Genomic DNA, 72,089 nt, shown 5'->3' on the forward strand with positions numbered 1-72,089 from the left:
TGGGCACTTGGCCCCATTCTGTACCAAAAAAAAAACAAACTGTTTGATATCATAAAATTACAGTTGATGTTGACCATCAATGCCCATCATTGAGGAGTAACTCTCTCAGTGCATCGCGTAATCTTTTTGATAAGGACGGCAGTGGTCTAAGTTAGAAATAGAAGTTTAACAACATGCTTAAAACCGGTTAATGAACAGCTGCAGACATTAAACTGTTAATAAGAACCAAAACTCAGAACAGTTTAAATAAACTGTTATATGTACACTTGATGAAAAAAAAGTTCTAAGTCTTTCTATCTATACTTGCGGCTGATAACTAGTAAACCCAGACAATCAGCAGCAGCTGCAGCAGGAAAAAAAGAAAAAAAAAAAAAGGACATTTTCATATCCAGCATCCTTCGAAGAATCTCATTCAAAGGCCCACCTGTTCTCATTTCGGACCTGCTTCTCTTCCTCAGGTGTGTAGTCATTTTTTATGTTGAATATTGTCCGAATCTCTTCTGGCCTTTTACCTTTAAGCGTATCCGCAATTCTCTGGCATATTAGATCAAAGAGACTCGGGATTTCCAAATAGTTGGCTGCCTGCAATCGAAGATTATAATAATCATCATCTATATTTTTTTAGCTGTGAATGAAAAACGCTGTAATCCTAGGGTATATGTTAAAAGCAAAGAATGAATGAAGACCCAGACATTTTCTTTCTACGGAAACCCAAGTTTAGCCGAATAGATACTACTAGGATTGCCCAACAGGAAAAAGAAACAAAAAGCGACAATAAATATCAACAAACCCTAAACGTACAGGAAATGAGAAAGATAACTTCACGAGCCCCCGTAATACAGGGCCTCAAGAACCTAATAATCCACCATAATAAACCATGAAAACCTATCAAAAACTTTATGAAACACCTCTGCAAACAATCTGCAAAACCCTAAACGAAAAAGTTATGTGAAAAATCCTTACCAGTACGAGTTCAATGAGTGTCTCTTGATCAACCTTGACAAACTTCTCGTCAAAGCTCTGGAGTTCTTCGTAAAGATTTGGATCATTGGAATTGGCAGCAGCTGCAACATGCCTCTTACAGTATTCAATCACCTTCGTTAATATCTTAGCAGTGACATTGGGCAAGGGGAACACAGTGGCTGTGGAATCTTCATCGATCATGCATTTAAGAGTCTGCGACTTAGAGGCAACAGCACTGTCGACCTCAAAGGATTCCCCATCGGAACTCGTTACAGTTACCTTAGAAGACATAATTTCTAAAACGAAAAACGAGAAACCAAAATCTTAGACGAAAAAGAAGGAAGGAAAGCAAAACCTTGGACGAAGAGGGAAAGCAAGCAAAACAATGGAATAAGATATTGGGTAAAGAAGGCGACTTCCTCATTTATAGATCTCCTCGCCGGCTAGGGGAGACCTTTTTCACAATAAAATAAGGATTCTTTTGTATTTTTCTATCTTAAAATTCCTTTTTTTTTTTTTTTTTTTTTTTAGATTAAAATTCCTTTTATCGTGACTGTTAAATTAAATTAACTAATTTTTATTTGAATCACTTGGACTTTTTCAGGCAGGAGTGCAAGAAATCGTTTCTACCTGATCTCTCCAAACTATGTGACACGGATGAAGAATTCTACAAGGCTAAAAATTCATTCTATTACTTTCCTTTCTTTGTTTACAAAAAGAGACTTCTAATGTATAATGTTACTTCTATGAAATCTTAGAAGCCAAAATCGTACCTTTACTTTTTTTTTTTTCATTCTATTTTTTGAAAATCAGTTTTGGATTAACGGGCACTGCGCGATTTTCTGAAGCATAAAGGGTCATAATGAAATTCGATTATTTTTTTTATTTTATTTTTCTAAATTGGTAGCCCTTAGGGTGGGGTAGGGATGTCAACGGTTTGGGTTGGGTTGGTTTGGGGTTGGGCCTAAATGTTTCAGGCTGAAAAAAACCAAGCATGACCAGTTAGTAAAATAACGGTTTAGGACCGGTTTCAGTTCGGTGCGGTTAAGGTTCAAGTTAACTAACGGTTTGGGCTAAATGGTTTAGAATTGGGTTTACAAATGGTTGGGTTTGGGCAGATTAACTATATATAGGGGCGGACCTGTATAGGGGCCGAGGGGGCCATGGTCCCTTCAGTTTTTTCTCTCTTCACATGTGAAATGTCACTATTTGCCCCCCCTCCCCCAAATATTGAGAACAATTTTCAAAGGTAAAATAATGGGTATAATTCCGTATAAACCTCATTCCTAATTCAAAACTAACTCCTCAATCCCTAGTTATTCTCTCATCTTTTCTTCCTATTTATTCTCATCTTTCTATAAATGTGGGTTAAGGAAATTTTTGAAAAAAAAAAAAATTCTTATTAGGTATTCAAAATTTCATTCCCAACTAATTAATGACTAACTCCTCAATCCCTATTTATTTTCTCTTATCTCCTCTTTCCTTCTTTTCTTCCTATTTATTCTCTTCCCTTTCTATAAGCGTCGATTAAGAAAATTTATAAAAAAATATACTCCAAAATTAGGTTCTCTTTCTCTCTCTCAATTTATTTATCTTTTTCTCCTTTTAATTTACATATATTTTGTGGGAAAAAAATATCATTATCAATAATTTGTCATTTTTTTCAAATATGTGTGGGCCCCACACAATATATATGGCAAAAAAACATTAGTGTTTCCCAACAGGAAGGTTATCTGACTTTTATTCTTCGCCCTCTCCCCCCAATATTGAATCCTAGGTCCACCCCTGACTGTATAGGGTCATTTATTCCAGTCATGTACCAAAATACAAGAAAAAAATGAGAAATCTTTGCATTATTGACCATATCAGGCTCTTGTCTAGCAGATTAATCGGAAACTTAAAGCAACAGAGGGAGGACAATCATGATTGATAAACCCAATAAATTGTCTCTAGAGCAGAACAAGATGCTCTATGATCTAGATTGAGAAATTAATACCAAACAATACATCGCATTGGATAAATATATGTGCAATAAATCTGAATTGTTTGTAGAGAAGACACGAACTTCTACAGAAATATCGTAGTTCTTAGAATTCTTTTCAACAAGGTATGGTAATGGGGTTCTGCAATTTATGGTTTCTGTAATAAGAAATTCCATGCAGAGATATGAAATAAAATTTCAATCTGTTACAAACTGAAATTGAGGTGATATGATTACCTGTTTGACTGTTTACATCCCTTACTCTTACGACTAATTTATCTTAATAAGTGAAAAGTTAGGCTAAAATTATGAAGAACTTATCATGGGTTTAGTACAAAGTGAATTGAAATTTGAAAGCGTGAAACTATAAAAGGATGAAACCGTAAAAAATTTGGGATTCACTAAAACCTAACGGCTTAACAAGTTGTGTTCTATTTCAGGCCTATTGGTTCAGGCTGCAAATGAGTTGGCACAAAGTAGTTTGGGCTGGGGCTCCTCAACCCAAACATGGCCTGTTAAGGTTTGGTTTGGGCGATTTGTGCTATAATGGGTCGGTTTGGTCGGTTTTAACTATCTGGATTGGAAATTGACACCTTTAGGGTGGGGACTAACATATATACCATAGGAAACATAGAACCTGTAACCTCTCCACTAAGAAGTGATGGTTATTACCGACTATGTAACCTTTGATGGTAAGAAATTAGGAACTAAATGAAATGAAATTTTATATTGTTATCTATTTTTGATAAATAATTTAATTTTGAATGATTTCATTATAAAAATATGATTTTGCATTTATTTGTTTATCTATGTTTTCTTTCTCTTTCACTAGGAATTCGAGTTAAATGTAATTTTTTGGGGTAGAAAGTTAAATGTAATTAGGGGTTGAATTCTTTATTTATTTTTTTTTCAAATAAACTCCCTTGAGGTACAAATGGATTTTTGTGTGCGATATCTATTCCTGCAGTCGTTGGTTTTACAACACGTGTCCTATAAATAATCCAATGGTTAAGTTTTGTTTTTTAAGTTTAAAATATTTTTTAAGGTACAACCAATGTACGAAATTTCAGCACATATTGCCAGTTCGCTACCCAACGAACTAGGCAATATGGCGAAATCTCGCCGATATTTCAACAGATTTCGCTCCCCATTTTGAAGGGTATTTTTGGTAATTTTGGGCTAAAGCTTGGTGTCTACCCTAATTTGATGCCAATAAACATAGTGGAATGACTAGTTTTGCCTAAAAATTCACCCAAATTGGTGTTCTCGGCACATACCCGACTATATACGGGTAAAACTGAAATATTATAACAATATTTTAAACAATTAAACCAACATAAATATACACAATGACAATGGAGTGTTAAACATCATTAAAAAAATACTACTATATTAGTATACAAATACAAGTATACAACTATGTACCTGTCAATACTCAATACCAAGTACTATGCCTCGATAGATCCGTCAACTCTGCTTGTTCTGTGATAGTGTGGTACAATGCCCGTCAATAATGAAGTGAGACTTAAGGTTTTATGTCAAAGATCGAACAAAAATATGGCAAAAATGCCAAGAACTAGGAGAGAGAAGCTCTAGGGGAGGTTTGGAGAGGAGAGAGAAAATCAAGTTAAATAATGAGGATAATTCGCCAAAATTCGGCGAACTATCATATATATTGTCATATCTCGCCGGTTTGAATATCTCTTGTGGTTTCGGTTTGCCATGAACCGAAACCACCAAAATTCGGCAATATTTTGCTGAATTTTGGCAATATTGCGCACATTGGTTACAACTACGTCTTTATAGAACAACCCCCTTTTATCTAGATCTCAGAAAACTCTAAATTCACAAAAATGAGGCCAACATTCTTCTATGCACTAAAAAAATGAGATTTTCTCTCTCTAAACCATAGCCATAGCCACTATACTTGCTGCCCTTGTCTCCGGCAGGTGGTAACCCATATTTTCTTGATTGGTGGTTCCGTTCGTTGCTATGGACGGTTCAATCAAAAAAATAGCCGCTATGTTGGTAAAGCCCTTACAAATCAAGTTTTCGGAGCTTCACTCTTATGAACAGCCAAATTTGCAAATTTTAAGATATTCCTTCATTGTGTCTAAGAAATGTAGTTTGTCAGGAAAGTAGCATAGAGAGAGAAAAAGAAAGAAAATGTGAAATTGCCAACGAGTGTTACCAAAAAAGAAAAAGAAAAAGAAATTGCCAACGAGAAAACTCGAGTAGTGGAAACCTTCTTGCATGTGAATCATCACAACCTAAAACTGCAAGTGCTCTATATATTTTTGTTTTCTCCTTGCAAGGCAACAACTTAAGGTTAAGGTTCAGGTTGGAGATCTATAGCAACTTCTTGGTCACAGGATTTAAGGCAATCGTTGGGAAAATAGGGTTTTTTTTTCTCATGTGAGGATTATTGATCGGTTTAAGGTTTTGAGTTCTTAATGTAAATTTAAAAAGTTCAAAAATCAAAATGTAGAATCACGTGTTCCTAGCCGTTGGATAAAAAAGGGAAACATGCCCAGTGCTGCACGGACGAAATTTGCATAGCCGCAAACAAAAATCCGGTTCAAATCCCATTAAAAGAAATTCTTGTAGTCATTCTTTTAACATGATTGCATAATTAATTAAAGGGTAATTTTCATCTGGACCCCCTGAGTTTTGGTCCATGTCATTTTTAGTCCAAATAAATTGACACTTTGCATCTGCCTCCCCTGAAGTATCCAATAACATCAATTAAGGACAAGTTGTAATTTTTATGACTAAAATACCCTTATATTTTATCTACCGTACGATTTACATCATGTCTTCACAATTAAATCTAATGGTGGAAATCAAAAGAATTGAAGTATTTGCATCGATCTCAATTTCTATTATGATAAAGCCAAATTTCCATAAGTCCATTTTCATCATCGATCTTCAAGTCGTCTCTTCTTCTTCTTTCTTCCTCCTCTTCTCCTCTATCTCTTATTTTTTATATACAAGTCTCCACGCTCTGTTGATCTATTCTTCCATCATTCACAAGCAGACTCAAAAGCTTTAAATACTCTGTAATGGGAAGATTAAAATACTCTATAATGGCTCTTTTAGGCTTTCCTCCCAAAATACCCTTCTTTTGCAACTAAACTTTGATATCCATAAAGATCGCCATCAACCCTTTTACCTCTCCCACACCATTTCTTGCGTAGACAAATTAAACCCAACCTACACTTCTCAGTTGCTCCGATCTCCGCCTTTGTTTCAGACACACCTGCAATTGCCGCCTCTTCTCTGCTACCGACTCTTGCTCTTCCGATTCGCAAAATCCCAGTAGATTATGGACTTCCACTCGTCGATGACCTAAAGGATCGATTGGATTATAAACAGGAGAAAAATAATAAGAGATAGAGGAGAAGAGGAAGAAGAAGATGAGACGATAGTTTTTTTTTTGGCTAAGAGACAGAGGAGAAGAGGAAGAAGAAGAAGAGACGATATTATTATTATTAAATTTTTTTTTTCAAAACAAAATAAAGAAAACAGCGTTATTTCTTACTTCACCTGCAACTACTGAATAAGAAACCCAACGGTAACTCTTTGCCTCCTCTTTCTAAAACTTTTCTATTCGAATTCATTTAAGATTTGGAAGAAAAATAATAAGTGACAAAGGAGAAGAGGAGGAAGAAGAAGATGAGACGACAGTTTTTTTATTTATTTTTTTTTTTTTTTGGCTAAGAGACAGAGGAGAAGAGGAAGAAGAAGAAGAGACGATTTTTTTTTTTTTGCCAAAACAAAATAAAGAAGACAGCCTTATTTCGTAGGATGAGAAGACCTAAAGATTGTGACCATTGAAGAGGAAGAATTTGCACAGTATGAATTAATGATGAAGACGGAGTTATCAAAATCTGATTTTTTTTTTTTTAATTGTGAAGATATGATGTAAATAATAATAGATATAAAGGGTATTTTGGTCATAAAAATTATAATTTGTCTTAAATTGATCTTATTGTATACTTCAGGAAGGAGACAGATGCAAAGTGTCAAATTATTTGGACTAAAAATGACATGGACCAAACCTTAGGGGGTCCACATGAAAATTACCCTTAATTAAAATATTTTTTTTGCCTAGTATTAATATTTTCTAGGTGCCAATATGATTGAGAAATCTTAAAGAGCATAAACTGAAAATCATAAAAGCGTTACCCAAAAAAAAATGATAAAAGCTTTATTTTCTAAGTTTGAAAACTTTACCAACTCTTGCATTTCAAGCTAAATTATTATCCCAATAAAACATGGAAAGGAGAGGGAAGGGCATACTAGAGATACATGGTCTGCTAGCACTTTATGTACATTTCTATCTTCTCCCCTTTTGAATGACTCCTTTAAAACCTGAAAAGGAGTATGACTCCTTTAACAAAACTATTTTACATGCTATGCACCAAAATCCCAATGCACGGCACAGGATGATCATTTTCTTTTGTATCATTGAGTCTTAGGGATGTAGTTGTATTACATACTATGCACCAAAAGAAGTTATATATATATATATATATATATATATATATATATATATATATATATATATATATATTAATTATTGAGGCAAGCAAACAACAAGGATTCCGCAAAAACTTGATAAAAAATCCCAAGATGTGGTTAACTGGCAAACTGTCTTACTTGAAACAGATAGGGCCTCCCTGACTAGGGCATTGGGTCACAAGATTACCCTCCCCAACCATTCCTTTCCTTCGTCGCCTCATCCCCTTGGTTCAAATCTCTACTCACCTTCTCTTGCGACTTATTATGTAATTATCTCCTCACCCAACTCTATGGGGTGGTTTAGTTGGTAAAATACCAACAACTTTAAATATAAGGTCAGAATTTGAATCTCCTTGGAGAAAAGGGCGAAGCCCCACATATCTTATATGATATCTCAATCCCATGTCTATAAACAACACCTATTACCCAAAAAGGAAAAAGAAAAGGAAAAAAAAAAAAAAACGAGAGAGTTTTTTACATGAGCCCCCTCCATTTTCATGAGAAACAAACCGCACCCCCTCTAAAATCAAAACCTTGCAAATACCCCCTCCACCATTAACTCCGTTACTTAGGACTGTTAATTAATTTTAATATGACCATGTTACCCTTAAATATGGTATACGTTTGAACTTTTTATTTTCAAGAGTTTTTTACATGAGCCCCCTCCATTTTCATGGAAAACAAGGCGCACCCCCTCTAAAATAAAAAACCTTACAAATACCCATTTCATTCCTCCATGATCACATTTTTTGGAGGGAGATTCGCCCCTCATCCATATTGTCGGTGCTTAGAAATGAGCTCTACTCTAAAATGTAATGAAGAAGTGTGAGACAAGCATCATCTTCTATCTTTGCACTCTGCAGTTAGAAAATCCAAACTCTTGCTTTCACACTGCTGAATTAAACACTTTTGAAGGATCACGAATGACAATATATAAATGTCAACTCTACTAAAAATGTAGAGTGCATGTAATATAAACATGGTAGTTCTAAATATGGAGGGGGTATTTGCAAGGTTTTTTATTTTAAAGGGGGTGCGCCTTATTTTCCATGAAAATGGAGGGGCTCATGTAAAAAACTCTTGAAAATAAAAAATTCAAAGGTTACTATATTTGAAGGTTATATGGTCATATTAAAATTAGTTAACAGTCCTAAGTAACGGGGTTAATGGTAGAAGGGGTATTTGCAAGGTTTTGATTTTAGAGGGGGTGCAATTTTTTTTTCCCATGAAAATGGAGGGGGCTCATGTAAAAAACTCAAAAAAAAAACCTACCCTCAGCCAGGTAAACGAGGCAAACTGAATTGAAAATTTGGAATTGGTCCTGTCCACCCAAGGGACTTTCTAAACCTACATCTGTAAATCCTATTTGAACGTTAAGATCAAGATTAACGATTCTGATGAAACGGGGCCCACTCATTGGACGGGTTCTTTTTACCGATTGATCACCACGTTATGATAGTAGCTCACCGTTTTCTTTTTAACGTTTTGGAGCGGATTTAAAAGAAGGAAAGTTTTGAATTTCCAAAGAAAGTCAAATTATTCTAACGGCTCTTAAAGAAACTGTGTGCTAACACTAGACCTACAATCTGCTACCGCCAGCTTCTACTGTCCGGAAATAATTATTTAATAATGCTTTCCAGAGCATTTACAGTGGTCCCACAGAAAGAATTTTATTGCAAAAGAATTTAAGGTTGTAATAAATAATTATACTCATGCAATCTTCTTCAGTGTATCCAATGGCTTTAATTGGCTACTTAGATAATCAATTCCAGATTACATGATTTAGATCAGCTGGATTTTTATTTCCCATATTCCGTTTTAACTCATTATTTTCTCTCTCTCTCTCTCTCTCTTAATTTTGGCTATTCTTAATTTTCATTTTGGGTTCAGAAAAAATATATATTTGTGGGTAAGATTCAAGTCATCGATCCTTAATTCCCATGATTTGCTCGGAAGTTCAATCAATTTGATACATTTAAATCAAAATCAGTGACATGCCATGTTTGGTTGTGGAGAAATGGAAAATGAAAATTGTTGTGTAGGTGGTTGGTGTACACAGCTCTTTCAGAACAACATAAAATGATAGAATCAAATCCTACGCAAAATCCAAGTGAACGGCCATCCAGCAGCAAGGCCTCAATGAGCTTCATGCCTCCTCTATCTATTTTCAACCCTTGGATTCTTCATAATTTAGTTTGATTGATGAATCAAAGTGGTTAGGCTGGTTTAAAGATATCATAATCTAAGGGTTAGAAATAGCCAAGGGACACATGACGCTCATTGAGAGCTTGAGTGCTACAAAGGATTTGAATCCCCTAGGATACTATGCCTTGATATAGGTCCATGTAATTAGATGATAGACGAAAAATCAATAATATTTGAAGATGAGGTACTTATTGTTATTGTTGTTTGTGTCGAGTTGTAAAAGTTGTGCATTGACATGATCAAGTATGAGACGATACGGCAATTCTGTAGGTGTCTAGTCCTTTAGGGTTACACCATCGTGAGAAGTCATCAACTTGTACTAAATTTCCATTTTTCTCATTTTTCTAAGGTTGATATTTTAACAGTACAAGCTTCTTTTGTAGACAGTTTCTCAATCTGAATGTGACATTTTTACATGAGGGCTATGCTAGTCTTCTTTGTATCGTTCCAATTTTATTGAATGTCTCTGAACAGACAACTTTACGAGACTTCATGCAACTGCGTAATATATCTTTTCCTTCTCGGAAATTTACCAGCCAAACGTTGCTTAATGGCCTGTTTGGATACTTCAACGTTGCCTTAAGTAATCCGAACCACATCCACATTCAAGGCAGAAATTTTGGAAGCACGCGCTGAGATTAATCGTTTAAACTAATAGAGACCAACGTGACTTTTCCTAAAAGATCAACTAGCCGTTGCTTTTCAAAAAATAAAAGAAAAAATAAAAATTCTGTATTCGGACATAATCCGTTATGTCCGTGTCTCTTCAACTTCCTTTTCGATTTCTTCTTCTTTTTGTATTTCTATTCTCATTTTCCTTTCTCGAGCGAACCAAAACCTAACGACAAGAGAGAGAAGAGACCAGAATTTCAGATAAATTTCTCCACTGATTACTTCAGTGGAATCGTCTGTAGTCCCTCCCTTCTTCCTGTTTAAAGTGGGTATAATTCCTGTGGATGACAGTGGCGACCCTGGAAGTTGGGCTTGTTCGATCGAAATCCAACATATTTGTAGAAGGGTTGCTGCAGGTTTCTGTTTCATTGTCGTTATGAGATAACTTTGTGAATTTGAGTTCTGGGTTTATGTTTATTGTCCTTTCTTCTCGATTGTTTATCTAGGGGTTTCTGTACCGTATTGGGTTTATGGGTTTCTGGATTATGAAGGTGGTTTGAATTAGGTTCTTTTATGTATTGTAGACTTTTTCTGTAGACAATCGATATGGCTGGATCAGATGAGAATAATCCAGGTTCGGCTATGCCGGCAAATTTTCAAGGTAATTGCTTGAACATCTTTGGTATAGAAGCCATCAACTGAGCTGTCAAACCTTGATTTTTGAAACAATTTCTATTTTACTGAATTGGAAAGATGCTTTATGGGCAGGGTGTGTGAATTATGTTCGAGAGATGGGACACAACCGAAGAGCATTAAGCAACATTAATCAAAATTTAGTGGGAGCTCCTCCTAAACCATGTACAGCGAACAAAAGAAGCTTGTCAGAGTAATTTCTAAACCTTCAATTTGATATCTTATTAATCATAGGTATCTACTTATAATTTTGTTTATTTACTGATTCTGTTCTATTTCAAACAGGAAACAGATCTCCTGTGACAAGAAACCCCGTATTCCACTTCATAGGCCAATCACAAGGTTGGAAAATATTGAATAGAATTTGAAATTTTTTTTTTCAACTTCCATCAAATTCATGAATGGTTTCTCGCTGTCTTTTAGGAAATTTGCTGCAGAGATGGCAACCAAGCAGCATCTACCTGCTTTCGAGTTTTGCTATGTAAGGGGAAATTCCAATTATATAATTCTTTGTTGAGTATTTTCTTCGTCAATGTAATGACAGGAAACTAGGCCACTCCCATCTCTTACAAGTGCAACTTCACCCGAAGATTGTACTTTCATTGATGTGGATGATTATTATATGGATTGTAATGACTTCCCTATTGCTGATGTTTGTGAAGCACACAGAAGCTTGTTAGATGAGATTTATCAGATGGTTTGTTAGACTTCTGTATTGAACTAACACAGTCTAACCTTCCTTTAATGCCACCTAGTTAAGGAAGAAATATTGATTTGATGATTTGCTGTAGGAGGAGATCGAAATGGAGGACATAACGGTGGACCCGGTTACAGATATTGACAGTTGTGATCTGAAGAACCCACTTGCGGTTGTTGATTACATTGGAGACATTTATGCTCACTACAGAGAAGCTGAGGTGAACAACTTCTTGCAGTATTATTGATAGAGCTCATCTCCGTAGTTGTAAACTTCTGCCTCTAACTCGTAGAGAAGGTTGAAATACAATTAAAGTCACTACTCTCTGTGGTGAACTACTAGAAAAATTATTTGGGCATCTATCTAATTGAGCATCTTTTCAACTAAAACTGGTTGTAAACTTATCTTAATAAGGCCATCGTCTTCACCGTCCAGTCATTCATTCAATTTCCTGATCTTGTCCTTATCATAAACTGCATTAATTCTAGTCAGTAGCAAAATAGAAAACTGAATTGCAAAGTGCGTGTGCTATTCTGATGAGCAATGAGCAAAAATGCAAATTGGGAATGGATGGTCTTATTTTGGTGAACTATGTTAACCATTAGCAATATACACTGGCAGGCTTACTTTGAGATACTAATGGTCTAATGGATTTCAATCTGTTTGCAGAGTTCCAGTTGTGTCTCTCCCAACTATATGCTGCAGCAGTTTGACATCAATGAGAAGATGAGGGCTATCCTCATTGATTGGCTAATAGAGGTATAATCATTGATTAGAATTTTGTCAGCTATTTTCCAAGTGATGCAAGAACTTTCAGGAGAAAATGAAAACCCTGGCTTACATATTTATTCAATCAAACCACAGGTACACTACAAGTTTGAGCTCATGGATGAGACTTTATTCCTCACAGTCAATCTTATAGACAGATTCCTAGCACAACAAACAGTTGTCAGGAAGAAGCTCCAGTTGGTTGGAGTTACAGCTATGCTTCTAGCATGCAAGTATGAAGAGGTTTCTGTTCCTCTTGTGGAGGATTTAATCCTAATATCTGATAAAGCCTACACTAGAAAAGAAATTCTTGAGATGGTAAGTTTTTCTCCTTGCCATCAATCATGATTATCTAGGTGGGTTTTCTGGTTTTCCAAACCAATGCTTTCTTCCTGTGGTCACAGGAAAAATTGATGGTGAACACATTACAATTCAATATGTCTGTTCCAACCATATATGTGTTCATGAGGAGATTCCTCAAAGCAGCTCAATCTGACAAGAAGGTTAGTAGTCTTCCACGTATGTGACCAAATATATAGTTTAAACGTTGATGGCTGGCAAAAATCCTTATATTGAAGTGTCCTAATATGACTTTTGGGGCCAGCTTGAGCTGCTCTCCTTCTACATTATCGAGCTTTGCCTGGTGGAGTATGAAATGCTCAGGTATTCCCCATCTTTGTTAGCTGCTGCTGCAATCTACACTTCTCAATGTACTTTTAGCAGGTCTAGACAATGGACCAAGACCAATGAGTGGCATACAAGCTATACAGAATTTCAGCTCCTGTGAGTAAATCCTCTTTTCTTTTCTAGACAAACCTCAAGTTTTCAAGATATCATGAGAGATGCATCATTTATTATGTTTATTTTTTGAATGTAGGGAGTGCTCAAAGATGATGGTTGTTTTCCATCAAAAAGCTGGCACAGGAAAGCTTACTGGGGTATTCAGGAAGTACAGTACATCAAAGTTCGGTTATGCAGCAAAATCTGAACCAGCTATTTTCCTTTTAGACACCAGACTCTAACCAGCTTGGGGAAGTTATGAACTTAACAGGGTTTGGTAGTTTTAGGTGGATATAGCATTTAAAAGAAGGAGAAGGGGAGAAGGGGGGGGGGGCTTTAACCATGTGAATACGGCAAGCTTTTGGGGCTGCTACCAGGGCAATGGAAATTGCAGCTTCCACCTGTGGGTATATTTTCTTGTTGACTGATGCTTATTTCATTTTAAGTATTTGGGTTTGGAGCCGTGGAGCAATGAAAGTTGCGAGTATGGGATCTTTTGTTGCTGATCATTGCTTATTTCTTTACAAGTGATTACGGTTGGTGTCATGGTACAGTTGAAGTTGTGACTATGTGTGCTTGTCTCATTATAGGTAAACTTTCCTACTGATTGTCTGAATAAACCTCAATTCTTTACTTCTTTTTGTATCTACAAGGATCCCAGCTTCATATAGCACTCAAGAATTGAATCATCTCAGCAATTTATTAAGTGTTTTCTATTATCTAACTCTGAAACAGTTGAGAAAAAAAAGGTGGTGGTGGGGGGGGGGGGGGGGGGGAGATCCAACATGGACTGCAGAAAGAAATATCTGTCCCTTACTGTTATTTCTTGCTCTACTTGAGACAGAGCAACTCTATTCATGGAGAGGCCCAGAAGCATATAATTATGTGGACAATTGGAATTCTAGCTGGCACTTGGAAATTCTTTTATCCATGCATTGAAACTTCGGTTGGAAACTGCTGCATTTAAATTGTTTGGAGTTGAAAAAGGAAAAGCTTTCACTGCCACTAGTCCAATGTAGTTCAGTAGTTTATGGTAGTTTGTTCTCCTATAATTGAAACTCACTGTAAGACGCTTTGTATATAGACAATGTAGAAGTGCTATGCAGCAAAAATCAGCAGCCACAGAACAAAGTGGCAGCAAAATGTGTTCCAAACTACCAGATAGGAGCAATATGTTACTTCACATGATAATGTATCTATACGAACAACAAAATGCAGAAATAAGCAATCAACACATAAACTCATAAAGGGAGATGAGACTTACATGGTTCACCAAATCCATCCATGCTGATGAAGTGATATGATTTGGCTCCAAGAACAATAGAAGAAAAGAAATTCTTGGATGGGTCATGTAACAATCATGAGTAGACAGAATTTTCTAAAATTGAGTGAGCTCTATATTTAAGAGTGTTGAAAACTTGAAATCTTGAGAGAATCCTGACTTATGTGTTGTGTGACATTGCAGGGCTTTATTTCTAATAATAGTTATGAATGAGCAAGTACAATGTTCTCCAATGTGGGAATAGAAACATAAACAATAAAGACTCTAATGGACCAAACTCCCAACTGGACTCAAACACCTAACGGAACTCAACTTATGACTTACAATAGTCCGTGCCCTAGTTGAATGTCTATAATGTGGGCCCCACCAAGCCTGTGAAAAATGAGGTCTTGACATTGGGCATGATAGATATCTATGCACCAACTTGAGGGCACGTGACAGTTCCTCTCAATAACAACCTATTTATAGCCACTAAAAATAATGCTAAATTTCCAAGGACCAAAATCGATAACCAGCTTGACAGTTTAACTCATAAATATATGTATCCAGTCCAAATCTTGTTATGTTTTCATTCAAATTTCAACAATATCTATTTAAGTACATACAATCTTAAAGTAAATATATACATCTACAATTCAATTAAGCAAACATTAGTTGTAACAAAAAAAAAAAAAGAGTTTCCATCTTCAATTTTAAGGGTGTTGTTGGGTGACAACACCCTTGCCCTTGTCATGTATTTGAGGACATTTACAATAGTGAGTTTTGCGGCCCAGTACGCAATATAGACAACCATGTAAGTAAGTGGCAATTCATCATGCATCCATTATCACATTAAAGTCATATAGCATTATGCATTCCAATTTTCCTTTTATTTTCCTTTTCCTTTTCTTTATTAAACCATACCTAAGCACTACTTGTAGAGAGTACACCTTCAGTCTAAAGCAAACAAGTGGCATCAGTCTCAGTCTTAGTCTTAGAGGTTCTCATTAAAAGATTCTCTTTTCAGTCTTTTGGCACAAGGCCAAGTGTTCTCCACAGGAGGCCATCATCGGTCTAATTTATCTTTCCACTTTTCAGTCTTACTTCATGCTCTCCCATTTGGGTACATTAAGTACTAAGACTTACAGAAGCCATTAACATTTTATTCTTTCTTTATTATATTCAATTTCAATATTGCATACTATACCTTGTCCATTTCAATGTACCTCTTGCATTTCAATCATCACTTACCTTATTTGAATATGACTAGACACAATTCATACAATCCAATCATTTAAATTAGAAAACATGATAATTTTAAATTTAACAAACATAAGCATTATTTCAAATTCGTAATTTAACAATTCAAGCATACTATCAACATTTCAATTCAAACACTTCAATCAAATTCTTAGGTTGTCATTCAATCTCATGCATTTTTGTTTTATTCACAAAGCAATATATCATACACTTTCGATCGATTGCATCAATGAATAAATAAAACAAAATTTATATTAACATGTGAATGCAACCTGTCTACTAAGTGGAATCACCCACTTATATCATACATAGGTTGATTAATGTCATTTACCTGTTCCTGTTCCATGTTCGTCTCTTGATCTTGCCTTAGTTAAAAATTTGTCCTCTCTCTTGTATTTCGATTAATCCTTGGCTATTTCAATTCATGTGGAAAGCTTCTCCTCTACTTTCTCTCTCTTCCTTTATCTTTCTATTCTCTCTCCTCTCTATGTTCTTTCTTTTCTCTCTCCTCTCCACTTCTCTCTCTCTTCTCTTCTCTCTCTTCTCTTTCTCTAGTCTCTCCTCCTTAATTCTTTTGCACGTTTCTGCACCCTTGAATCTTTCTCTTTTTTCTCTATTCTCTCTCTATTCTTTCTCTTTTCTTCTCTTCCTCTCACCTCTCTTCTCTTTCTCTTCTCTCCCCTCCTTAATACTTCTTGTACGTTGCTATTCTTCTCCTTCTCCTTCTCTTTTCTTCCTCTTTCCACGCAAAAACCAACCTTCTCTTTATTCTTCCTTTTCTCTCTCTTTCCACTCTTATCTTAACACCTAAAATATGGTAATAAGTATAACACCCCATGTCATGTTTTTGCAAGTTTTGCCACATTAGGTGGGAGGGAGAGGGAGAGGGAGGTGTCACCTCCTCCTCCTCCTCTCTCTCCTTAACTTATCATGTTTTATATAATTAATATAGTATAATATAATATAATATAACATAATATATACGTGTATATATATATAGGTAATTAATTAGTGGGCTTCTTTATAGGCCTATGGGCCCACTCTATTTTTTTACGTAGAGCCCACATATGGATGCAAATATTAATACTTCCGAGTTTAGAAAATTATGCTGATCATTTTCTCATTTTCAATTTAGTATTTGTGAAACTCATAAGCGATGTCGGATCTCGACCAAAATACTAATTGGAAACTAGTTCCATTTAAGTTGATAATTACACTCGAACCATTTTGTTAAACCATCAAATCAAATCATCTTGACACATGATCCAACCACCATGATCCTTAATAATCTTAAAGATTGAAACATTCCAACACAATGATAAAATAATAATATAAAAAGAAGCGTAGCATCACACCCAACTTGCTAACAATAATAAGGTTTTTCAGAGAAGAAAAAAATTATGATCATGGGATTATTCATCAAACCATTTGTGTTGATATACCTACTCAAAATAGGATTGCAGAGCGCAAAAATAGGCATCTCTTGGAGGTGGCACGGTCCCTTATGTTTACTATGCATGTGCCACCTCAATTTTGGGGTGATGTGGTTCAAACTGCCACTTATCTCATTAATAGGGTGCCTTCTTCACGTGTCTTAGATCAATGCTGTCCTCTTGAAATTCTCCTAGGTACAACCAATTTTATTGTACCACCTAAGGTCTTTGGATGTGTTGTATTTATTTGCAACCATCATAGTCATGGTAAGCATGATCCTAGAGGGTTTCGGTGTATATTTTTGAGCTATCCCCAAACACAAAAAGGTTATAAATGTTACCATCTTGAATCTCGACAATTTTTGTGTCTATGGATGTTGTTTTTCAAGAACAGGTTCCCCTTTTTTGTTCTCTTCTTCAGGGGGAGAGTCTTAGTGAAGAAGCTTCGGTGTTCCTTGAGATTCCTCCTGAAGTTCCTACTGTTGAGTCTTCTTTGACAGATATTCTATTGGAAGATGGAGTGTTTGGATAGAAACAGCGAGTGGATGATGTGTAGGCAGAGTCTCAACCTCCTTCTGAAGTCCTACCAAAGGAAACATAAGCCCTCCTCTGAGCTACAGCAATTGGAAGCACTAGATCCTAGTCTTGAAGCAACCATTCCTCCTGGTGAGTCTGTTTCTGATCTTAATTTACCCGTTGCATTAATAAAACAACTACATACTTCCACCAAACACCCCATTTCTAACCATGTATCTTATCATTCCCCATCTCTAGAATTTCATAGCTTTATTTCTTCTTTGTCTTTCACCTCTATCCCTAATTCATGGTAGGACACATTGTCTCACTCAAACTAGAAGAAATCTATGGATGAGGAAATGCAAGCCCTAGAAAAGAAAAAAATAAGACATGGGATTTGGTATCCTTGCTTGTAGGGAAGAAGATTGTTGGATGCAAATGAATGTTTATAATAAAACACAAAATAGATGGGACCATTGAGAGATATAAAGCAAAACTTGGTAGCCAGGGGCTTTACTTAAACCTATGGCATTGAGTACCAAGAGACATTTGCTCATGTTGCTAAGATGAATATTGTTCGGGCTGTTCTCTCATGTGCTGTAAACCAAGGGTGGAGTCTTCAACAATTATATGTGAAAATGCTTTTCTACATGGAGAGTTGAAAGAGTATATATGGATGTGCCCCTTGGTTATTCTAGTTTAGAGATTCATGTGAAGGTGTGCAGGTTAAAGAGAGCTATGATATCATGTTAAAATCTTGAGAGAATCCTGACTTATGTCCTCTGAAATATAGTAGAGCTTTATTTATAATAATAGTTATGAATGAGCAAATACAATATTCAATGATGTGGGACTTTCTAATAGACTCAAACTCCTAACTGAACTTAACTTATGACTTGCAACAAAGAGTTAGTTCTCTTCTCCTCTGTTTTCCCTTTCCATTTTTCAGTATCAAGACACGCGGACGTAACAAATGGAGAATTATCTAATATTTGAATCCAAAATCCATTTTATCCCGCAATGATTCATAATTCAACATCCCACCTGATTTTGGAAATCAAAGATATGTATTTGAACGTTTTTTTTTTTTATCTCCGAACAAGGAAACATCACACTAGGTTCCTTCATGAAACCGCCATGGATTCGTGCGGACAATCATAAACTTTCATCCAAATTTAAAAAAGAAAATAAAATAGAAGTATCGGGTAAACCAACAAGTACAACTACCAGAAACGGGGAGGAAATAATTCCGAACTGCAGCAATGGCGAACACAGCTTGTAAACCGATGTGGCCTCTGTAGGTGCCAAAAGGAAGAAGGAGATCCCTTTGAGAATGAAAGAGGTGGACGGTTTTTGACAAGCACAGACATCTTCATGCCACAAAAGCATAAACGTTTGCCACCGATGAAGTAGTAACGTTTCGTCACGTTGAGGGGAACTACATCTGTTCCTGCTCTCCCGTTGTCTAGTTGTGGATTAGATGAGTTTCCATGCATTGCTTGTAACCTGTCTTGTTCACTCACCTCCAACACGTCAATATGGTTCCTATCATACACAAAAATTGCAACACAAAACACATAGTTTTAGTTCTTCAATCGAACCCAAGGGAGCTTCCCAGTAACATTTACAAGTCCATTAGGAAACACAGAAGAATGTTGTGTGGAAACTAGATTCAAAGAGGAAAACAAATAGAAATAAGAGTTGCGCTCTTGCAAACCGCACTAAATTCTGCATGCAAAGAGTAAAATTTAAGGGCGGAAGTTAAGGAAAGTAGTGAGGAATAAACGGAAAATCTCAAACACATTGTATGCGTTAGAAATAGAACAAAAGACACAGGATTATTTAATCTATAGCAAAAATCGATGTAACCTAAAGATTTATATTCGAAAAATCAGAAAGAGATGTTGCAGTCAGAAGCAGCATATTTGGCCTTCTTGCCAGATAGTGTAGTCCACATTGCCAGTCCATCCCATCTTTCCTCCTAATCTTCTACTACGTATCTGTTGGAGGAAACCTTTTTTTTTTTTAATCTGTTGGAGGAAACTTCCGATATCATCATGAACAACACCACTAAAAATCCGTCTGTTAGCGTCAAAACCACTGCAATGCCACTTCCTCCAGTCGTCATTTCTTGCTGCCTTTCTCTCTCTGCTCGCTCGAGTTTACAGCTCGATGGTGTGCATTCCACGTAACTAGTCGTTATTATAGAGAATAGGTTTTCAGAGTTTTTGCATACTCTAATTGTGGGTAGCAATGGGTTTTTATAACATGAGAGGTAGTTACATTTGATGAGTACAATAAGAGACGTATAGAGGAGTTGATAAGAGTTTTACATAAATTCTGAGTTGTAGAGATACAGTTTGATACAGATAGTAATTCGGGAATTTTTAAAATTCAAATTTCCTCACACCCACCCCTTCAAGATGAAGGTGGTGACTTGCAAATCTTCAACTTGTCTCTCAGCAGTATGAACTTCTGGCTAAGCAGTGGCTTGGTGAATATATATCTGCAATCTGATCTTGAAAGGCAATGAATTTGACCTGTACTTCTTTTTGAGCCACCAGATAACAATGACTTGAGCCAAACTAACTCATTAGTTGTATTCGCAATGGCTCGATACTCTGTCTCTGTGGAAGATCTAGAAATTGTATGTTGTTTCCGTGCAGACCATGAAATTAAGTTGTTTCCAAAATAAATTGCAAATCCTCTTGTTGAACGCCTATGATCATCAACAAAGGCTGCCCAGTTTGCATCACTATAGGCTGATAGATGGTTTGGGAGTGCTTTGAAATGGCTAACCCATGGGTAATAGGGCTCTTGAGATAGTGTAAGATCCTATTGATTGCTTGCCAATGATCATCGGTTGGATCTTTTAGAAGTTGGCATACTTTGTTGACTGAGTCAGACAAATCCAGCCTAATCAAGGTAACATGCTGCTCCAATTGTACTACAGTACAATGTTGCATCAACCAGTCATTTGCCAATATTCTGTGAAAACTGAGCTGATGTGTGGCCATTGGTGTCTGTACGATTTTGACTCCTTCCGTTCTTGTTTGCCGAAGTAGATTTGAAATGTATTTTTGTTGGGAGAGGATGATTCCATCTTCTATGGGGATGACCTCTATGCCCAAGAAATAATTAAGGGTGCCCAAATCACAAATAGAGAATTCCAACCCAAGAGAGTGAATGGTTTGGGATACCACAACAGTATTAGACCCTATAATTACAATATCATCAACATAAACTAAGAGATGTCTATCACTATGGATGAATAAGGAGGTGTCAGTTTTTTATCCTTCAAAATCCAAGGTATGAAGAAAGGTGCTTAAGCGGTGAAACTAAGTTGTAGGTGCTTGTTTGAGGCCATACAATGACTTGTGGAGTCAGCAAACTATAGTTGGCTGATCTGGATCTTTAAATCCTATAGGTTGTGACATATAGTCCTCTTTAGACAAATTGCCATTAAGGAAGGTATTACTGACATCTAATTAGCATAGGGGCCACCCATTGGTTACTGCCAATGATAATAAGCGTCGAACTGTAGTTGGCTTGACTACTAGATTACAAGTTTCAGCATAGTCAATCCCTTCTTGTTGATTGAATCCTTTTGCAACTAGACGAGCTTTGTAACGCTCAATCATTCCATCTGCCTTTCTTTTAATCTTGAAGTCCCACTTGTAGCCAACAATGTTTTTATGAGGTGGAGGAGACACTAAAGAGAAGTTCCATTCTTCAATAAAGCAACAAACTTCAATGTGATTGCATTATGCCAGTGCTTGTACTTATTTGCTTCAGTGAAGATAGTGGAAGTGTGAACCGAATGAGTTGATGGAAGGGGATAACAAGTAGATGGCTTTTGATTGGAGTGGAGAGTCATAGTGTGAGTGTTAACGGACTGTTGCTCATGACTTGATTGTTGTAGTCATCTAGTTTAAGTAAACAAAATATGGTATCCCACATGATTTGGGCTATAACCCAAAAAGACACAGTGTAGTACGATATGAAAATTTATGTGTGACATGAATGTAATAAAGAAAAAACACTTAAAGACCTTTAAGAAACTATAATCAGGTGGTTTTTGATATAGCTTTTCAAAGGGAGAGATATTTGAAAGAACTTGAGTGGTTAAACAATTCATTAAATACATAGAAGTATCAACGACATAATTCCAAAAGCGTAAAAGGAGATTAGCATGGGTCTAGAGAGTTAAAGATGTATCTACAATATGCCAAATCATACGTTCTAACAGTCCCATGCATTCCGTTCATGAGTACGAGGGCAAGCTAAATGATGGATAATGCCACATTGTGTTAAATAGGTATTGAGTTCTATATTATTGACCACTCCAATCTGATTGAAATTCTTTAATGGGTCTTGCAAATTGTTTTTCAAACCATTGTCTTGTGAGGGTGCCTTAGCAACAAGAGACCCTGTATACGAAAATTGTCAACTGTTAAAAAGTCTCTAAAGTAATGGGGCAACACTACATTGCATGTACTGTGTAATGGAAATTTTCGATATTTACCCAAAAGACAAGAAGAAGATGGACTAAAAGTACTTGAAGAATGTGGCAAAGAATGAGAACTAATGATGCGATGAACTGTACTAGATTGCGGATGTCCAAGCTGAGCATGCCAAAGATCTATAGTTGGCGAGTGGAGATGTGCCGAGTGTGCGGATGGTAGAAAGGAATGGTGTAGACCTAGTAGATGATATAGCTCGTCTTTAAGATCCTAGTGCAGCCTTGGTTGTTTGGTTTCTTGGTCCTTCACAATAAAATGAAAAGGGTGAAATTCAAAAAAGCAATTAGTCTTTTGTTAATTCATCAACAGAAAGAAGGTTTTTGGTTATGGCATGGTACCAGGGACATGCAAGATATTATGAAATTTTAAACAAGAGTTTGAAGGCCTATGAAAGAGAGTAGTACCAATGTTTCTAACGGGTAAACCAACTCCATTACCTACTTTCAAATTCTCATTACCAGTGTAGGGAGTCACTTGCAACAGATTGGCAGAAACTTTGTTACTTTTGGTTTTGGCAAGACAAATAATTCGCCAGTTGGCAAACTGGGCAAAATTCGCTAATATGTTTTACCATGAACTAGACACTAACCCTAGCTATTATGGGTAATTTGTAATTTATCCACATGAGGGAGTCAGTCGAAATTTTGGCCCATTTTAAGTGGGTCAAAAGTAAAAAAACTCCTTTTTTTTACAAGTTAATTTAAATGGTTGAGAAAAGATCAAGTGCTTTGAGTAATTAGATTGAACCAAATAATATGAACTCGCTCAACATGAGAAAAAGAAACTGACTGAGTTTAAAAAAAATAAAATAAAATAAAATAAGCGGTAATCTGGGCATTAAAAACATCAGTTAAATCGTGTGAAAGCCATGTATTCGCGGAATATATTGGGTGCAAAAGACATTCACATCCAAGATCAATTCTACAAATAAGAGAAAGAAAGGGTCAAGAAGGAAAAAGGGGCTCCTCTTTCTTAGTTTCCAGAGTCGGTTCAGGAAAGTCAAATCTCTAACTTCGAGTTGAAAACGGATTCTCTGGTTTCATTATGCCTTGTTCTCTTAGAAAAGAATATGTGAGAGTTTGGATTTTTAAGCGAATTAAATGTGAAGATTTAAGTAGGGGAATTTTGATAGATAAAGGCAACCTAAGTATAGAAAATGATAGAATTTTGCTCTTTCTTTTATTCATCATGAAGTCGACTTGAAATATAGCACTCAATATCTTTTTAACCCCTAAGTCTTGATTTATCCTCAAAACTATGCAATATTTTTTTCTTCTTTTTTGGTGAAATGCAATTTTTCTTTCAAATAATCCATGAAAAAATAAGTTATCAAATGACATTCTTAGAAATTAAAAAGATATGTGGATTAATATGAAGATCACATAAGCACAAACTTCAATCCAATCCTCACACCCTTTAGCTAAGCCCGGGCCCACCTTTCGAATATAGGGTTGAAAAATCTTAACTTGTTGAACTCAGCCTAACCTAGGCAGCCTAATTGACCTTAATTGAGCTGGAGTGGGCTCGGATTAGCCTTGATGATCTTCGGTTGACCTTGATTGGCGTTATTTCTATTGGCTTTGTTCGGTGATAAAACCTGATTAATCTTTTTGGCCTTGATTGGCCATATTTTCTCCTACTTAATAGACTCTAATCAATCCTGTTTGGCCATGATTCTTTATTTGGCTTTGAATTTTTGCATTTAAAAAGAAAAAATGCACCCCAGTGGTGGATCCCCTCCAATTATCAAAAAGATAATTGGGAAATGACTAAACTTGAGTTATTATATCATGGTTAAATTCAAGTAAACCCTAAAGAAGGGAAGAATATTTGGATGATCAAAATGCTACATTGCGTTTGGAAATCAATTGTTGAACCAGATGAGGATTGCATCAATGTTTTAGTCTTTATTTTTGACGAAACACTCAACCACTATGGAGGAGATACTAAAACTGAGGAAAATTGGGGTCCATTTTTCCATACCGCCAAGTCACCATGTAAAAATTGAATTTTATTTTTTTAGGGGACAGGTGACAGAAGAAGTTTTCCTTACTCATTGCAGAAACTTACAATGTAATATTCCCCAAAGAAACCCAAAAATGATCTTACAAACTCTCACCAGAAAACCCTAAGTTCAAAACAACAAATCTCACTTTGACTTACAAAAACATTTAAAATAATACTCCAAGTGGGTTTATGAGTCCAATCTATCAAATTGAATCATCTGAGTCACCATCAAAGTATGTTAATTAGGTCAATCTTTGAACTAGATACAAATCCAATATATTCAGTTTAAGTCTGCTTCCATCTCTACCTTCAGATGTTGGAGGGGGATAAGAAGTTTTTTGGGAAGAGCGTGCTTTTAGAACTGAAAGAAGGATGTGGAGCCATTTCTATTGGATCCACAGTGATGGAGCTGTTTGTAAAATTCAAGGGCTTGGTTGAATAACCCCTCAAGCACCAAATCTCTGGTAGCTGCATTTGCAATTGCAGTGAACCTTCTTACGCTTAGTTTCTCTTGATCTGGGTAGTTCGATCAAGTATAGTGAATTTAAAGTCAAGAGAATTGGACGAATCAAAGACCAAACCCAAGAATGTACAAGCAGAACTTGAAGTCCACTTGAAGATTCCATGAAGACTTGAAGATCAAGAAGACCAAGTCTAGTTAGAAGTTAGAACATACATCACCTATAACTTTCCACACAGTTGTGCATCATGCCTAAATTTACCCGAGGCAGACTTAGATTACGTTAGAGAGGCTTAAAGTGAACTTAGGAGGATTGGCTAGAAAGACCAAAATCCCAATAATACACAACCCATTTTCTTGTTGAACCAAATGGCAAGTCATTTCTCCACAAAGGCATCCATATATGTTGATCATTTTCTGATAAGACATGAAACTGCAGAGACCAAATGGAGTGGAGCCATTTCTTCGAACAACGAGCTGTTTGCTCAAAAGGCAAGCCATTTGATCCTCAATGGCTATTTCTCCAATAGTCACATTCTGTATTCTACTGAATGGCGAGCCATTTGTGGAAAAATATGACTCTATGTATCCGTTGGAACATATGTGTTTCACATAATTTTTCCTATGTATAACCCCACACTATGAGAGTTAGAACTCCATTTTTTTAGCCTACATTATGCCCATCTCTAAGTGATCAAAAAATTCTAAATTCTCACTTACTATATATTCAAGCCTCTCGCCCCTTGTGTGCACACCTTGAAGATTATTTTCAAGGAATCAAGACCATTAAGATTGATTGAGGCCAACGTGATTGAAGGTTATTTGGGAGCTAAGCATCCCAAAGTGGTGCAAGCATCTCATTTGTGAATTGAACTCCATAGGTGTTCTTGCTCTGGTAACAAAGCCTATAAAGGTATTCTTGTCAATTAAAGGAATTAAGTTTCAGTTTTTATGACTTCCACTCTTACCAAAAAAGTAAAGATAAAAATGGAGGTACCCATAAGCTGAACAGCCTAAGGGCTCATGCAGAATTCTGGAGATTAGAGTCCTATTCTGAGATAAAATTCAACCCATTCTTGATGGAGGATCCACAATGAACTGCCCCGTTATGTACCACCAGCCGTAAAGGTCATGTCATTATAATCATAAATGGGATGGCCCAAACCAAGGCCTATCTCATTGACGATATCCGTTACCAGTCATCTAAGCTGATGGGCTTTAGGCCCAGTTATGCTTTTAGAAAAGCTAATATAATGTAACCGATTTTTTAGCTCGGAAGGCACTGTTGGTTATCTTGTTGGTCTTTGAACTAACTGGTGGCCATGTTCCCCCATCATATGATAACCAAGGGATGTGGCTCGAGCTGGACCAACCCAAGCCAGAGTTGGGCCTCCCTCATTTTTCTTTGCACAAAACTAGGGTTTAGAAATAACATTTTGATTTTGTGAACCCGACCAAATAACAGACAAAGGCAGGGGCATACAAACTGGTTTAGTAAATTTTATTTTTGTTACCTAATACAGATCCAAAATAACATGTAATAACATTAAGGGTTCAGAGAATGAGTTCTTCACAAAACAAGAGCATCTTGACAAGTGAGTCTCTGTAGATTGTGGTTAAACAATTGTTGTTACGATGCCAAAAGTTGCATTCCTACAAGTTGAGTTTCTTTCTCCAAACCTAGTGGCTGAGTGTTGGCCTCTTGTGTTCCATTGTGTCAGTAGAAGATGAAGTAAATACATGAAACACAATGATGAATTAAAAGGCTAAGAATCAAAGAATGATACTGCTAAGTAATAACATGGTTTCAGCACCTTACTTTCATCAGGTTCAACATTAGCTATTCTTAGTTTGCTTCAATGGCCACAAGTTCTCCAGTTAGATGGAAGGCGCGAGGTTGCAGCAGGAATACTTTGGGGATTGACATCAAGAGGAAGCATTTGATACTCGATCTCATGCTCTTTGAGAATCTTCACAATCTCCTCCACCAAGCATTCCCTCCTTCCAAATCTTGCTTCCATGTCTTGGAAGTTTGCGCGGTGTGTGAACCGGACAGATAGCTTGAGTCGATTCAAGTCTTCCATGTCCCTTAATACAACCGCTGCACCAGGAGACCAATGGTTCTCCTTAGTCTCAATATACCTGAAAGGAAGCAGACAAAAACATGAGGTATATTAGATCAATATTTACCTCAAAATAAATCTTATCATGGAAAAATAAAAAATAGTCTAGAAGCACACAGGTCACCATAAAGACTATGTCTAAATCAATAGCCATAGGTGATGACATGAAAAGACTACCAAAGGAGACCATATCTTTTCAGGATCAAACTCCTTCATCAATTTGGGTTAGACATTGAAAATCGGTAAGGCATGAATTAGGTCATATATGTAATCATATCTTTGATTATATATTTTGTTTCATGCCTGTGGTTCAGCATCCAATTTGAAAACTTAAAAGGGTTGATGATATATTGAGCATATATAGAAAGGTAAATAGTGACAACCACACAAAGATTTGTGATCATATATTTGAAGCACATGTTGGAAAATGTCATGTCAGCATTTTGCCACATCGGCTTCCATTGGTTTTGATGATAACAAACATGAAACTTGAATTCACCATGTTTTGATGATAACAAACATGAATTAAAATTCACCATGGAAAAACATGTAAATAACATGCATATGAATGAGTGTTTATTTGTTATTAATTATCATTCATATTTTCTAATCATTCATGTGTTTATCATCATCAAAAAGGGGGAGATTGTTGGGAAATGCCATGTCAGCATTTGCCACATCAGCCTCTATTGGTTTTGATGATAATAAGAATGAATTACTAATGACTATATTGAGTTATGATATTTTAGTTCAAGATAAGAACAAGTGGTCCAACTCCAAGTCAAAGCCATATGCTCAAGTCAAAGCCAAGATCATGCCAAGATGGACATGAAGATCGTTGCACAAAATCAAGTCGAAGATCAAGTCGGAGATCAAGACGTAGGCTGAATTAGGGCTTAGGACACTCTCGCATACACATTCATGTAAATGCATCAATTATATGTAATTCATATTACTAGAGTGACCTAGGACATGTTAGTGAGGTGTACAATGCTTAAGGTTGACCAAAAAGTCCAAAAACCCAAGCCATGTCCGAGCCCCAACTTAATTCAGCAAAACAGGGCTCAGACGGATGCCCGTTTGGTTTAGCATTTCTGTGTTTTCAATCACAGAAGACCAGACGGACGTCCGTCCGGCCCTGACTTAGCCAATAACGGCTAGTTTGCAACGGCTCTTTTCTGAGACGGATGACCGTCTTTCTGTCTGGTGTAAAAACAGCCTATAACGGCTAGTTTAACGGCTCTTTTCAGATGGACGACCGTCAGACCAGATGGACGTCCGTCTGGGCTAAAAAATAGGACAAAAATGTGTCCGTTTTCTATCCGTTGGGGATTGGGTTTTGGCACTCAAAGGTGCTCTATATAAACCCAATTCACCTCATTTGAGAGCAACAATACTCACACTTGATCACCCACTCCCCAAGTGATCCTAAAGCTCTCAAATTGCAAGAAAGCTTTGTGTTTTGCCTCTTATCCTCTCCCAACCTTGAAGAAATATACCAAGGTGTTTCTAAGCTTGTGGAAGCCAAGCTTGAGGTGATTAAAGGCGTCGGTGGTGCATACATTTCTATTTGAGCATACAACTCACATTGCATCACATTCACACAAGAGGTAAAGTGTCACACCTCTTGTAAGGTAACATCCTTCCTTTGTAACTGTTTCAATTCTAGTCTAGGTTGGTAGATTAGAATTGGTCATTGGGTGCTCTTGCCCGTGAACAAAGATTGCTTGGGTGCTCTTGCCCGTAAACAAAGATTGTTAAGGGGTGCTCTTGCCCTGCTTGTGAAACAAAGATTGTAAAGGGTTCTCTTGCCCCGCAACAAAGATTATTGTAAGGGTTTGATCTCTACCCATTGTATTGAAAGAGAATCAATAGTGGAATACTCTCTTGAGGCCAAGAGAGAAGTGGACGTAGACTTGTATGGTCGAACCACTATAAATCCCGTGTTATGGTTGCTTGTATTGTTTACTTTCATTTGAATTTTCAATTTACCGTGTATTTCCGCACAAACCAAAAAATTGGGACAATCCATTAGTTGCAACCTAATCACCCCCCTTTAGGTTGCACCAACAGCTCACATAGACAATCAATCTGAAGTGGAGAAATTGCAAAGACAAGAAGCACATACAAAGGGAGAAAGAGAGAAAACAGTTTATGTACATACTCAAGTATTATTTGTTTCATTGTAACAACCTTCTCAAGTGGAGTCGAAACATCACTGTAGAAATCAATGGCATCTCCCATGTCATGATTGCGATAATGGTTGTTAATAGGCAGAGAACCAAGAACATTGTTCGGGTATGTAATCTTTAGGTTGTCATGCCTAAGAAATATTGTGGATAAGGCATTCATCTCCTCTACTACCAGTTGCAAGCCACAAAGAAGTTAGGGTCCTAATATCTCTACAAACATTCATATAAATGTATACACAAACATGGATAAGTTTGTTAAGCTACCTCAACTCCCTGTATTTCGCAACAATCACTCACATCAAATGGGTGTATTGCAACTAAGAAAGCCATGGCTTCAAAGGCAGTCTTGCAGGTGTTCCCAAAGATGAATTCCATAAGTACAAGTTGCGAGACAATGACGAGAAAGAGATTCAACGGGGCAATACGCAATATTAGAAGCGAGACAACAAGAATAATGAATCCTGCTATGACACTTAACGATAGATGAAGCTTTTTTACTATATTTTTTGTATCATCCAGCGTTGAAGCAAGGACTCTCCTCTCTCTAAATGCATTAACCTGAAATTCCAAAGGATGTAACACATTACCAAGCTTATCATGAAACAACCAAGTAGGAAATGAATCTTCCACATAGAAACACAAACTTGAGATGTACGAAAGTTATGAAATCTTTGTTCATCCACTTGCATCAACATATACAACAGGGGATAAGGAAGTTTTGGAATTCTCTACACGACAAAGCTCTAATGAGCTAGTGGAGCCAAGACATCAACAAGGGAACAAAGTGGCATGGAAAAAAAATTCATCAAAAAGAAAAAAAAAATGCATGGAAAAAAATCCAATAAAAGTTAAACTAAAAACATTCATCATGGATTATCAGTTCATGCAGTTTTTACAAAAGGGAAAACACAAGGATTCTTTCAGTTAGATTCGAACAAAAAAAATTAGGGTTTTTATCAAACCCTCAATCTTCATTGGGTTTCCATTAAACCTTGGATTCTCCAAAGTGGGTTTCTATAAACACTTGATCTTTCCATTGGATCCATTCAAGAAAAATAAACAATTAAGAGAAACGAAGAAACACGAGAACCAGCGCTCTGATACCAATGTTTGGTAAATTCAACATCTCTATTCTAGAAATAGAAAGGAGAAAGATCCTTACATGGATTTTTTTTCCCAACATAGAAAATATATGCAATGGAATTAATTTGGATCCACATCTTCGTTCCTCCACAAAAACAACACTGGAAGGTTTCAACAATCACAAGGAAAGGTAATGGATTCCACAACCCAAATGCCATGTGGATAGAAGAAAGTAGATACCAAGACTAAGGAGAGAAGATCCACGAAAAACTTCTCATTTCTGCATTTATTGGTAGAGAGGGGGAGAGAGAATGCAATGACCCGCCTTTCGAAAATCTCATGTAATGCAATTACACTTACTTAGTTATACGGTGGTTACCAAAATATATAACCCGATATTTTGTAACCGCCCAAAAGTAAATTTCAATTTTGCCCTTTGGCATATTATTATTAATAAATGCCAACAACGGTTTAGCAAAAACAACATGGAATAAAAAGACTTACATAGACCTTGGCTTAGCGACATTTCAGAAGATTTTCTTTACAACACTTTTTGCCTCTTTTTTGTTGTTATATGAGTTTTTGCCTCAGTCAAAATGATGGTTCCACATCGAATGATGTTGATCAACCTCTTTATGGCCGAGGCTGCGACGTTGTCTTTGTTTAGATGATGGTCCCCGTCTAAACCTTTATTTTGCTAACTGGGGTTGTGTTTGGGCTGAGTGTTTTTTAACCCGAAATCGATAACTCCAGCCCGTAACCGCCCCAAACCGCACCATTGACATCCGTAACCAAACAACGACTTTTCCCTTTGAACGAATTTCAGTTCCAAAGAACAAAAAAAAAACGTTCTTCTTGAATTTTTTGAACAAAAAGGAAAAACACAAACATCCTCCCACTTAGATTTGAACAAAAAAATTTTAGATTTCTATCAAACCCCCAATCTCCATTTGGTTTCCATTAAACCTTGGATTCTCCAAAGTAGGATTATATAAATCCTTATCCTCCCATTAGATCCATTCAAGAAAAATAAATAATTAGGAGGAACAAAGAATCGTAGGAACCTGTGCTCTGACACCAATGTTTGGTAAATAAACAATTGGGAGAAACGAAAAATCACAAAAACCTGGGGGCTCGATACCAATGTTTGGTTAATAAACAATTGGGATAAACGGAAAATCGTGGGAACCTGGACTCTGATACCAATGTTGGTAAATTCTACATTTTTGAACGAAAGACTTACTTAGACGTTGGCTTAACTACATTTTGAAAGATCTTTTTGGCAACACTTTTTGCCTCTTTTTTTGTTGTTATATAAGTTTTTGTCTCTTCGGTAATAGTGATGGTTTCCTGTCGAATGATGTTGATCAACCTCTTCCTGGGTGAGGCTGAGACGTCTTTGTTGAGATGATGGTCCGCGTCAAAATCATTATTTTGTTAATGGTGGTTGTGTTTGGGTCATGTTCCCCCATCATATAATAACCAAGGGATGTGACTCGAGCTGTATCAACCCATGCCAGAGTTTGGCCTCCCTCATTTTTCTTTGCACCAAACCTAGGGTTTAAAAAATAACATTTTGATTTTGTGATTACCTAATACAGATCCAAAATAACATGTAATAACATTAAGGGTTTAGAGAATGAGTTCTTCACAAAACAAGAGCATCTTGACAAGTGAGTCTCTGTAGATTGTGGTTAAACAATTGTTGCTACAATGCCAAAAGTTGCATTCCTATAAGTTGAGTTTCTTTCTCCAAAACCTAATGGTTGAGTGTTGGCCTCTTGTGTTCCATTGTGTTAGTAGAAAATTAAATAAATACCAAAAACACAGTGATGAATTAAAAGGCTAAGAATCAAAAAAGGATACTGCTGAGTAATAACATGGTTTCAGCACCTTACTTGCATCAGGTTCAACATTAGCTATTCTTAGTTTGCTTCAATGGCCACAAGTTCTCCAATTAGATGGAAGGTGCAAGGTTGCAGCAGGAATACTTTGGGGATTGACATCAAGAGGAAGCATTTGATACTCGATCTCAAGCTCTTTGAGAATCTTCACAATCTCCTCCACCAAGCATCCCTCCTTGTAAATCTTGCGTCCATGTCTTGGAAGTTTGTGCAGTGTGTGAACCGGACAGATAGCTTAAGCCTATTCAAGTGTTCCACGTCCCTTAATACAACCGCTGCACCAGGAGACCAATGGTTCTCCTTAGTCTCAATATACCTGAAAGGAAGCAGACAAAAACATGAGGTATACTAGATTAATATTTACCTCAAAATAAATCTTATCATGGAAAAATAAAAAATAGTCTAGAAGCACACAGGTCACCATAAAGACTATGTCTGAGTCAATAGCCATAGGTGATGGCATGAAAAGACTACTAAAGGAGACCATATCTTTTCGGGATCAAACTCCTTCCTCAATTTGGGTTAGACATTGAAAATCAATAAGGCATGAATTAGGTCATATCTGTAATCATATCTTTGATTATATATTGTGTTTCATGCCTGTGGTTCAGCATTCAATTTGAAAACTTAAAAGGGTTGATGATATATTGAGCATATATAGAAAGGTAAATAATAACAACCACACAAAGACTTGTGATCATATATTTGAAACACACATAGACAATCAATCTGAAGTGGAGAAATTGCAAAGACAAGAAGCACATACAAAGGGAGAAAGAGATAAAACCGTTTCTGTACATGCTCAAGTATTCTTTGTTTCATTGTAACAACCTTCTCAAGTGGAGTCGAGACATCACTGCAGAAATCAATGGCATCTCCCATGTCATGACTGTGGTAATGGTTGCTAATAGGCAGAAAACCAAGAACATTGTTCGGGTATGTAATCTTTAGGTTGTCATGCCTAAGAAATATTGTGGATAAGGCATTCATCTCATCTACTACCAGTTGCAAGCCACAAAGAAGTTAGGGTCCTAATATCTCTATAAACATTCATACAAATGTATACATAAACATGGGTAAGTTTGTTAAACTACCTCACTCCCTGTATTTCGCAATGATCACTCACATCAAATGGGTGTATTGCAACTAAGAAAGCCATGGCTTCAAAGGCAGTCTTGCAGGTGTTCCCAAAGATGAATTCCATAAGTACAAGTTACGAGACAATGACGAGAAAGAGATTCAACGGGACAATACGCAATATTAGAAGCGAGACAACAAGAATAATGAATCTTGCTATGACACTTAACTATAGATGAAGCTTTTTTACTATATTTTTTGTATCATTCAGCGTCAAAGCAAGGACTCTCCTCTCTCTAAATGCATTAACCTGAAATTCTAAAGGATGTAACACACTACCAAGCTTATCATGAACAAAGCAACCAAATAGGAAATGAATCCTCCACACGCAAACACAAACTTGAGATGTACGAAAGTTATGAAATATTTGTTCATCCACTTGCATCAGCATACACAACAGGGGATAAGGAAGTTTTGGAACTCCCTATAGGACAAAGCTCTAATGAGCTAGTGGAGTCAAGACAGCAACAGAGGAACAAGGTGGCTAAATCCAATAAACGTTAAACTAAAAACATTCATCATATTTTATCAGTATATACAGTTTTTACAGAAGGAAAAACACAAGAATCCTCCCACTTGGATTTGAACAAAAAAAATTTGGGTTTCTATCAAAACCCCAATCTCCATTGGACTTCCATTAAACCTTGGATTCTCCAAAACGGGATTATATAAACCATTGATCCTCCTATTAGATCCATTTAAGAAAAATAAACAATTAGGAGGAACGAATCATAGGGGCTCTAACACCAATGTTTGGTAAACAAACAATTGAGAGAAACAAAGAATCGTGGGAACCTGAGGCTCTGATACCAATGTTTGGTTAATAAACAATTGGGATGAAAGAAGAATCACAAGAACCTGTGCTCTGATACCAATGTTTGGTTAATAAACAATTGGGATGAACAAAAAATCGCGAGAACCTGGACTCTGATACCAATGTTTGGTAAATTCTACATCTTTGAACGAAAGACTTACTTAGACCTTAGCTTAGCTACATTTCGGAAGATCTTTTTTGCAACACTTTTTGCCTCTTTTTTTGTTGTTATATAGGTTTTTGTCTCCTCGGTTATAGTGATGGTTTCCTGTCAGATGATGTTGATCAACGGATTTTTGTTCGCGCCTGCACGGATATCGTCCGCGCAGACATAGTATCATGACACGTGTTGCTTAAATAATCTAAACGGCTGAAATAATAGAAATTTTAATAATTCAAGATGTTAAGCTTTCAAACTATTTTAAATTACAGAAACTCACCTCCAAATAAATTAAATTTACAACAAAAGGGCTTCTTTCATGAATTTTGGGGAAAAACCAGATCCACCGAAGCCCAATCTTGTTCTCTATTCCTTTCTTATCTCTAATGAATAGAGCCATCTTCTTCTTAGTTGCAGATTCATTGACTGAATGCTATCCCTGCATTTTATAGTCTCACCGGTTCCAAATTCTTGCTGATGCTATTTCTCCAAAAACCTAATTCCAAGAGGTTTGGTAAAGTTGGTAAGCAAACCCCAATCCTCACCCTATTTCTGCTTCAATTTTTAGCCGGTGGGTAGTCCCTGTTTTTCACTAAAATGTTTAAACAACGAAACTCTCTATTTGAGTTGTTTATCTGTTATGTCTAAAATTTAATGTTCTCTTGAGTAAGTCCATGCTCATCTTGGTAAACTTGAAATCTATTTTGTGTTTTAAGTAACTTTCTTGTCCTATTCTTTCCAATCATCAGTATTTGTAAAACCATCAAGACTTGGTGGCATTCGTTTGCTCTGATTCTAAAGGGCTATTGGAGTAGCAGATGGAGCCAATTGGTTGCGTCTGCAAAAAATATATAATTTTACATTTTAGAGTCAAGCTCGGTAGAAGATTGTGAGGTTGTTCTTTCAATTAATGAGGTTCATAGTTGTTCATATCGATCTTAGATATGGAGGAAATTAATTATATAACTTCTGTATTTCTTTGTTAGGAACCAATACAACCAACTTTACAAAACCTCCTGGGATTAGGTTTTCGGAGTACTTACGACTGTAAGAAACCAGTGAGATTGTGAAATCCAAGGATAGAGTTATGATGAATCTGCAAATAAGAAGAAGAAGATGGCTCTATTCATTAGAGATAAGAAAGGAATAGAGGACAAGATTGGGCTTCGGTGGATCTGGTTTTTTCCCAAAATTCGTGAAAGAAGCCCCTTTGTTGTAAATTTAATTTATTTGGAGGTGAGTTTCTGTAATTTAAAATAGTTTGAAAGCTTAACATGTCAAATTATTAAAGTATCTATTATTCCAACCATTAGATTATTTAAAAGACACGTGTCATGATTTCACGCCTGCGCAGACGATATCTGCGCAGGCGGTGCGAACAAAAATCCGTTGATCAACCTCTTCATGGGTGAGGCTGAGACGTTGTCTTTGTTGAGATGATGGTCCGCGTCGAAATTGTTATTTTGTTAACGGTGGCCGTGTTTGGGCCGAGTGTTTTTTAGCCCAAAACTGTTAATTTCAATTAAAAAGAACAGGGGAAAAAAATGTTATTCTTTGTTCAGATGATGGTAATTTCAATTCCCAATTCAGTTACAACATACACAACCGATATCTCATCATATAGAAAGATACATATAAACATGATCAATCGCATATGTAAATGACAAGAATAAGTATTCATAATCAAAAGAATACATGAACATGTTACTATTGTACTTGAAATACTTACAACAGTAATATAATAATAAGAAAATACAATTATGGTAGTGAATCTAAGAAAATCTCAAATTAGAAACTAAGATTCACGCAATATATGTAATTATGGAAACAACCGTCCTTACCTTAAATAGCTTTGATGAATATCCAAAGATCAAAGAGAATGGTTCCAAACTTAGCAAATAAACCCTAAACAAGCATAGAAACATCATTAGGAAAGAGGCCTAATAGATCGAACGGATCAAATCGGACAAAGAACACGGCTACTCTCTTGCTTGGTCGATTGGGTGGTAGCTTGGTTCAGTCGACCAGCTGAACAGTACGCAGCAGAAATATGATTTTTTTATCCGAAACTCATTCTACAATATCCGGAACACTATGAAACTTGGAGGAAACCTCTAAAACAGTAATCTAAAACTAAAATAGCATAGATTAGACACTCACAATGATCAGAAACACTACTTACTAAATTGGAAACATGACTTTCTAATTCGATAAAATTCATAGTTTTTGATGAAAACATGCTATAAACTCAAGGGAAAAACTAGAGATAATAGGATCTCATTTTAGTAGGAGATAATCAAGATCATGCATGAAACTATCATGCAAAACAGATCTAACATGTTAGAGAAATCAAATCAAAAGAATGATCATGGCTTCTTACAAAATTCACAAATGGCTAAAATTAATATGAAGATCATAAAACCTTAAGAATGAATGGAAATTGTAGAAGAGATGGTTGCAAGGATGCAACATCTTCTTCATAATCTCAACATAAAAAATAAAACATAGTAAGAGTAGATCAACACCATACAAGAGAGATTACTAACCTTTGATTGAAGAATAAGAGATGAAAAACTTGAAGTCTTGCAAGAGTTCTTCACAAACACCAAGGAGAGGCTTTGAGAGATTCTTCCCATGTTCTCTGAGGGTTTTAGAAATAAAGGAGGCTAAGAAACACGTACTTCTATTATATAGAGCACCAACAGACCTAACAGAGGATCTTTGGCAGATTCTGACCCTGTTGATCGATTGGTTGGTCGATTGTCCCAATCGACCACCTAGTCGACCAAGCAAGTCAGCAAGGCCAAAACAAGGAATTGAAGGTCCAAATCAAGTCCAAACCCAATGAGCTTCTCCTAACACAACATATGACTTATCTAGTATAAAGAAATGCCTTCAAATCATGTATAACTACACTTTGAGTCCATCAACTAGTCTCATCTTCAACAAGGTGAAGTTTCTTTTCCAATTCTGAACAAGCTTCCAAGTATGGAACACCATCAACAACTTCCATGGGTTCTGGGTCAAACATCATGTCTTCCACTGAGATGGCCCATAGTTGACTTCTTCCTTTACTTTAGGTATTCGGACCTACAAACAACAAGGGTTTCCGAGTCAAGGTTAGGGCTGGGTTTCACATTCTCCCCCTTAAAAGAGATTTCGTTCAAAAAATTGAAAGCGTACCTGAGTTTCCAAAAAAGATGAGGAAACTTCTCCTTCATGTCTTCTTCCTTCTCCCAAGAAGCTTCTTCAGGCGTATGATTCTTCCAAGATATTTATTTTTTTGTACGGTAAAAAGATCTCAATCTTTTATATGATAAAAAGATCTCATTCACTTGGCAAAAACCACGATCTCGGCAAAAATTCCACTTTTGCAGCTTATTTTAGATAGAAACCTTAATGACTCAATCTCTCTCACCTTCAGCTTCTTTTATGACAAATCTTTTCCATGACAATTCTTTTTTTTTTTTTTTTTTTATACAAAGGGGCTTATTAAGCTAGACCTGTAAATGGATAGCCGAAATCCGCCTCTGAATTCGCATTCGTATTCCTTTAACGGTATCCGTATTTGAAATTTTTCTTATCGGAAAATATCTATATCCGTCCGCTAAGCAATCGGATTTGGATTCGGATTCGGATAATTGCTTATCGGATCGGATAATGTCCGGATAGAGTAAAGTATTTAACATTTTTTCTTTAAAAATAAATGATAATCGGATTCAAATAGTGGTATTCGGTAACTAGAAATTAGAAATTAGAAATTTATAATAAAAAATGTAAAAAAGTGACAATTATCAATCAGTAATCAAATATTTTATCAAATCGGATTATTATCGGATAACCGATAAAGTTTCGGATTCAAATTCGGATGCCTTCTATAAATTTTTGCCGGATTCGGATAGCGGATTTGTTAATCGGATTCGGACCAGTATCCGAGCCGAATCCGGTCCATTTACAGGTCTATATTAAGCCGGGGATTGGAATATTAATATGCCTTAGCAAGAGTCAAACCCACGATCTATTTACTAAGAAGTGTTGGTTTCACCACTAGAACAGCTATGTGTTGGCCATGACCATTCTATCCTTTGTTTTTTTTTTTTTTTATCAAATACCATATTTTGTGTATTAGTTTTCTAATAATTTTTGTTATTTCCACACAAATTTTGGGTACCCATTATATTTTTTCTTTTTTCTTAAATTTGTAAAATCAAATATCAAATAAGAAAGGTTATTCTTACACAATCATTCATATTAATGGTAGAAGATATTTTGGGATTTTCTATCAAATCACATTTCAAGTGATTTTTCACTCTTACAATTGCTTTCCATATTTTTTTTTTCAAATTTGTTAATAATTGTGGTATTTATTATTATTATTATTATATTATTTTACTTCCATACAAATCAATTTTAGAATTTTCTTTTTCTTTTTTTTTTTTTTTTTAAATTTTGTAAAATCAAATCGAGGAGAGGGTTGTCCAACAAAAAAGGAGAGATTTCCTCCCACGATTATATTAATGGTAGAAGACTTCTAGATTTTCTTTGGAGTCTTATTTCAAGTAGTTTTCTCTTCAAATTCATTTCCATGTTTGGCTTTCTAATTTTGCTAATAATTGTAGTAGGATATTTTGGGATTTCTATAAAATCTTCTTTTTTTTTTTTTTCAAGTTATTTTCCCTCTTAAAATTTGTTTATATGCTTTATTTTCGGTTGAGTGGTCTGAAGTGCTACGGTCTGGGTAGGAAGCTAGGGTGACTAGACTGAGACTCTCTTTGATATCAATCACTAAACTAAACAAAGTGGCTAAAATCAAGTGTAAGAGAAGAAAAGTTCAAAGAAGGTTGGAAAGTGGTAGAACCTGGTGAGCCGGGCGTACTACTATGTTGAGCCCTACTACGCTATTATGAGAATGATCGTCGATCGTCTTATTCTTATTAGTTGAGAATTCTCTTGATCCTTTATTATTAGTTTCAAATTCTCATCGATCGAACTTTTTGGTATTTTCAGTTTCTTCGGATGATATGATGGGTAAATCATTTGCTTCATTGGTTCCAACGGTGGCAGCTGCGGAATCCGCTATTGGGTCAGCCATTTTCGTTATTACTTTCCGAGTCCGAGGGACTATTGCTGTAGAATCTATCTCTCGAATAAAAAATTAAAAAACAAAATATACCAAAAATATCTTTAAAAAAAATAGTAACTAAAATATGAAGATTGCCATAGTAAAATTACGGTCATAAAATAAATAAATAAATAAAATAAAATAAAATACATTTTTATAGAAAGTTAATCAAAGTCCCCTTATGAAAAAAAATTATAGGTTTTGACAACATAAAAAAGGAAACTAAATTCACAAGAGTTAGATAAAATTTAGGAAAATATTTTTTAAAAGCAAATTGAACTAAAATACCAATGAAGTTTTTTTTTTTTAATTGGAAAACAATAAATATGATTAGAATTTAGCAAAAAGAAATAAAGAAAGAGAAAAGAAAAAAAAAAAAAAAAAAAGCGCTAAAATTGTGGAAATGGTATAAAATTTTGAAGAAAACTTTTTCTTAAAAAAATTTAAGGTAATAAGAAAATAAAAGTAATTAAATTACATCTTTAAATAAAGTTATTGAAAGTTCTCGTAAAAAAAGTTTCATATAAAATTTAGATTTTAAGGCAACTAAAACACCAATGAGAAAAGAAAAAAAAAATTGGGAAACAATAAGAAGGATAAAAATTTCATTGAAAAAAATAGAAAACAAAAATCGTAGAAAATTTTCATTAAAAAAGAAAATAGAAAACAAAAATCATAGAAGGCATAAATTTGAAGAAAATTATTTGCTTTTCTCAATGTTTTTTTTTTTATTAAAATCTTTGAGAAATAATAACAATACATGGAAAAGTTAATTAAAAGAAAGAGAGAAGAATAAGAGAGTAATTAACGAAAAGTATAGTAATTTTTAACAAAAAATCTTGCATAAATAAGAAGGTGAAAATATAGTTTTTTTTTTTTTTATTTTTTTTATATTTATAAGATGATGATAATAGAATATCAATCACTTATATTTTTATTTTCTTTATTCTTTTCAATTTTTGAGTGGATATGTGGGACGGGCGGGATAGTGATGCATACAGAATCTTTTAGAATGTTATTTAGGTGGTGTTGTAGGAAATCTAAAAACTAGAAAGAAAAAAAAATTCATAGTGTTTCCTACTCATTTCTTGAATAGGTTATTTATAGATTTGGCTTCACAAATCATTCAGAGGAACGCCACTAAACTATTCTCTTGGATCATTCCATTTACGCGCGCCAATGATGAAAAAATGACCATGTTCACAAAAGGCCTGAACGAAAGTGCTACTCAATGGATCAAGAAGGTATCCACTATGTGGATGCTTGAATAGTATTTTATGAATTTTTTATTTACAAAAGCCTTTTCTTTTAATCATCTTCGTAATTCTTATATGGGTTTTGATCTATTGTGTTCCATTTGAGATCTCTAATATTTAATTTTTTTTTTTTTTTTTTTTTTTTTTTTTTGGTAATCTCTAATATTTAATGTAAATCTTGGTTATTTGCATTCTTCCCGAAAATGAAAATTCTTTATTGGAAGAGAAAAAATGGAGAATTTTATATGGCCTTTTGCTTATGATTCATGGTATTTATCATCTATCCAAGGTTCATTTCATGTAGTTCCTTAGGAGCATTTTTTTCATTAATCTGAAACTTTATTGGTGTTTTGATGTAATACTTGTTGAATCTTACAAGAATCAGATGAAGACAAGTAGCTTCAATCTCCTCTAGCCAAGAAATTTACTTTTGGTAAAGCCTAGGGGTGTCAATGGTTCGGGTTGGGCTGGTTTCGAGCTGGGCATAACTGTTTCAGGTTAAAAAACGCTCAGCCCAAACACAGCTCATTCACAATCTCTTTTGCAGACAACAAGAATTATCTCTCTTCACCAATTCTACCTCGATTGTAGTTACATTTTAGATTGTTAACAGCTAAAACTGCATTTACCATTGGCCTGAGTGATGACGATGATGAGAGTGGGGGCATCGGTTGATATGGATACCGGTTGCTCTAGTGAATTTGACGACGCTCATGTTCTTTGATTTTTCATCTATTGCATCATGCATCTAGGTTTTTTTATTTATATTTACATTAGTGGATTATTCTTTGTTTTTATTTACTTTGTTAATTATTTAGAGATAGAGAAAAAACATGTCACAATATTGTTCCTCCATTTTTAGCTAGGATATTGAATTTAAAAATGGTATTCCCAATATTTGATTAGAATGAAGTGTTAGAGATTATAGAAGGCACGGCGCACGGCTCTATCTTTCCTTTAATTAGGATGCATCCCATTTTCCTTAGAAAATTATCGTTTCTCTACTTGTGGTTGCTTTTATTTTATTACATATCAAAATATCTCCAAAACAATTTTCAAGATCTTACTCTTTTAATCCTTCATACATGGTCATGTGCATTTACACGTGTATGTATATATATATATATATATATATATATATATTATATAGTATTGGAGATCGGCCAAAAATGCCCTTAAACTGATGATCTCTCTCTATATTGGATTCACATCCTCTATAACCCTATAATTCCCTACAATTAATCATTAAGATTGTGATGTGCAACAATAAATTATCTAACAATCACAATTAAAATTGGGAAGAAATTATAAGCAAAAATAAGTTTCTTCCTAATATGAGTTAATTGTGATTTTTGGATAATTTATTGTTATGTATCACAATCTTTTTTGATAAATTGTAGGAAATTAGGAGATTTCAAAGTGTAGAGGATGAAAATCCATATATACTAGCCTCTTTAATTTCTTCCCTTTTTTTTTTCACCACTAAAAACATTAATCCATATCTTTTTCAATCCGTAACGGATTATGGTATTAAGTTTATTGCATTGTAGAGGAACTTTTTTTAATCGGTAATGGAATATGGTATTGAATTTAATGTGTTTATGCTCTGAATTTTATTTGGTGTATTAAAGATATATGCTCTCTCACTTCAACAAATCAACTACAGATAAAAATAAATAATTAATAAGAAAAACAGCAAGCAACTTTTATACTCTTACTCATCCTAATTTAGCATTTTAAAAATAATGGAGAAAGAAATTGTTTTCAATATTGAATTGGGGGGACAAATATTGGTATTTCACATGGAGAAAGAAAGAAATAAGGAAAACCTAAGCAAACTAAATCAAATTCTTAAAAAATCGTAAGGTGGGGGGTAGGGGGGCATAGAATATTACTATAAGAGATATCGTTTTAGAAAATTACAATAAGTAAACTATCAAAAATGCAAAATACACACAATAATTTCCGATAACATTTAGTTTCACCTTATATTTTTTCCCTTTTTAGTAAACCAAATTTTATTGAAAGAGCCCAAGAGAAGCTAAACTCTCTTGAGAATCTTCCTCAAGGAACCACTTATCAAAGTTATTTATTTATTTATTTATTTGGGTAAGAAGTATTGGAGATTGGCCAAAAATGCCCTTAAACTTAAGTGATCTCTCCTCTATATTGGATTCACATCTTCTATAATCTTATAATTCTCTACAATTAATCATTAAGATTGTAACACGTGGCAATAAACTATCTAAGAATCACAATTAAAATTGGAGAAAAATTATAGAAAAAAATAAGTTTCTTCCTAATATGAGTTAATTGTGATTGTTGGATAATTTATTGTCATGTATTTCAAATCTGTTTTGACTAATTGCAGGGAATTAAGTGATTTCAAATTGTAGAGGATGTAAATCCACAATTAAGGTAAGATGTGCTATTTGTGTCTTTAAAAGCAAAAGCAAATGGATGAAATGCATATTCAACGAGAAGGAGAAAAACCCAGAGAAACTATTGTGTTTGTGCACCAAGCACAGAATGGGTTGCAATTTTAAGAGTGTGATTTACATTCTGATCATTATTGGTTTGGTGATGGAGCATTGGGTGCTTTCAGTTTCTGGTTGCTTTTTGACTCCTAGAATTCATGTAACAGTGAGGAACGAGATGGCTAAAGGAAAGTTATTGTATTTTCAGTGTGCTTCAAAGGATGATTATCTAGAATTGCATACACTTGAGTATGGACGAATTTTCTCATGGACGTTTTGTGGTAGTATTTTCACTGATACTCTCTTCTTTTGTGATTTTTGGTTTAAGTATAACAAGGATGGTGATTACACAACTACTCATGCTGATGTTTACTTCCAACAAAGAGATTATTGTACGGATTGTAAAGCTTCTGTGAGACTTGATGGTATTTATGTTATAGACAATAAGAATCCTAGCGATGCTAAAAAGGTGGCACACTGGCCTTCCTAAAGATGTCCATGTTTATGTGCTCCTTTACTTTATTATATTATCATTACTAGTAATAATGCATGGGCAAATGCACGTATGATGTGTTCATGAATATATTGTTTTTTTGTGTAATTTACAAATTTTAATTTATTTCTTCCCTCTTTGAGTTGAATTTTAAACTAAAACTTATATGTTTGTGATATGCTTAATCATAATGATGGTTGCAAATGGACTAAAAATGACTATAGTTAAACATGAGTGTCTCCTAATGAAACAACAATACCTTAGCTTTGGGGATCTAAAAAAAAAGAAAACCAAAGGCATAATTATCAGTAACCTTTCTTTTCCTAGATATATTTTTTTCCCTTTTTAAGGTGCATTAGAAATTATGTATATATAATTGGCAAAAAAAATTATTTTTAAGGAAGGTGGTATTGAACGGTCCCACAAATCCTACCATTAAATTTGGTAGGATTGAATCTAGATCTTCCATCATAAACGGTTCATGATCATAAAGCAATGCTAGAAAGGTGGCAGACTGGCCCTCCTAAAGAAGTACACGTTTATGTTCTCATTTACTTTATTTTATTTTTATTATTATTATTATTATTATTATTATTATTATTATTATTATTATTATTATTATTATTATTATTATTATTATTATTATTATTATTATTATTATTATTATTATTATTATTATTATTATTATTATTATTCTTGTTGTTGTTGTTGGAGGGGGTGCTCCCTTTTTTTAATCATAAAGACACGCTTTATTAATAATGATATATTTGGAGATGGAAAATCCGGTCTACTCTTAGCCGACCTCTCTACTCTGGCCTTCGGATATGGAGAAGTATTATTGATTCTAGAGGTGTTTCGAGTTTGCATTCCAAATTGTGTAGGATGTAAGCATCATTATTGAAAACACCCACCATAGCCTAGGTTTGTCAAAACTGTATGAAGACACAAATCTATCAAATTATTTTGCTGCCCAAATCCATCTTGCATGTCCAGCAACAATCAACAAACAACTGCCATGTTGACTCATCCTCAACAGCACACAAATGACAAGTAGGCTTAATGGAATTCCTTTGTTAAGAACATGTACTACTTAATAACAAAATGCAATTTAAATTGAGATATCTTTGCCCAAAACACCCTTAATTAACTTCAATTCTTTATTTAAATGTTATTAAAAATAAAAAATAAATAAAAACAAAAGAGAGAGAATAGACTCTTCATCTTCTCAATTTAAATTGCACAAAAAAAAAAAATTAAATTGCATTTTGATATCAAGTAGTACGTGTTTTTTTAGTTGTTTGATAAAATTATAAAAAAAAAAAAAGGGTATGTTAGAGTTTTAATAATTAAAGATAATTTGGGTTTTAACCGTAGTATTTTAGTTTTTAACAATTATTTTAGTTAAGGGTAATTTAGTATTTTAACTGCTAGGGTAATTACGGTAATTTAGGGTTTAAATTAAAAAATTGTTTTCAGCCAAGGGTAGTTTGGAGTTTTAGAAAAATATTTAACTGTAAAAAGTTAAATTTAATTAAAAAAATTAACAAAGGGGAGTTGTTTGATATATTCATTAGGTAAGAGGGGAGGTGAGTGACATTATCCAACTAAGAAGGTGTCTAAGTACTATTTGTTCAGCTAAGAGTGAAGGTAAGTTACATTTACCCTATAAAATCCAATAATGGAGGCATCCTCGTTATTAGAGTCATCAAATGGTGTTTGGACCCATGCAGATCACTTGTCCAATTCACCTTCAAGTCTCTCTCTCCTTTGTAGATGTATCTCTCAGTGTTCATCACATTTGTATTAAATTATTTTCGTGGCCCAATTGGAATGGTTTTGAACTTTCAAATGACTCTTTTTTGGATTAAATCTTATTCATTAAATTCAATTGGTTCAATTCCATATAAAGAAATAAAAAATGAATGTTGTTACATAAAGTTTTCTTCCCTTTTGTTCTCCTCTTTTTTTTTTTTCAATGTGACAGCCTACAGGGTCACCGGTCATAAATGCAACACATATACTTTAGGTGGTTAAGAAATTCAAATGATATAAGTCTGAATTTCTTGACAAAATAGGACTTTCTTTATCGCCTTTTGCAATTTTGACCAATGTCATGAGCCTCATAACCAAGGTCATGAAGGGCCTCCTTTACTCATGGTGCCTCATTACCATCCTTACCTCATGGGTCCCACACACTAACAATAATTAAATAAAAGAAATGCAAAAACCAATTTTAAAACTTAATATAGATTTTATAAAAAACCTAACATACATACTTCTAATTCTCAATCCCTATTCATATTAGCAGTCATTGGTTTCCTTAAACCCCAACGCCAAGTATTCTTCTTGTGTGACTAACTCTGATGGTATTGCTTCTTGCTTTGCTTCTTCCATGTGTAAGCTATACTTTTCTTCAAATTTATGTATTCCTTCGTTGGTTGATGATATGTTTCCCCCCTTCACCTATTGTGATCGTTTGTCTTCGACCCTCACCTTGGAGGAAGTGAAGAATGTTGTTTTCTCTCTTGGAGCTCTCAAAGTACTAGGAATTGATGGTTTCCAAGTTGTGTTCTTCTGGAAATATTGGGAGACAGTTAAATATGATATGTTGGCTTTTGTTCAAAAAATTTTCATGATTGAATCCCTATCCTTTGGAATAAATCATACTTTGTTTTGTTTTATCCCAAAAAAAGATGATACCATTGACCAGTGTAATGTGACTTATAAAGTTTTGGCAAAACTCCTAGGATCTAGACTCAAGTTCTTGCATCCCTCCCTAATTTCACCTTCTCAGGGGACTTTTGTTTCTGCTAGATAGAATAACTGATAGTATTTTTATTGCTCATGAATTTTTCATTACATGGGAAAACACGGGCTAAACAAGGCAACATTACTTTGAAATTTGACATGTCTAAGGCTTATGACAGGGGAGCATGGGCAATTACAAAAAGCTGAAGGGTTGTTTAGGTTTTGATGGAAAATGGTGTGCCTTAATTAAATGTCTAATTTCGGCCACGTCTTTCTCTATCAAGCTGAATGGTGTGCCCTGTAATTGGTTCACTGGGACTAGGAGGCTTAGCTGCCCTCTTAGCCCATATTTATTTTTATTAGCCATGGGGGTCCTATCTAGACTTGTAAGGAGCTTCATGGATTTGGATGTTTTTCAAGGAATCAAGCTAGCTAGAAGGGCACTAGAGGTTTCACACTTTTTCTTTGCTGACGATTTTTTTATCTTGTGTCGAGTAAATCAGAAGGATGTCTTTACAATGAAGAAACTGCTCAAAATTTTTGCTAACATTACTGGCCAAGTCATTAGTTTAGAAAAGAGTGAAGCCCATAATTTGAGTTTAGAAAGAAGAAACACAATTTTGAATGCCCTTGAGATTAAGGAAATGGATAAAGATGCTACCCACTTAGGAATAAATTAAGCTCTTTCAAGAGAGGGCTAAATCTAAGCAATGGGATTTTTGGGTGTCAAAGCTTAGTAATAAACTCTCAAATTTGAAAGTCACCTCTTTATCTTTTTTTAGGTAGCGTGTGTTGTTACAATCAGCTCTCCAGGCTTGCCTATATAACATATGCAGTATACTTTGTTTCTTGAAAAATTTGAGAAAAAATGGATGCCCAATGTCAAAGGTTCTGGATGGGATAAAATGCTATCAACCCAAGAGTATGGGAGGACTTGGTTTTAAAAAATTGGAAAATGTGAACAAGGCTCAATATTTCCCTAATCTTTTGCTTTAGATCTGAAGATGAATAAAAGATTTGGTTCAGATTTCTTGGAATATCTTACAAAAGATTTTCCCTCAACTTGCTGGTATATGAATATGGTCCAACAAAAGTGGGAAATGGTAGAGAGGATTCATTTTGGTTTGATGCGTGGGTCTCTTCGACCCATGATCATAAAGTTGGTGATTTCAATTCTCATTTTTAACGAAGGAATTCCATTAAGCCTACTTGTCATTTGTGTGCTGTCCAGGATGAGTCAATATGGCAGTTGTTTGTTGATTGTTGCTGGACATGCAAGATGGATTTGGACAGCAAGCCACCAGGACGGAGAAACTTAAGGGTGACATGTTTGACTATAGTAGTAAATTGTCATTTTCAATCCATTTGCAACCATCACTATGATTAAGCATCACAAACATATAAGTGTTAGATTAAAATTCAACTCAAAGGGAAGAAGAAAAAAAAAGTAAAATTTGTAAATTACACAAAAAAGCAATATATTCATGAACACATCACACGTGCATTATTACTAGTAATAATAATAAAATAAAGTAAAGAAGCACATAAACATGGACGTCTTTAGGGGGGCCAGTATGCCACCTTTTTAGCATTGCTAGGATTCGTATTGTCTATAACGTAAATACCATCAAGTCTCACAGAAGCTTTACAGTCGTACAATCATCTCTTACTTGGACGTAAACATCGGCATGAGTAGCTATGTAATCACCATCCTTGTTATACCAAAAATCACAAAAGAAGAGAGTGTTAGTGAAAATACTACCACAGAACGTCCATGGATAAATTCGTCCGTACTCAAGTGTATGGAGTCCCAGATCATTATCATTGGATGCACACTGAAAATACAGTAACTTTCCTTTAGCCATCTCGTTCCTCACTGTTACATGAATTCTCGGCGTAAAAAAGCAACCAGAAACCGAAAGCACCCAATGCTCCATCACCAAACCAATAATGATCAGAATGTAAATCACGCTCTTAAAACGCAGCTCATTCCGTTGCTTGGTGCGCAAATGCAATAGTTTCTTTGGCTTCTTCTCCTTCTCGTTGAATCTGCATTTCATACATTTGCTTTTGCTTTTATTTTTCAAATTTAATTATTTCTTTAAAAGAATCTTATAAATTAGAAAACTATCAACCTTTATATCTTATTTTTATTTTTAAATGATCTTCTAAATATATTTTATTTCAAAGTTTTTATACATTCCTTTTAACGATAAATAATATTTCACTTTTTTTTTTAGGAAGTGCTATTTCAGTTGCTAATTATTATTTTTTTCCCTCTTGGTGTCTCTCTCTTTAAAGAATCTTTATATATTTTTATTATTTTGATAAATAAAATTTCTCTCTTTTTCTTTTTATGGTACATAAAAACTCTCAATGTATTCTTGTATCCTTTATCTTTTTATTTCATTATTTAAATTTATATTATAAAACTAAATCAGGAAAGAGAATATCTACATATATTTGAAATTTTAAAAAGATTAAAATCAAAATTTACACCCTAATAAAGAAACATAATTTTTTTCTCAAAATTTAACAACTATGAATAGAAATTTTGGTTATCTTTAAAAAAAAATTTCCTAAATTTATACCACCTTATGATTTAAATTTCTTTTTTAATTTTTATTGTAAAAAATGTAATCCTTTCTTGAATTTATCGAAATTTTTTATTATGAAAAGAGGATAAAAATTAGGGATAATTACTATTGCCCCCTTATACTTTAGTTTTATTACTAATCAAACCCCATTCTTTGTGAAATTACTATTGCCCCCCCCTCACTTCTAAAGGTGTTAAGTGGCTGTTAACATCAAATATGAAATGTCTATTTTGCCATTAAAATTAAGAAGTAAAAAATATGGCATTACCCTCATTTATAGAAACTATATTGCATGTCAATTATATCCTTAAAATCTTATATTTTAGAGTTAGTTTTGGATTTGGTGGGACCACATATGATTGTTAAAACTTTCACATTCCACTTAAATTTTTCATAATCACTATGATGGAAGTTTTACAAACAAATTAGCATATAAGATCTAATTGATAAAAAATTTGGTAACATACATAATGGTTAGCATATATTAGGTGATTTTTCAATTTTCAACTTTGAATTAAATTTGATATTTCTTAATATTTTAGTTTCTATTGAATTATATCTTTCCTTTATTTGGTGATTTATTTTTAGAGAAAAAAAATCACATCTTTCTTTTATTTGGTGGTTTCTTTTTAAAAAAGAAAAGTGAAATTAAAGTTAATTTTTTCCTATTAAGGGTAGTATTATAACTTCTTTTTTTTTCCAGTGAAGAATATTATAACTTGAAAAAAGAGCAAATAAGTAAAAAGATAATTGCAAGGTTATTTTTGGGATTTTGAAAAAATATATAGATGCCACATCATTAGTAAATTGACGAAGCTTAACGGTAGGGGGCATTAGTAATTGTTGACAAAGTTAAAGGTTGAAATAGTAATTTAAAAAAGTACAGGGGATAAAGTAGTAATAAAATCAAAGTACAAGGGGGCAACAATAATTATCCCTAAAAATTATTACTCGAACTTTGAATAACTTTTTTTTAAAATGTAATTAATTACTTTTATTTCTTATTAGCTTAACTTTTTTTTAAGAAAAAAATTTCTTCAAAATTTTATACCATTTCCACGATTGTAGCTTTTTTTTTTTTTTTTTTTAAAACTAAATTATAATCATATTTACGTTTCCCAATTAAAAAAAATCCTCATTGGTATTTTTAGCTCATTTCTCTTTTATAAAAAAGTCTTTCCTAAATTTTATCTAACTCTTGTGAATTTATTTTTTTTTTTATGCCGTCAAAATCTAATTTATATTAAAAAAAATATTAAGATAACTTTGATTAACTTTATCTAAAAATGTATTTTAATTTCTACAAAAAAAATATTTAAGTACTTTTATTTTATTTTTATTATTTGTTTTTTTTTTAACTTTTTTTATGAATATTTTTGACATTTTGGTTGTGGGGGTGCCCCCCGGGACCGGGGGGGGCCGGTTTCGCTCTACAAGGCACGAACCGCGCTACCACTTGGACCAATGTGTACTCTTAAAAAATAAAAACAAAAAGAAATCTTCTCTAAAATTTGAACCCACCCTCCATGATTTCCATTTCTATTTTTTCAATTAGAATTTAATTGTCTGCCTAAAACTTTGCTTAAATTTACAAAAAAAACCTTCCTTTCCTTTTATTATATTATTACTATTTTTTAAAACAATAATGGAATATTTGTTTTCTAATCTTGTCTTACTTTATTTATTCTCAGAACTTTTATATTTTTCTTTTTCTTTAACATGCAAAAATCAAATCAAATTAGTAAATAAAATCTTTCTCCTTAAATTCACAAAATTTATGAATCAGAATCACAACTTAGAAAAGAAAGTAGAAGAGATGAAATATTGTAGGTTTCATAGTTTACTAACGCAGGACTAATTCTATTTTTTGTATTTATTAAGTTTAAATAATAATAATAATATGAGTATTAATAATTTATTAAAAAACTTTCTTCCCCTCTAAAAACTGGTTTCTTTGTTTGGAGGCCGTTTCAAGTAAAAATGAAAATATTCTTAAATTCTTTTCTTTCTATCCTCCTCCTCTTAATTAGATTCTCTAGATCTTTGGAATACATCGTTCGTTCCTATATTAGTAGTAGAAACCTCTCTTTCAACGAATATCTCTAGCAACCCGACAGCCAAAATCTAGGTATCATCTCATTCTCCATTTGCCAAACTCAAATCTGCACCCTTTTCTCTCAATCTTGTCTTTTAGCTTTTCTCATCACTCTGTGCAGACATAGGCAAGTAGTGGTTTGGTTGGTTCAGAAGAAGGAAAAACAAGTCAGGACCCCTCGGATACCTAATCATGATATCCAATAATTTGGGGCATTGTACTTGTAATTTGTTAGTTGCAATTTAGACTCAAAAAGTGTCTTTGTTTAGCATCTCATACCTTCTGAGACTTTGAAATCTTGCTAATAAGATACCAAAATCTCCATATAGTTGCTGACCAGTCTCTTCTACTTAGAGGGATACGTATCTAGATTCAAGTTTCCCATTCCCTTGAAGTTTTTCTCCCATGTTCTCTTCTTAATTTGTGCACTTCAATCTATTTTCCGTAAATTCCTAACACTTTTTTTTGGTAATGAAAATTCTAAAACACTTGATGCATTAAATATATATATAATTTTTTTTTTTCTTTTGCAAACTCAGCATAATAATAGATTTGGTATATATAAAATCCAATAATGGAGGCATCCTCATTATCAGAGTCATCAAATGGTGTTTGGATCCATGCGAATCACTTGTCCAATTCACCTTCAAAGTCTCTCTCTCCTTTGTAGAAGGATTTTACAGAGGTGATCACATTTTTATTAAATTATTTTTGGGGCCCAATTGGAATGGTTTTGAACTTTCAAATGATTCTTTTTTGGATTAAATCTTATTCATTAATTCAATTGGTTCAATTCATATTATTGTTCTCTCCTATAAAGAAATCAAAAATTGAATGTTGTTACATCAAGTTTTCTTCCCTTTATTTCTCCTCTCTTTTTTTAAATGTGACAGCCTACAGGTCACCGGTCATAAATAAAACACATATACTTTAGGTGGTTAAGAAATTCAAATGGTATAAGTTAGTTTGAATTTCTTGACAAAATAGGACTTTCTTTATCGCCTTTTGCACTTTTGACAAGAAATTCAAATTTATATCTTTGATTTCAAAATTTCAAATTGTCAGAATTATCCTTATCAGTGGTTCCTTTAGGTTGGAGGAAAATATAAAACAATTACATTAAAATTGAAAGTAGGCACATAAAAGTGCTATTTTTTAATTTTTAAAGTACTTTGAATATGAAGGGTGATAGCTTCCTAAAAACAATAATTCCAAAGAGCTTAGAGTCAAATTTTCCTTCCACACCTTCTCACCCTCTGCCTCCTCTCTCTTTCCATCCCCTGACCCTCTGTCTTAGTGATTGGTTTAATAACTATTAATTAAAAAAAGGGGAACATACAAACAGAACTATCTTGAAAGGTGAGATTATGCATGCAGACAGAACAAAACAATTTCTTTTCAACTAGAGTTTTCTACCATGCTAGGGTTTCCCCCATTATATGATAACTAAGGGGATGTGGCTCAAGATGTACCAACCCAAGCCAGAGTTGGGCCTCCCTCATTTTTCTTTGCACCAAACCTAGGGTTTAGAGAATAACATTTTGATTTTGTGATTAACTAATACAGATCCAAAATAACATGTAATAACATTAAGGGTTCAGAGAATGAGTTCTTCACAAAACAAGAGCATCTTGACCAGTGAGTCTCTGTACGTTGTGGTTAAACAATTGTTGCTACGATGCCAAAAGTTGCATTCCTACAAGTTGAGTTTCTTTCTCCAAACCTAATGCTGAGTATTGGCCTCTTGTGTTCCATTGCATCATTAGAAGATGAAGTAAATACCTAAAACACAATGATGAATTAAAATGCTAAGAATCAAAGAAGGATACTGCTGAGTAATAATATGGTTTCGGCACCTTACCTGCATCAGGTTCAACATTAGCTATTCTTAGCTTGCTTCAATGGCCACAAGTTCTCCAATTAGATGGAAGGCGCGAGGTTGCAGCAAAAATACTTTGGGGACTGACATCAAGAGGAAGCATTTGATACTCGATCTCAAGCTCTTTGAGAATCTTCACAATCTCCTCCACCAAGCATTCCCTCCTTGCAAATCTTGCGTCCATGTCTTGGAAGTTTGCGCGGTGTGTGAACCGGACAGATAGCTTGAGCCAGTTCAAGTCTTCCACGTCCCTTAATACAACCACTGCACTAGGAGACCAATGGTTCTCCTTAGTCTCAATATACCTGAAAGAATGCAGACGAAAACATGAGGTATATTAGATCAATATTTACCTCAAAATAAAAAATAGTCTAGAAGCACACAGGTCACCATAAAGACTATGTCTGAGTCAATAGCCATAGGTGATGGCATGGAAAGACTACCAAAGGAGACCATATCTTTTCGGGATCAAAATCCTTCCTCAATTTGGGTTAGACATTGAAAATCAATAAGGCATTAATTAGATCATATCTGTAATCATATCTTTGATTATATATTGTGTTTCATGCCTGTGGTTCAGCATCCAATTGGAAAACTTAAAAGGGTTGATGATATATTGAGCATATATAGAAAGGTAAATAATGACAACCACACAAAGACTTGTGATCATATATTTGAAGCACACATAGACAATCAATCTGAAGTGGAGAAATGCAAAGACAAGAAGCACATACAAAGGGAGAAAGAGAGAAAACAGTTTCTGTACATACCTGAGTATTATTTGTTTCATTGTAGCAACCTTCTCAAGTGGAGTCGAGACATCGATGCAGAAATCAATGACATCTCCCCTATCAGGACTGCGGTAATGGTTGCTAATACGCAGAGAACCAAGAACACTGTTCGGGTATGTAATCTTTAGGTTGTCATGCCTAAGAAATACTGTGGATAAGGCATTTATCTCCTCTACTACCAGCTGCAAGCCACAAAGAAGTTAGGGTCCTAATATCTCTACAAAGATCCGTACACATGTATACACAAACATAGGTAAGTTTGTTAAGCTACCTCAACTTCCTCTATTTCGCAACGATCTCCCACATCAAATGGGTGTATTGCAACTAAGAAAACCATGGCTTCAAAGGCAATCTTGCATGTGTTCCCAACGATGAATATCATAATTACAAGTTGCGAGAAAATGACGAGAAAGAGATGAAACAGGGCAATACGCAATATTAGAAGCGAGACAACAAGAATAATGGATCCTGCTATGACACTTAATGATAAATGAATCTTTTTTACTATATTTTTTGTATCATCCAGCGTCAAAGCAAGGACTCTCCTCTCTCTGAATGCATTAACCTGAAATTCCAAAGGATGTAACACATTACCAAGCTTATCATGAACAAAGCAACCAAGTAGGAAATGAATCCTCCACACGCAAACACAAACTTGAGATGTATGAAATTTATGAAATGTGTGTTCATCCACTTGCATCAGCATACACAACAGGGGATACGGAAGTTTTGGAACTCCCTACAGGACAAAGCTCTAATGAGCTAGTGGAGCCAAGACAGCGACAAGGGAACAAAGTGGCTAAATATCTAACTCTTGAGTTGAGATGGTAACAATTCTAGATGAGTGGATAGATCTAAAATGCATTGCTTCACCTCTGGAGAGAAAGAAAGGCTTCTTGTACATGTCCAAAGAAAAAGTTGGAATCTGCAGGCTATGTTCAAGGACTGGGACAATTCGGTCGGGCAATAGTCATGAATGACTACTCCTCTAATATTAACCCCTTGAACCTTGGAGCAAGGTGATATGATTACTGGCATATGAGGACGACATGGAATTCAGACATTCTTCACAAAGGGAAAGTTTAGTAGGGAAGAGAATACCAATAACATCCAAAGTGGAGAATTAAGGATTTACAAGATGCACAACTTCTTCAACATACAGTTTACATGTACTGGAAGTTTTGAAGTCTGAATCTTGATGGATGCAGAATTATGATAATTTAACTGACAAGGAAGCTATTAGAAAGCTTAAACTGCATACTGAAAAGCCTTTCAGTCTGCACAGGTTAGGGATGTACTTGGTATTAAGAGTTTCTGCTTCTCAGATGTGGAACAGCTTCAAAGAAGGTCAAGGGGAGAAAGGGAAAGCTTAGATTGGAATTTAGAATGTTTAGTACCAATTGGAGGAAGGGAACATACAATTATAATGCTGGTTCGTCCATTGAATCTGGAGCACAACAATTGGATGATTCATTAAAATTAAATCACATATGATCCTTGAACATGTTCATCAAATTAATAAAGAGGATGTTTGTATGAGGGACTATTGGGCTTCATGCCATCAAGGAATCAACTGGTCTCACCAATCCCATCTGAGTTATGTCATATAGTACATTGAGAGGTCACAAAGCAGAAAACAAGACAACAATGGCTTAAACAAAATAAATTTTAAATTTCTAAGTTTTAACATTTGCCCTATAACAAGTTGATGTAAAAGGCTTAAACATAGATTCTTAAATTAAAATGAAAGGCTTAAATCCTTAACCTAATTGGTAATTCACACTGACTAGGAAACTGAAGTAACTTAAAATCGAAGTCCTAATCCAGCCCCACTAAAAAGCTGTTAAAAGGAAGCAACTTAAAAAAGGAAATTTCTCTAAGCCAAAAAGGGAATATCTTAACACAATTTACATTGAACCACCAGTTCAAACCAATGCAACCGATTGAATTTAGAATACCAAATGAAAACTCCTAATTTCGTACTTGAGTGTAGTGTAGAACACCAAATAAAAGTACCTAGTTTCATACTTAAACTATAGTTTAGGCCCCAAAAAATGGCCTAATAACTAGAAAACCCATGGGATAAAAGGCCTAACATGTATATAACCCAGCCCTACACTTGAACCAAATAAGACAACCTGACCAAAGAAGAAGAAGCTTACTACAGATAACTATACATAGAAGATTACCCTACAACCTGTAAAGGTGATGCAGACCCAAAGACCTACATCTGCAAGTCCAAGAAGCTGCCGATACTCGGTCAATGTCTCAATTAATTCGGTCGAATCATGTTTTAACCTAATTCAATTGGTTTGAATAAGGCCTGTTTAAGTCGTCATGACAACAGTAATTTATCTAAAATTTTAAGCAATCCTTTTTAACACCTCCACACACAGGAGACCAATGAGCTGTTTCAAAGTGTTAGTCCAGGTACCTAGGAGTTGTTCTAAATTAAGTTGTCAGTCAAGTTAGTTAGGCAGATTCTGATTCTGTTCTAAGTTTGTAGGACTAATCCCTAAACTGTTATGAGTCAGTTACTCTTGTGTGATTTGTCTTGTAATGTGGAGAAGAGCTGCTGGTGATTGAAGTCCAGTTCCTCTGGTTGTTCAAAGTTCAGGAGGAAGCCTTTGGTGCTAGGTGTTGGGGACCCTAGTTCCTCTCTCCGACTATGAAATCAATTCTCATCAAGGACTGGCATTACAAATTAAACTGCTCCCTGAGATGCCTGCTGCCTTGGTAGGGCGACCCTGATCCCCATCCCTCTTCCTTTCCCCTTTAGTTTCATTTTGACTGAAGCCCTTTAGCCCATCCAAAAAGCCCTAATGCTAAGCTGCTCTATCTTTCATTCCACCATCATAAATACCGCCGTCTGCTGTCCATAATTTCATTACAGATTTACAGTAACCCCCCCCCCCCCAGGTTCAAATCAATGAAGAATACCTTCATTTTTAGTCCATAATTTCATCACAGTACCCCTGTCCTTCAATCCCAACATCAGATCATTCTACACATTAAACCCTAAAACCTCTCAACTCTAGTTTCATACTAACTGTAACTTTCTGCAAATCCAGATCACCCACTTCCCACCATCAGAATAAGTTGAAACTTGAACAAAACCTTTCTTTCCATCCTCCTCACACTTGATCCTAACTACAGCCCTAAACCCTAAGCCATTACATAGTTCTATTGAACTCATGAATTTACTTTTTCACCCAAAAACCGGAATATATACTCCCCACCATTGTTTTAGCCTTAAATTGGACTTAAAACTCCCCTCAACAGGCCAAGCACTTAAACAAAGTTGCCTTCATTCTCACCTTCAAAACCCTAAATTACTCTAATTCCTCAAATCGAGTTAGTTCTTATCTAAGTTTCCTGATAGCATTGGTTCTTTACTGACCCAAATTAGTCAACAGCCCCATCAACAGGAAGAAGGAAAATGCCTATGTTTTCTAGCATGCATTATTTTGGGCATATCGGCGAAGAGAAGGTGCGACTCCCTGAACTATGTGTAGGCCGGAAGGAAAGTAGACAGATTACTAACAAAATGAAGGTTAACATTTCCCACCAGATATACTGCAAATTTATAGAGGATGTTGATGCCGTGAATGATGAATTGCTCCAACGGCTCAACTAACAAAAAAATGCACAACATGGATTTGATTTGGTGCCAACTGCAGCATTACCAAATCCAGATGCAAGTTGTGGAGTATAAAATCTGGTATGCATCATTATACACTCTCGCACACACACAAAACTGCTGAACTTGAGAGTAAAGAGTACACAGCAACATACTTGAGATAGTCTAGTTTCATTTTCTATTTGTTGAGTATTTTGACCAGACGACATAAAAAGAAAAAAGCACTAGAGAATTTGGACATGTTGCTGGCATGAAAGATGATTTACTTACCAACCAGTTCTTGAGAACAGACTCGCTAATTCTCTTGTTACCTTTGGCTCCTTCAAGTAGGCTCATCAATTTAACAGCTTCATCTTCCCTCATGAAACGCAGAAGATCCTCTAGAAGGATGTACCTATAACAATAAAAAACATTAAGCTATGGCTTGGCAAGTCCAATAGCCATTAGTCATGAATATATCATATAATTTGCACTATTATCCAACAGAGAAGAACTAGATGCATCCATCATTGGTCTCACCAGATTAGATACTTGATATCAAAAGAACTATCAAGTCTACTGGAACTTTTTAAACCTTTCATGAATACTAATTGTAGTCCAAAAGAATAAGTTTGATTGTTCATTTAACAGCATTGACAATATCCATATAGAATATGTGTTTTAGAGCCCATGCAATTTAGGTGTGAACAAAGTGAACCAACTTCATGGGTTGCACAAACCTCTACTAGAGGTAATTTTGTATAAAATAGGATTACTAAACAAGTTTGTATAAACAATCCAAAGCCTTGATACTCATATAACCTTACCAAAATGGGAGTAGAGTATTTTGAATAAAAGAACCTGCAAAATAGCAACCCAATAATCCTATTGAAGAAGCACATATGATTTCTACAAGTATTAGGTCCTCATTCCCCTAGAGATCATATAGCCATACAATTATATGAGTATCAAGTGTTTTACCTAAGCTTGCAATTGGTTTTCCTACAGATATAATCAAAACCAACACCCTGCCCCCATCCTTTTGTTTTCCAGGTGGGACAAGGGGAGAAGAGAGGGAGGGAGTCACAGAAAAGGAAGCAAACTCGAAAGGAAAACATTTGTAAAACAGAGATCATAAAACAGAGATCAGATTTATAGAAGTTTGATATCATCAGCCATGTTATGTCTCCTTTTGGCAACATGTGTGGTAAGAAATTTTGTAACTTAATCTTTAATAATTGAATCAGAGCAAATGCTTCTTTATTGCATCCCAAAAGAGTGTTATTTTCTTAATTTTCCCTGCAAATCACAGCAGATATGGCTAATGCATTGGTAAAAGATACGTCAGAGGATAGCTAATCACTTTCTGATGCAAGAATGGGGATTCAAACCGTAATAAATAAAACAGAGCTTGTTGCACCTAGAGCAAGAATGGGAATTCAACAGAAGAGATCATTATGTAAAACTAGTTCTACTTGTAAAAGTTCATGTAGAGAAAAACATATGCAGTTCAGAAAAAACAACATGGAATGAAAGACTTACCTAGACCTTGGCCTAGCTACATTTTGGAAGATCTTATTTGCAACACTATTTGCTTCTTCTTCTGTTGTTATATAGGTTTTTGACTCCTCAGTCGTCGTGGTGATGGTTCCCCGTCGGATGATGTTGATCAACCTCTTCATGGTTGAGGCTGAGACATTGTCTTTCTTCAAATGATGGAGTTGATCAAGTGTGGTTCCATGTCTTTGATCAACTTCTATCGAGGGAGTTCCTGATAATGCTTCAACCACATACTGATTGAAGAGTGATCCCTGAATCCTTTCAAGATAAAAATTAAGATGGAAGCATGAAGACAGGAACTTAACAACAATACTCTTGCCCAGCCATATGGCTGAACCAGCCACCGGACAAATCAGGATTCTAGTGACATAACCTAAGATATTTTGCCTGTGTCTCAACCTCTCATCCAGTGCCATGGAAAGCCAAACTACAAGAATCAAAACTGTCCACATAAATTTCTGGAGGGAAGTCTTCACCCCATTCAGATAGTAGAAAATGAAATGGTGCCGAGTTAAAAGAATAACCAACCACATCATCCAGCCGGACACCATCCTACCAAATACTATCACCATAAATAATACCTCCCACTTCCAGAGATCCAAATCCAAAATAATCTTACTTCTTAACCAATCTATCATAATGGTTGTTGCAACGAGACTACCCATCATGAAAATCTTAAATATCCAACCAACACTAACCTTGGTTTTTCTCCATTTGCAAAGTTTAGAGGATTTTGTCTCATCCTCCACGTCCACATACACATCCACAGGGTCCATGAGTCTGGACTTTCTTTTAGTCGATGAAATTGGCCGGAATCTCATAACTGTTGCTTCACTCCATTCCTCTTCAATCACCCTTTCCGAACGGTTGCCCTCACTTTCACTTAGTGAAGCAGAAACCTCTTCAATTTCCAGTGTAGTGTCGTTGACCTTCTCACCACCACCACCACCAGCACTAGATTCCCCAGATGTCTCAATAGAAGCTTCCAGTGAACTCACCTTCTCACCACCACCAGCACTACATACCTCTTCATGACTCTCCCCAGATCTCTCAGCTTCACTGTCGTTCACCTTCTCACCACCAGAAGCCACAGTTGTACTCTCACTCTCTACAGCTCCTATGTTTACAATGAAATGAGGAGGACTGGATTCGGTAATTATGGGTTCCATTTCGCTCAGTTTTTCCAAGCTAAAGCTAGCTTCAACGAAAAGAGAAAACTATGCCTTCAGTCGTCTCTCTGCAAGCAGCAATCAATGAAAAAAAAGCTCTAATGCCGGTTCCCACGATCATTCCGCCTTCACTTCCCGTAGTCAGGGCACTTCGCGAACAAGCACTAATCAATGCTCAACTCATCCAAATTTCCTAAGCTAAGAGTAACTGTCTGCAACTCACACAACGAGATTGGAAAAACACATTAAGAGCTTCAGCTTTGAGAAGAAATTGAAGCTGCACTATGGGTTCTGTTTGTTGCTGTTTGCAAGTTGAGGATTTGAAGAATACATTAATCCTAGCAGATCGATCAGTTTACAGAAACTGTACGTGTCTCAGATGCTTTTTTCAGAACTTCTTAAATGAGTGTGTTTGGGTCTTCTAGTTGTTTTTTTTACTTATTGTTCTTTTTTTCTCCTTTGAACTTCTGAACTCGTTTGGCCAATTAAAAGGGGACTTTAGCAAATGTGCTTCATTCTTCCACCATATACGCATGTGTTTGTGTTATGCTAATTCTTTATGCATGTATTTGTTTTTATTGGCTCTGTGTTTCGTTCTCTGCATTTTCTCAAACTCTTTTAATTTTATGAGAAATTAATGATATATTATTAATTTTATCTCTTTTAATTTTACACGAGAATATCTTAGCCCATTTAACTAATGAAGTTAAGTACTAGCCTTAACGGTGAGAGTTCCCCTTGTGGCCAAAACGTAATTTGGATACATTATTGATAGAACTCATAGAAGACCAGTTTCAAAAGAATGAGTCAGACGTAAATTTTTCTTTTTTTATTTTTGATTATTAGGGGATGCAAGATGGAAGCCAGCAGAGATAAAAGAACAATTAAGGCTATGGCAGAGAAGGGATTGGAAAACCAATGACTTCAGTTGCTATTGTTGGAAGTTTTGTTGCTGGGTTTCCTCCATCACCAGTTAATTCTGGGTACCTGAAGTGGCAAAATTTTGAAAACCTGCGAAAAGGGGAAAAGGAGACTCAAGAAAGACAAGCAGAGCACCTAGAAGTGAAGTGGATTAATGTCATCTAAGCACTGCTGGAGGAGGGAAGGAAGCAGGACTGCTGTGTCCAAAGACAAAGTACGGAGCTGCTTATTTGGTGTTGAGGTTAACTGACGAAAGGGTCTACTGCAGAAGTCTCAGTCAACTTGGCCGGTGAGACAGTAGAGAGGAAGACTGTCTGTCTGAAATCTGAATCCTGGAGATAGAGATGGGTGAGTTCTTCAAAGAAAGCGATGAAGATGAGGAGCAGCTGGAGATGACTCTCTCTCAAGGAGGTCGAGCGTCTGAACTGGAAATCTTCTTTCATTATAATTTATACGAGGCATTGAACTCAGGCATTGAAATCTTCTCTCATTATACAAAGCGTCTGAACTGGAAATCGATCTGAATTCTTTTTTTATAGGAGTTTGGTCTGGTCTTGCTTGGTCTTGCTTATGGATTAATCCACTTTTGATAGTTTACTTATTGTAATTTTCTAAAAAAGTATCTCTTATAGTAATATTCTATCCATGTCTCCCTTGATTTTTTTAAGAATTTGGATATGTTTGCTTAATATTTTTTTTTTTCTCTTTCTCCATGTGAAATACCAATATTTGTTTTCTCCCTCCCAATATTGAAAATAATTTTAAAGATAAAGATAAAGTATGTACATGTCATTCTTATTTTCTATCTAATAGTTATAATTAAAATTCAATTTTGAAGGAGGAAATAATTTACTCCTAATTGAAGACTAACTCACCGTTTCTATCTATTCTCTCATATTCTCTTTTTTTCCAAATAAAGGAAAAAAATTTGAGAAAACTTGGACCTAAAAAACGTAAACTTTTCTATCTATTCTCTTTCGCACACCACGATTATATCCTCAATTGAGCTTTTATATAATTAATGCCTGCCGAATGGGTGCGAACCCAAGACCTCCCCTAGAGATGTTGGACCTTTAACCGTTTTACTAATCCATTATTGGCGAAATCAACACTTTTAAAACCTCCCCCAAACCTCCCACCCCACCTTTTTATTTTTTTTTTTTTTTAAATTTTTTTTTTTTTTTTTTTTTATTAATAAAAAAAAAAAAAAAAAAAAAAAATATATATATATATATATATATATATATATATATATATATATATATATATATATATATATATATGTTGGTTTTGATACTGCGCGAACCACCCCACGCCGGCGGGGGACAATTCATCGTTTTTAATCTCCTCAACCTTCTGTTCACGTTGATTTTTTTTTTTTTTTTTTTTTTTTTTTTTTACCCTCAAGATATTTTGAAGGTCGTGGCTTTTGTGATCCGGCTGTCCAAATTACCAACCTTCCCGTCCCGTCACCAAGAATACAACCAAGTCACAGACTTTGTAACCGAATAGTCGAAACTCTTCCCCGGAAGGACCACTTACAGTGTTACACTCCACATAGCATATGCTAGCTGGTGTATTTTTGCAAATCCAAAGGTTTCCCCTTGGCGAGACCTATTAGAAATTATGAAACCAGGTTTCGTTCCTATCAGTCCTTAACATGAGTCCGGCTTGAAGAAGTTCAAGAGATCGGTAGAAGAAGAAGAGGTCTAGAACAGACTTATAAAATACACAATTCCTAACGATCTCAATCCTTATTAGGTAAGTGAAGACATAGAGTAAAACACATAAAAATTTAATCTTTTCAACAATTTTAAAAGGCAGGTATCCGAATCCTTCGGTGCACCATCCATGCCTAGCTTTCTTTAAGTCTATCGTAGCTAATGTCCAGCCACAACCAATTGCCCCGACGCACACAAAGAAGCGGGACTTATGTTGGAATTTAGGACTAGCACATCGATCTTAATAGTTTTCTAAAATTAAACTGGTCTTACAGGAGGAATTTATGCCGATTCATCCTTGTAACAAGAATTAAAACGTGTTTGAAAGATTAAGAAAAATGAATACCAAAAATTTACAAGAGTAGGAATTTACAGATGAAATGCATACCACTTTTCACCAAATTTAGCGGCAGAGCCGACCATTTATGGTTATGTGGTCTAATGAGATGCATGAAAAATTATCGAGGGGCCTAGGAGATGAAGGAAGCACGACTGTAGGCTATTCATCCCAAATCCTTCCTCGAAGAAATTAAAGAAAGAAATGAAAGAAGTAAATATACATATAAAGTGCATGATGATGCATGATGTCAAAGTTTAGAGGGGCCTAAGAGAGATGATAGAAGCACGACTGTAGGCTTTCATCCTCAAATCCTTCCTCTAAGAAATTAATAGAAAAAAGAATAAAAACACAGGCACAAGATTAGCTACATCTTAACCACTTAGGGTTCCCTTTCGGGATCCCCGAAGTGTTAACTAAATACTAAGTAGAGAAGAAAAGATCCAAACATACCATTATGTAAACTTGTCTTTATTTCTTCAAAAGCATGTTACAAGAGAGCTTGATACAAGAGAGAGCCAAGAAGAGAGAGAGAGAGACTTCACACCTTCACCTTCATCCTTTTGCTATCCTTCCTCTCTTTATCTTACACTAACTACTTCTATTTATAGGCAAAGGGTGCCTCCTATTCCTAAAGACACATGTCACCATTTTAAGCTAAGTTGTAATGTACTATTACACTTGTCAACTTACTACAAAGATGGAAGTAAAAGGACTAAGGTATATTTTTCAGGGTACTAGAATACCCTTAGCCCTTTTTGGTATTTACAACATTGTCCACTGAGGTGTCACTTTAATGATTAAAGAATGATCCCATGCAACACCCTCTACGCATGCAGCTTTGTACTTCGCCGGGGACCGTAGATTTGGTATTTCTTCAAGAACCACCCCGTGGCATTCCATGTAGCATAAAACTACTGTTTTCCACATTGGTTTGGTTCTGTGTGTAACCCATATTTTACATGCATGTGGTTCTTGCCTGGCATACCTTTATCCTTAGCATGCTAAAGTGTGATGAACACTACGTTTTGTAACCCGTGTTCCGTGGTTAGCCGGTTTTATACTAGCCCTGGCCTAGTTTACCCAATGTTTTTCATGCTTGGTACTAGCATGGATCCCGTTGTAGCCCGGATCGAGGGTTAAGGACAATTATGTAGTTTTACATGGTTGTCCTATGAACCATGTGGTCCTTTATGGATTGGGCCAAAATCCTTGTGGTTTTGTTAAGGTCCACAAAAACCATCCCTAAGTTTAACGTCATTTGGGTGTGAGACGGATGGTTAGGGAATCACCCCTTTGTTCAATCTACATTTCAAGAGATTTTGTGATGTTGACGGAGACTTTCCTTTGTTGTGTCTTCGTCGTACTATTTCATATTCAGTGTCTTCTTGTGGGGTCAATGTTCTTTCTTGTTCGTCCTGTGGGTTTATGGGCCCACGATAGCTTCCGCCGTATTGTGTGAATTTTTGTTGAAGGAGAGCTTCTATTTCTCCAAGTATTTCTGTTTTGAAGGCCTCCATTGGTGATTGTGAGCTAGAGCCTGGTGATACTTGTTCAACTTGTTGAGCTTCGTTTGTCGATGGAGTATCTTGTGCTTTGTAAAGTTGTAGCTCAGCTAAGAGGCTTTTGTTCGAAGCTTCTAATCGCTGAATTAGTCTTTCTTTTGTAGCATTTTCTATTTGTAACTTGCTTATCCTCATAGAACAATTGGCTACTTGATCCAAGAGTTCCCGGTTTTTGTTCTTGATTGGCTCGCATTGTATACAAGTTGTGTTCCTCTGAGCCATGTTGGAGAAAGAAGGTTGTTGAGGAGGAGCATTACGTAGTTTTGGATCTACGTAATATGTTGGGCCAATCATCGACTTGGCAAAAATCCGTGCTTGTTCGAGGGTCTCATATCCCTTGAAGAAAGGAGTGGGATAACCCTTTGTAGCTTCTGCAACATCTTCCCAATCAAGAAAAATGCCAGTATTGTGTCCTTGGTAGACGACGTAGAACTTCGCCTTGCCTTTCTTTGTTCGCAATTGTCCGTATAGGAAAGCAGCAGCATGTATGGCATTGGCTAATCCTGAGATAGCTTTATGTTGAGTGATACACTTGTTTGCATTGTACCATATGTTGTCCAAACATATTTGCTCTTCATCACTGATCATATAGCCATTGCTATTTTCAAACTTCATGTGAGAGTTTTTGAACAGAATATGTTTTCCAAAGTTTATAGTTTCTGGGGGAGAGGGAATTCTGTGTGGTGAGAAAGAAGGGAATGTGCGAGCTGCACTGGTATTTGAATTACCGACTGTTCCCATTATGTCTGGTGTAAACGCCGTGTTTGTGGTGAGAAAGTATTATTCAATAATTGTGAGGGGGTTATCGAGGAGAAGTCTGTAGAGCTTTGTTCTGGAGTTGTATTACTCCTTTGTATGAGATCTCGGATCATATCATCTTCCCGTGTAATCATAAAATAAAGGTGGTTAACCAGGGTCCCGTAAAATTTGGTGTATCCCTGGATAGTAAATCAGCAGCTTTTGTTGTCTACACCTTTTATATGTTCAATTGTAATTTTATATCCTCTATTATAAAAATGGTTTCTTAAAAGAACCCATCTCCTATGTTGTATTTTCCTTTCATTTAAATTATTATATGCCTTGACTATGGCTTCACAAACTGCTCTAATTGTAAATGGTCGATTTGTTAAGAATATTTCCATACAATCAAGTCCTTTTAATAAGGCCTCAATTTCGTATTCAACAGAGGTCAATGTTTTTATACTAAACTTTCCTGAGTTATACCTACTGATTTCTTCAGTTGATTTAGGGTGTTGTTCTGATGGTTTAATTTTTAAAATAGCTCCCCAGCCAGCTTCACAACCATCAGTTTCTATTATTCGATAATCCTTATCTCGTAGGTAATCTTAATGAGGGAATATTTAAGAAAAGATTTTTAATTTTTTGTACAAGAAGAATATCTTGATTATTCCATCTCGTGTTCGCCATTCGATGAAGTTTTATGATGTAACGGTCCTAAATATTTTCCTAAGTTTTGTATGAAAGGTCTAGCTTGATTAGCTAAGCCTAAAAATGATCGAATTTGTGTTATAGATGTTAATTTATCAGGAAAGTCATGTATTTTTGTGGCAATATGGGGTTGTAACTTAATAGTACCATTGCCTAATTCCATTCCTAAGAATTTAATGTATTGTTTACCAATTTCCATTTTCTTTTTTGAAATAATTATACCATTATTCATAAATTCGGCAAATATTATTTTCAAATGACTTATATGTTCTTGAGGTGTTTTACTATAGACTAAAATATCATCTATATAGACTATAGCAAATTTCTTATGTTTTAAAAATATATCATCCATTCGTCTTTGAAAGACAGATGGAGCGTTTTTTAATCCAAAGGGCATTACTAACCACTCGAAATGTCCTAAGGTTGTAGAAAAGGCTGTCCATTCTATTGAGTCTTTATGCATTTTTATTTGGTGGAAACTCGATTTACAATCAAATTTGCTAAAAATTGTACAATCTTGTATATGACTTAGCAAATAATCTCTTTCAGGTATTTTGTAAGAATCTTCATGTGTATTATCATTTAATCTTTTATAATTTATTACCATTCTGGTTTTTCCTCTAATTTGTTCGGCATGATTATTTACAATGAAGGCTGCACTAGAATGTCGAGAATTTGATTTTTGTATTAATTTATATTCTAATAATTCTTTCATGTGTAATAGAAATTCTTCATTATCTTTAGGTGTATATTTCGCCTCGTCTCCGTATCTATTCGCATTTCGAGATTAATTATTTCTAATTTACAAATTGGTTTTGTAACATTCCAATGTTTAAGTGGATTATCATTTGCTATGATTTCTAATTTTTCTAAATTTCTAATTATCTGTTGGATTTCATTGTTTGAGTCAAGACTATAATATAAAGATTTACCCGTGATTAGATGTTCAAAATGTTCGTGTTCTATTATGCTAAGTCATTCATTGTTCCTTTTTCGAAGTTTCTGCAATATGTTCATTATATTGTAATTGAAGTGGAGGTAATCCACATTGATTTCGTGTACAGGCGCATGTGTTTGAAGAAAGTGGAGGTAATCCACATTGATTTCGTGTACAGGCGCATGTGTTTGAAGAAATGTTAATGGGTTTTGTTTTTTGAGTTTTGGAAGTCACTTAACGATTCCACCACGCGAAGTTGCCGACTCTGATTGGGTGATGCGACGGCGTGACGCGCGATATTCATTGGGAGAAACCGTGGGTGTAAGGGTAGAACCATCAAAGAGAAGAAGGGCCGCTTTGGTGATTAGAAGACCTGCATTTTGATTTAAAAGGAAATTTAGGCCTAAAAGCATATCGATAGAAGGGGGCATGTCAGTTTTGATATAAACAGTGTCAAGGGGGTAGGAAAGAGAATATTGTTTACAATGGTTGCGAAAAGCAATTGTGGAAGGTTTGAGTTGATGAGTATATATATGGGGAATATTATCAATACCATAACTGAGCGTAGTTTGTGGGTCAGATATGGGCTGAGTATCATGTTCAGAGATAAAATGGGAAGAAAGGAGGTTTTTTGTACATCCGGTGTCAACATGGGCGATAAGAAATATCTCTTTGTTGGTGGAAAGAATTGTTAGTTTGACTTTGACCAAAAGAGTATGTAAAGTTGGGTGAGGTGAACATTGGAAAGTGGGAAAAGAAGCGGGGTCAGAGTTTGTGGAATATTCAGTGTTGTAGAGCTCGGTAGGCGGTGATTGAGAATGTTGTTTTAATTGTAATAATTCAGTAATATATTGGACCTTGGATGTTAAGGTATGTAGAGTTGTGTGCATGGTTTGAATATCAGATTTAATAGAGACGATATCAGATTCGAGGGCTGAAACGCGAGTTTGAAGTTGTGCATTATTTGATTCAATTTGCGTTAATCAAAGATCGAAGGTGTTGTGGGAGTCTCAGTATAATCGGTGTGTTTTGGGTTGAGGTAGGTGAGAGAAGAGTTATATTTGAATATTCGGGTGTGCGTAAAAATGGAGAGGTTTTGCCAAGAAAGGCAAGAGTTACTGTGCTTCTTTATAACATTTGTTACATTGATACCGGTTTTGTAAAGATGGCCAAAAGCCACAGTAAAGACATCCTATTTGTAGGTTGCCTTTGTTGTTTATCCAATTATGAGAACAACTTGTCATTTAATAAATATGGTTTAAATTGATGTTGTGGAATAATTCTTCTATTGGTTTTTGTTCAAGATCTTCTTGTTCTATATCTTCCCTATCATGGATAGTAATTATACTATAAATGCTTTCGGTGTCGGAAATATCTTTATCAATTTCTAATAACGCTTGATTTGTATTTTGTACTAAATAAGCATTCTGAGTATATGTATTTTGTAGATTTGGGCAATTATTACTAAAATGTCCTGTATTGCCGCAGGTATAACACTTTAATTGTTGTTTATATGTCCGTCGAGGGTCATATCGTCGAACATGTTTATCTTGAGATAAAAAGGGTTTTCGAGCTGTAGATTTTCGGATAGAGTAATTGGAATTTGTTTTTCGAGGTTTACTAGTATAGCTATTTTGGCTTTTAGTGAGATTTGTATTGTATTTAGAATTCTGGTAATTTCTATTTTGTTTAGCTTGTTTTCTATAGAATGGTATATTTCGATTGTATTGTTGTGGGACATACATTATATCGCAATAGCTATTATCACCCTTTAATTGTTTTTGTGCTAATTGGTCTGCACATTTAGCTTTGAGTGTTTCCATTATAAATTGTATTTTTATACCGAGACCGTGCATATCTGCTTTAGTTATATGCTCAGCATTGTCTTTTAAAAATTTATTCCAAGCTTCGAGTATTTGTTGTCCTAATATTCCGGGTAATTTTAAGAATAGTTTGTCACTTATTTCTTTATTAAAATATAATCCAGATTTTATTCCATGATACATGTAATCATTACAAAATTGTTTAATATATCGATAACTGTTAAAGACATTTGTTCTAATGTTTTTAAGGCATCAGCCTGCTCGTGGTGTTTCCTAAATTTGGGTCTTTTCCAGTGACTAATTGGCCTACATAATTTAAGAAATTGAAGGGATTATTTCCTAGATTTATTAAATATTGATATGTGGGTTGATATTCTTGTTTAAATTTTTCCCATATCACTTTAACAGAGTCACCTAAATATGTTTCTAATCTAGCAAATAATTCTTCTGTTGTTAAATTTTCTACATTAAAATTTTTATAAATATCATTAGTAACTCTTTGTTTCCAAATAGCTATAACAGCATTCCATTTTTGTGGATCATGATGTGTTATATTTAATATAGCTCCTTGCTCATGATTCTGGAATATTATCGGTTCATCGGTAGGATATCTTTGTCCTCTAGATTTCCATTGTGTATTATGATTAAAATTGTTGGTATTTCCCGGTAACCAAAATATATCTTTATGTTGTGCAGATGGTCTAGGTAGATTCATTCCAGATGATCCATCTTCAGTACTCATTGCTGTATCTCGTATGTGAGTATTGTGAGGTTGATGTGAAGCACTAGCTCTAGATTCTTGTGGTTCCATATATTCATTATTTATATTATCTATAATTTCTTGTATATACTCACGTTCTGGATCTACAACATATTCCGTATTAATAATATTTGATATTTCTGATTCGAATTCTATGTCAGATTCATAGGTGATATTTGTATCGGGGTTATAACAAGTTCTTTTCTGTTTTTCTATAACCTTAAATTTGTTTTCTTGTTCTAACATATCTTTTTTACATTGTTCTTCTACTAATTTGGTAATTATTGCTATATTATTTGTTAATTTATCTAATGATTGGTGCATTTCTTTTAAAGTATTTTTGATATCCATTTTGTTTTGTTTAATCACTAATTGATTCAGTATCAGTGTCTGTCTTAGGTTGAGTTAGGGTTGTATAATTTGTGAATTTTATTAATGTCTCTCCTTTAGCGGTTTGATACATTGAGTGTTCAGATGGAGTTATTGTCATTTGTGTATCGTTTTGCACTATTTGAGAAATGTTCCATGGTAATCCTGCATATTCAAAAGAGTCTATTTTAGGGGGTGTTATGGCTTTTACTCCTTTACTAGCCATACTTTCTACTATATCTTTTATATTTATTTTATAATTAGTGGTTGAATTTTGTATTCCGGCTCCTAAAAATCCAATACAAATTATAAGATTGTTTCCTGTAAATCCTTCATATCCTTTAGTTTGGATTCCTATCTGTATATTGTTTATAAAAGCTTCTTTATCAATTAACATATCAGGGGTGAAGAATACTAATCCTACATTATTGTTCATATCTATTTCCATTAATTGTATTATTGAATTTGTGTTTTTCCATCTAGAATCATATATTGTTACCAGGGCTTTAGTGCCTAAGTGTTTTCGAGTAAGGGATTTTATTCCAACTACAAATATTCCAGTGTGTATTAATTTAATATGCTTTGGTTTTAATAATATTTTTAATTCTTTGTCCACCATTGGTAATCTGATGGTTTGTCCTTCTAAACAACTTACAATTTCTTCGTTTTTGTGTCTTATAAATACAGTATCTCTTGGGAAGTTTGCTGTATTATATAAGGTTTTAGGGTTTAATAGATTTAAAGCATTATTCCTAAATATTTCTATATTTTCATTTATATCTACAATTTCTGTTATTTTATTTTCTTGTGGGCTTTCAGAAGTTTTGGAGGACTTGTCCTACTAGTTGTCTATTCGAAAATTTTCTTATCATTTTACTCATGATTTTTGCACGTAAAATTTAGCTAGGGGTTTTGGTTGTCTGAGTCTATCTATTCCTGTTGTCTTGTTAATATTTAGATTTTCCATTTGAGATAATATATCATTTACTGTGGTTTTCTTTGGTATTAAATCTTGTACTAAAAGCAAATCTTTGTGTAATTGTTCTAAGTTATTTAGGAGTTTTAAATGTAATAATATAATTACATTATTTTGTTTAAGGAGTATTTTATCAGTGGGTTGTCCTGGATCATATTTTGATAAGCCTTCCGTTTCTGGGTGATATTCTTTGGCTTGTTGTAAAATTTGTTGATATATCAGGTTGTCTTCCATAGCCTAATATCCTATTTGTTTAATTATCTTTTCTAAATATTCTAATTTTTCCATTATTTGATCACACCTAATATTTACTTTATCACATCTTTCGTTCAATAAATTAAATATTTCTTTATGCTTTATATGTCTATTTTGCTCTTGTTCAAAGAAAAAGATTAATTTATGTATATCCTCACTTGTTGGTAATTGTTGTAATTTTAATTGGTTTGTTACAGACATAATTTGTTCTAATTCACTTTTTATGTAATCTTGATTTTGTCTAAGTACTATTAGTTCATTTTTATAATTTTTATTTTCTTGGTCCATTTAGTAATATTCTTCGGAATTATGATAATCTTCAAATAGGCTGTCATTTTCTTCATTTACTCTAATTATTTGTTCAAATTGTTTTAATAATATTCCAATTTCTTCAAATAATTCATAATTTTGTTGTCTAAATTCTTTTAGAAGTTTTCTTTCTTCTAAGGTAGGGCCGCGTGGTCCTAAATATCTTGGAGCAGTTAATCGATGTATACTATCATAATTATTTCTGATTTGTTGTTTCAAGATTACTATCTCATCACTTATATCTTTTTGTTTTTGGATTTCTATTTTCATTTCTTGAGTTTTTATATTTATTGTTTCGATTAAAGTTAAACTTCTATCAAATGGTTCATATCCGTAAGATATAGCTAATTTCATTTTCATATTTTCTATATTTTTATACCAGGGGAGGTCTTCGTCAAAGTTGATCGAAATAACTCGAAATCCTATGTATACAATATTTTTGTCTTATTGATCTTGTGTCTTCTTTTAATTGTATATATTGTGATAATAATTTTGAATTTGTAGATTCTATGGATGATGCTAATTTATCAAATATCGGCTTCTCTTATTTCACCGGGTAAAGTTATTCCTTGACTAATAGTTTCTTCAGGGAGTTCAATAATATTTACTGCATGTTTAAAATATTCTAATAAGCTACAAAAAGCCACTTTCTTTCCGTTAGTTGTTTCACTAAGTTGTAAAGCAGATATGTATACTGTGTATGTTTCTACTAGTTTTTGCATAATTATTAGAATAATTTGTTACCAAGATGACTTATGATGCAAA

The 72,089-nt window shown here is 34.8% G+C and overlaps 5 protein-coding genes and 1 non-coding gene across 6 annotated transcripts; 2 read left to right on the forward strand and 4 right to left on the reverse strand.

Annotated features, from left to right (window-relative positions):
* Nucleotides 1–408: 408 nt before the first annotated feature.
* Nucleotides 409–1,254, reverse strand: LOC149015538 (SKP1-like protein 1B). Its single transcript, XM_089156116.1, has 2 exons — nt 964–1,254; nt 409–582 (listed from the first exon to the last, which is right to left on the reverse strand). Exons 1-2 carry the CDS (start codon nt 1,252–1,254, stop codon nt 409–411), a joined length of 465 nt encoding a protein of 154 aa, XP_089012242.1.
* An 8,792-nt stretch (nt 1,255–10,046) lies between these two features.
* Nucleotides 10,047–10,149, reverse strand: LOC149015539 (U6 spliceosomal RNA). Its single transcript, XR_016173842.1, has one exon. It is a non-coding gene; the product is annotated as a U6 spliceosomal RNA (small nuclear RNA).
* A 287-nt stretch (nt 10,150–10,436) lies between these two features.
* Nucleotides 10,437–13,547, forward strand: LOC149015540 (G2/mitotic-specific cyclin-1-like). Its single transcript, XM_089155479.1, has 11 exons — nt 10,437–10,701; nt 10,870–10,946; nt 11,054–11,171; nt 11,264–11,320; nt 11,402–11,459; nt 11,770–11,895; nt 12,345–12,434; nt 12,540–12,761; nt 12,848–12,946; nt 13,048–13,226; nt 13,321–13,547. The coding sequence occupies exons 2-11, from the start codon at nt 10,892–10,894 to the stop codon at nt 13,463–13,465; spliced, it is 1,149 nt and encodes a 382-aa protein (XP_089011605.1). The 5' UTR covers nt 10,437–10,701; nt 10,870–10,891; the 3' UTR covers nt 13,466–13,547.
* Nucleotides 13,548–26,539: 12,992 nt separating this feature from the next.
* Nucleotides 26,540–33,189, reverse strand: LOC149015541 (mechanosensitive ion channel protein 6-like). Its single transcript, XM_089156549.1, has 5 exons — nt 33,080–33,189; nt 32,214–32,301; nt 29,263–29,556; nt 28,971–29,113; nt 26,540–26,825 (listed from the first exon to the last, which is right to left on the reverse strand). Exons 1-5 carry the CDS (start codon nt 33,187–33,189, stop codon nt 26,540–26,542), a joined length of 921 nt encoding a protein of 306 aa, XP_089012675.1.
* Nucleotides 33,190–43,003: 9,814 nt separating this feature from the next.
* On the forward strand, nt 43,004–43,441 carry LOC149015542 (self-incompatibility protein S1-like). The gene has a single exon (XM_089156551.1). It carries the CDS (start codon nt 43,004–43,006, stop codon nt 43,439–43,441), a length of 438 nt encoding a protein of 145 aa, XP_089012677.1.
* Nucleotides 43,442–52,182: 8,741 nt separating this feature from the next.
* On the reverse strand, nt 52,183–59,601 carry LOC149015543 (mechanosensitive ion channel protein 5-like). The gene is made up of 6 exons (XM_089156927.1): nt 58,716–59,601; nt 57,465–57,588; nt 53,826–54,119; nt 53,534–53,736; nt 52,746–53,068; nt 52,183–52,666 (listed from the first exon to the last, which is right to left on the reverse strand). The coding sequence occupies exons 1-5, from the start codon at nt 59,552–59,554 to the stop codon at nt 52,783–52,785; spliced, it is 1,746 nt and encodes a 581-aa protein (XP_089013053.1). The 5' UTR covers nt 59,555–59,601; the 3' UTR covers nt 52,183–52,666; nt 52,746–52,782.
* Nucleotides 59,602–72,089: the final 12,488 nt, after the last annotated feature.

The sequence above is a fragment of the Hakea prostrata genome, chromosome 5 (genome assembly GCF_041222555.1).
Source record: "Hakea prostrata isolate BN-2017 chromosome 5, UWA_Hpros_2, whole genome shotgun sequence".
NCBI classification, from domain to species: domain Eukaryota; kingdom Viridiplantae; phylum Streptophyta; class Magnoliopsida; order Proteales; family Proteaceae; genus Hakea; species Hakea prostrata.

What these genes read in the sequence shown, in the direction of transcription:
- LOC149015538 (XM_089156116.1), bottom strand. Translation starts at nt 1,254, where the DNA reads ATGTCTTCTAAGGTAACTGTAACGAGTTCCGATGGGGAATCCTTTGAG. An exon ending in CACTCATTGAACTCGTACTG is followed by an intron (nt 583 to 963) that starts GTAAGGATTTTT and finishes CTTCGATTGCAG; the next exon opens with GCAGCCAACTATTTGGAAAT.
- LOC149015541 (XM_089156549.1), bottom strand. Translation starts at nt 33,189, where the DNA reads ATGGAATTCATCTTTGGGAACACCTGCAAGACTGCCTTTGAAGCCATG. An exon ending in TGCGAAATACAGGGAGTGAG is followed by an intron (nt 32,302 to 33,079) that starts GTAGTTTAACAA and finishes GCTTCCTTTCAG; the next exon opens with GTATATTGAGACTAAGGAGA. An exon ending in TGAATAGGCTTAAGCTATCT is followed by an intron (nt 29,557 to 32,213) that starts GTCCGGTTCACA and finishes TTGGAATTTCAG; the next exon opens with GTTAATGCATTTAGAGAGAG.
- LOC149015543 (XM_089156927.1), bottom strand. Translation starts at nt 59,554, where the DNA reads ATGAGATTCCGGCCAATTTCATCGACTAAAAGAAAGTCCAGACTCATG. An exon ending in GCGAAATAGAGGAAGTTGAG is followed by an intron (nt 53,737 to 53,825) that starts GTAGCTTAACAA and finishes TGTGGCTTGCAG; the next exon opens with CTGGTAGTAGAGGAGATAAA. An exon ending in ATGAAACAAATAATACTCAG is followed by an intron (nt 53,069 to 53,533) that starts GTATGTACAGAA and finishes GCATTCTTTCAG; the next exon opens with GTATATTGAGACTAAGGAGA.
- LOC149015542 (XM_089156551.1), top strand. Translation starts at nt 43,004, where the DNA reads ATGGGTTGCAATTTTAAGAGTGTGATTTACATTCTGATCATTATTGGT.
- LOC149015540 (XM_089155479.1), top strand. Translation starts at nt 10,892, where the DNA reads ATGGCTGGATCAGATGAGAATAATCCAGGTTCGGCTATGCCGGCAAAT. An exon ending in GAAAAGAAATTCTTGAGATG is followed by an intron (nt 12,762 to 12,847) that starts GTAAGTTTTTCT and finishes CTGTGGTCACAG; the next exon opens with GAAAAATTGATGGTGAACAC. An exon ending in TATACAGAATTTCAGCTCCT is followed by an intron (nt 13,227 to 13,320) that starts GTGAGTAAATCC and finishes TTTTGAATGTAG; the next exon opens with GGAGTGCTCAAAGATGATGG.